Source organism: Centroberyx gerrardi, chromosome 9 (genome assembly GCF_048128805.1).
Source record: "Centroberyx gerrardi isolate f3 chromosome 9, fCenGer3.hap1.cur.20231027, whole genome shotgun sequence".
NCBI classification, from domain to species: Eukaryota; Metazoa; Chordata; class Actinopteri; order Beryciformes; family Berycidae; genus Centroberyx; species Centroberyx gerrardi.
In genome coordinates, this window is record NC_136005.1 from 24,791,898 (window position 1) to 24,852,845 (window position 60,948).

At 42.6% G+C, this 60,948-nt stretch overlaps 3 protein-coding genes and 1 long non-coding RNA gene across 4 annotated transcripts; 1 reads left to right on the forward strand and 3 right to left on the reverse strand.

Moving 5' to 3' along the window:
- The first annotated feature begins 16,698 nt into the window (after positions 1-16,698).
- tmem125a (transmembrane protein 125a) lies at positions 16,699-17,400 on the forward strand. The gene has a single exon (XM_071925674.1). It carries the CDS (start codon positions 16,699-16,701, stop codon positions 17,398-17,400), a length of 702 nt encoding a protein of 233 aa, XP_071781775.1.
- Positions 17,401-21,547: 4,147 nt separating this feature from the next.
- ap1m3 (adaptor related protein complex 1 subunit mu 3) lies at positions 21,548-50,145 on the reverse strand. Its single transcript, XM_071925639.2, has 12 exons — positions 49,935-50,145; positions 44,567-44,723; positions 43,570-43,637; positions 42,638-42,768; positions 36,213-36,360; positions 32,700-32,826; positions 28,937-29,079; positions 28,273-28,344; positions 27,773-27,931; positions 26,203-26,328; positions 25,428-25,503; positions 21,548-23,231 (listed from the first exon to the last, which is right to left on the reverse strand). The coding sequence occupies exons 1-12, from the start codon at positions 49,974-49,976 to the stop codon at positions 23,209-23,211; spliced, it is 1,272 nt and encodes a 423-aa protein (XP_071781740.1). The 5' UTR covers positions 49,977-50,145; the 3' UTR covers positions 21,548-23,208.
- Positions 50,146-51,028: 883 nt separating this feature from the next.
- On the reverse strand, positions 51,029-54,657 carry c9h1orf210 (chromosome 9 C1orf210 homolog). The gene is made up of 3 exons (XM_071925661.2): positions 54,125-54,657; positions 53,327-53,521; positions 51,029-52,359 (listed from the first exon to the last, which is right to left on the reverse strand). The coding sequence occupies exons 1-3, from the start codon at positions 54,180-54,182 to the stop codon at positions 52,151-52,153; spliced, it is 462 nt and encodes a 153-aa protein (XP_071781762.2). The 5' UTR covers positions 54,183-54,657; the 3' UTR covers positions 51,029-52,150.
- A 58-nt stretch (positions 54,658-54,715) lies between these two features.
- On the reverse strand, positions 54,716-59,567 carry LOC144539775 (uncharacterized). Its single transcript, XR_013505097.1, has 3 exons — positions 59,440-59,567; positions 58,482-58,531; positions 54,716-54,801 (listed from the first exon to the last, which is right to left on the reverse strand). It is a non-coding gene; the product is annotated as an uncharacterized LOC144539775 (long non-coding RNA).
- Between the last annotated feature and the right edge of the window lie 1,381 nt (positions 59,568-60,948).

A 60,948-nucleotide genomic window follows, 5' to 3' on the forward strand; every position in this document is an offset into this window, starting at 1 on the left:
CATTGTTTTCTTTGTAAAGGTTTAAAATTAGGAATAATCATTTATATACACCTTGAAAGAATTTTTCATTCCCACAACAGCAGTTGAAAAAAGCACTTATAGATTCTTGGCAAACATCTGTCAAATCAGCAGATACAGAAAAAAGCAAGCTGTTATTGATTGAAAGAGCTCGTTTTGCAGCGCTGATTTTACTGGAAAACTTTCTGCTCGCCCTGTCATTGGTGATAGTTTGTAACGTCCTGCCAACTTGCGGCCCGGTTCATTTAAATGGAAATGAGACACTGGTCCTTATAGATCGAGGATCAGGTGCCTGATCAGTGCTTGATCAGCCTCTCCTCACACCGTGTGTGTGTGTGTGTGTGTGTGTGTGTGTGCGTCAGATGGAGAAAGGACTGGCCAGCTTCCACAGGAAGAACACTCAGCAGGAGGTGGATATCTGAGTTGAAACACAAACTCTTAAGAGATGCAGAGGGTTAGTGTGTTTGTGTGTGTGTGTGTGTGTGTGGGTGTGTGTGTGTGTGTTTGTGTGTGTCATTGGTCCTCAAAAGCATAGGTACATCTGTATGTAAATGTAGCCTATACTATTAATGTGCATTAGAGGCTCAGAGGTGTAAGGAAATTAATGCACTGCAAGTCACTGTAATGTCCTCACAAGTTTAGCTATTGCAAAGTGTGTGTAGGTGTTTGGGTGTGAGTCTCTGCCTGTGTGCGTTCACGTGTGTAGAATGAGCAGTTGTTGAAGTGACTGTATTTATGCCTGTGTGCATCGCTGACCACCTGCATATATTACCACCAGTGTCCCAGGTCGTCTTTCATTTTCTCTCCTTCCCTCATCTCCTCCATTCCCCTCTCATCTCTTCCCCTCCCCTTTTCCCTCTCCTCTCCTCTCCTCTCCTGTCCTCTCCTCTCCTCTCCTCTCCCCTTACATTTTTGCGTCATACTTGAAAATTTCACACACACTTCATCCTTGTGTTTTAAAGTTGTCACCCGAACAAAATGAAGATGAATCAAAATCCTCTTCCCCTCCTCCTGGGCTCCCCTCCTCTCCTCTCCTTAGTTGCGGGACATGCAAGCAGTTGGTCCAAAGGTTCAAGACGGACGGACCTCCACAACTATTCTATGAATCATATTAGAATTTAATAGCACAGCACTGACTCTAAATATTAGGTTGATGTTTGTGTTGCGGGGAGAAATGTTGAGTTTTCTTGTTGCAGTATCGCCACTGATAATTGAGTACAGCTGTTAGTGAGAGCCACTCCCCCTGCCTCCCAGGCGGAGATAGTGGGTGTAAACACAGACAGAGTTTTCTCGCCAGAGGGAGCACCTGGAGAAAAACATGGCGGCCCTTAAGAGGAACATGATGAAAGACAACTTGCAAAGACGCACAGGGAATGTCAACATCATGAAGGTAGGTAGCTGTATGAAATCTGTTTAACTGCAAATTACCATACGGTTGGCCTTAAAATACATGTTGAAGACATTTTGGCCTTGCGGTCCGATGTAGTTCAGTCCTCCGAACATTTTACTGCCATGAACAAACCTCTGTTTCCAAGGGCTGCGAATTAGTAAGTCATGGAAACTATAAACACACTTGAATCAAGGTCTTTCCATGTAGAGGGTTGAGGCAAGTTTTGCATATGTAAACCACTCATTGTGGACCAAGGACCACCACTCTAGAATATAATGCTATAGGGGACAAGTTAAATTCCTGGTTGCAATTTGCCCCTTGATGTTTGAATAACAGGTAACATTATCAGCCAAGACCGAGACCCCTCTTGATTGTTCACTATGTATGAAGTATTTGCGGAAGCCATTTTTCATGCCTCTCTGAATTTTCTGCCACACCGGTCCCATCAATGATGAATATTTGCCATGTCGTGACATCTTTATATCGCTTCTACATCTGAGCCTGAGCCTGGTGTTGAACCAAAACCACTCACTGTAGCAGCCAGTCAGTAAGATGACAAATGCTCTTGCACTGTCTTCCACAGGCGATGCTGCAAGCTGGCACTGTCCATGTCTTGTCCCCCCAACTCTGACATGCAGTGTGCTGCTCTCCTGCATCTCCCTCCAAGGAAGGTCAATGCTGGGGTGGCTGCAGCTGAGTAGCTTTACTTGGACCTTACCAGCTTAAAGGTCTAGTGCAATAAATATTGCATTTCTCAATTTCATTATATAATTTAACAAAGAAGCTGTTAATGTAAAGTTACCCAAATTATTCTGTCAGCACTGTGGAAATTTGACTAACACCCTTTGAAAAACTAGTAGAGCATAGTCAATAAGGGGACAATCTCTGTGCCTCCATTGTTGCTGGGTGCTGAAGTTCCAACACTGGATATTTGTTAGAAATATTGGCTGCAGTGGAAGGTTCGACTCTCACTCAGTCCTACAAGCTTTGTGCCATCTACCCGTCAAAAACTGAAAAAAATGATGCTCACTGTGTTAGAAATCAGCAATGCTCGCAGTCTGCTTCTTCAATGCCCATGGTGGCTTTACAAATGTCGGTTACCTCAACCTTGGGCTAGATGCTGTTTCAAGGTAGACAGCTAATACTCTCCTATTCAAAGGAAGGTTTATATCGCCCTCAAACAAAGTTTCATTTGGAAGGCTTTGGTATATTCCATTTGAGCTGGTTACATGAGGCATTTTTATTCTGTTTGGGCTGTTGAGTACAGAGTACAAAGCCAAAACATCAAATAACGTCCAACTACCTATGGAGCTCACTGCATGCCCTGTGACATCTCTGTGAGCTTAATCAAAGGATTTTCATCGTTTTCATAAAATGAGCCATTTTAAAGCTGATACTGTCATCACTCCCAAGTGGTTAGAGTTTAATTTGACAAGAAGGTGCAGCCCAGTGTCCAATAGCAAGGTGGAACAGAGAGCTTCATCCTGCACTGGATCCATCTAAACACCTTTTGTCTCTGTACTTTATGAAACAGAGTGATTTAGCAGACACCTGGACCAGTTGGTATGAAGTATCTTAGAATAGGAAAATGCTGACCCTGAACAAATATCTGGACTGCATCTCCATCACTCAGAATTTAAATCCAGATTCAAGACCCATGTATTTAGTATAGCTTGCCTTCTACCTTAACAACCACCATTTCTTTTCCATAGTTTCTCTCTCTGCAGTCTGTCATATATGTTTTGCTCTTGCAGAGTGGCCTGGTGTTCCCTGGTACTCTCATATGTACTCATGGAAATTGTGCACACATACACACACACACACACACATACACACACACACACACACACAGGCTTTGGCCCCATACCTAAGAAATTGTGCTGTGCTTGTTCTTGTTTCATCTGTTCAAAGTGCTTTATGAATACATTTGAGTTGACTTGGCCATAGTTTGTATGTTCATAGTTCATACAAATATGACGGTTCTGAGTGACTACAAATACCAGACAGTAACATGCTAAAAACCAAACATTTCCTGCCAAAATGTTGTTGAATGTGTGTAGTCATGCAGTCTAACCATAGCTACTCCTTCTCCGAGAAGCTTCATGAAGATAGCTCCTGCCCTTTCTTACAATTTTATTTCAATTTGAATGGGATTTACTGGCACAGAAATATAAGATTACAAGTAATCTTTTGCTTTCACTTGATGTCACAGCTCCCTTCCTTGCAGCCATTTGATGGCAGCCAGTTTCAACTCCCTCATTGTGAATAGTTGGTTTACCTCAGTTGGGGGCCACGCAATGCAAGTGACAGCAACCAATTTCCAAAAGCAAAATCATGAAAAGCAACCAAACAAGTTAATTGCAAACACAGTATAAGCAAATGGCAGGCTATCTTTGTTTTTGCCACCCAACCCCCCCCCCCCCCCCCCCCCCCCGCACCCTCCCAGGGTGAGCGGCGCCAGTGATGGCAGCAACACATGACTCTGCCTCGGTAACACTGAGGAGAGCGTCCATCATCATCATCATCCAGCTCTAGTGAGGGAGGAGATGATCCAGGCCATGCAGAGCCAGGCTGCCCACCCTGCCCACAATAACAGCAAGAGACAGAAAACTGACTGCTTGTCAAAGACTGAATTAAATAGCAAAGTGAATGTTCACTTTTTTCTCAATAGGTCTTGTACTGACTGGTTCTTTCCGAACATGGCGGAGCAAAATATGAAATATTAATTTGTTTAACACATCTCGCCTGACAGTCAGCCTCAGAAATGGATACATAACTCGCAAGTTAATATAAATCCAGGCCTTGCTGCTAAGAAACCCCATTTGAACCCTTCAGACCGCCTGCAAACATACACTGCAAGAGAGTGAAGACACACAGGACTGATATCTAGACAGACTGAGAGACAGTGATGGAACTGTCTTCCATGACAAATGAATTAACAACTGGACACACTGAAAGTTTTTATTTCCAATAGACAGCTATGTGTGTAAGCTCATGTACTTTTATTGGTACTTCGAGGTTACAAGCCATTTGAGGTTTAGCACCAGTAATATCAGATCCAATTTGGTCACATTTTACTTTACACTGGCCTTATTCATGTGGAAAAATATTGTGGCTGCTTTTTTTTTTTTTTTTTTTTTTTTTCGCATTTTGAAGCATTCAAAATGTATTCATCCATTCTCCAGGTTTAGGGTCTACAGCCATAAAATATGTTATTTTTACATTAGCCCACTTATGGTGTATTACTAGGAGGTAAATGGACGCTAGGCTACTCTTGGCAGGGCCAAATAAAATCAATAACAGCATTGTGTCAGAGGAGCCATGATCGATGTGTTAGACCACGGCGAGCTATTTATTATGAGGAACAATTAACTGTGAAGGCTATTTTTTCCCTCTAAAAAAGTGGGTCCAGTGGCATGTAGGCTGCACAAATGAATAGGCGTGCACGCGTGCGTGCGTGTGTGTCTGCGCGTGCGAGTATGTATGTCCGCGCGCTTGTTTTAGCCAATAACTCCTTATGATAAAGAGGCTGAGCTATGCAAATCAGTGATGTGGTAAATAAAAAGGTGGGTGAAATATGAGCTCCAATTGGTGATCATCATAAAGCAAACAGCCACCAATAGGCCTATAACCAATATATATTTTTATTTCAGAAAAGCAATAAAGTATGATTTTTCCCTATCATACATCAGTTTGATACTATTACGAATTTACTATGAATTTTGTAAATGCATTAATTTACTATGAATCTATCAGCCTAAAGAAGGGTAAACTGTCAACAAATAATAAGGTGGGTTTAGCCTCCATTAAATCGTATAATAGAACTATATGTCACAGCAAAACTACACAAGTCCCTATATGAATATTATAGTGATACCATAGGAGATAAAAATACCACGAAGTACGATAAGGTCACTCCAAAGTCACTATTGATTGCCACACTCTAAACTGTAAATCCCTTCTGGAACATTATAGGAATAATACAGTATTTTGTTCCATATAGGGACTGGATGGATTAAACCACTCCGCCGTGCTGCTCTGCCAAACCGACAACCCCCCACCCCCCCACCCCTCCAGCTCATCCCGTCGGGATAGCATAATGTGTCTTTTATTTATTTTGGCTCTCACATCCCGTGTTGACATGTGCCGCGGCTCCCCGCGGGGGACCCACGGCGGTGCGGTGCGGTGCGGTGCGGAGCGGAGGTCGCTCCGCCGCCTCCCCTCCCCTCCCCTCGGCGTCCCCCTGCTGCCGCGCCTGGCCACACCTGCATTAAACGGGGAAAGTCCGTCCGGTCGGGAGACAGAGATACGGAGAGAGCGGAGGCAGGAGGCAGGAGGCGGCAGCTCCCCATCGCCCTCGCTTTGGACCCCGGACACAGAGGAATTAATACGCCGGTAACCACACTTCTGTGATTCTGTGACCGCGGACGCTGGCTGGGAATTATAAAGACTGGAAATGGCACGGAGCAGCACGGTGCGGTGTAGTAGACAGTGAGGCTGATCTGAGCGCACAGGTAAGTGAAATAATACGGAAGCCTAAATAATGCAAGCTTGGTCTACAGGGGAGGAAAGAGTTGCCTTAATGCAACTTTCTTTCTTTTATTTCCACCAGGCTCTTTGCATTTTACACTTTTTGTTAGGTATTTCTCAGGTGCGAAATCATCTGTCTTTGTCATTCCCTAATGAAACATCACTATAATATTCCTATAATATTCCTGTACGAACTTGGTGTGTCTGTGATAGTCAGTGGTGAGTTTATAGTGGCCTTATCGTACTTTCTGGTATTTCTTAATCTCTTTTATGGCATTCCTATAATATTCCTGTAATATTCCTATATTTGTTGTCTGTGTGAGTGTGTCTGTGTCTCAATAGTGAGTTCATGACCGTATCATACTTGTCGGCATTTTTTTTTATCCTAGTGTTTGACTATAATATTTCAAATAGAGACTCGTGATAAATTGTTATTGGCAGTAGGCTATCATAGTTCTTTTCCTAAGGGTTATTTACTGTGACATAACATGGTTGTTAAGGCTGATAGAGCATGTGTTGGTGTCTTGCCAAAACCTCCCTTTCCCAATTTTTCTTGTTCAAAATCCATTTTCAACTGGAGGCTATAGGTGATAGCTGACATTTACCCCATGGGTATGGTTCATGACCCTGGGACCCAGCCAAACCATGGACTGGAGAAAAGTTGAATTTTTGGTGAGAGACACAAGATTAATAATGCACTTTTGAACCTTTCTTTCTTTTCTTTCTTTCTTTCTTTCTTGCTTTTTATCAGATCACCCCCCTCTTGTGAGAGTCATCCAAAATGTTGAAATGAAAAGCAGCCTCTGTTGTTTGAGTGGAATTGCCAATAGGCTCAAATATGATGCCTATTAATAGAACTTCCAAGCACAAAAGTCATATTTTGTTCCATGAAAACCCACTGCCTGTGCACTCATTTCACCTGTAATTGGATATTCTTCTCAATTTAATTATGACTTCTAACAGAGACATATGGTTGGGATCTGGGTTCATTCTAAGAAATCATATTTTCCAGTCACCTTTTGTCTCACAGGGGCAATATAATGTCAGATAAATCTGTTAGTGCCAGACTTTTCCCCTAAGAATGAATTGCCTGTTTGAATGTTTCCATTCAAAACCAGGAAGTACAACGTGTTGACATTGTATCACACCCTGACCTTTGCACCAGCACGATGGTCCACAAGCACATACCAGTGAAGGCCTCATATGCTGTGGTTCCTCAATTCATAGGGCTATGTCATACGATCAAAGGTCAGCAGTTGAAAATCCATAAAACACAATGCAAGAGAGAGAGAGAGAGCAATTGATGTCGATGTTGTAGTCAAGTTATTGCCATTGTAACAGATCAATATACACATATCCAGGCATAACCTCTTTACCCACCGGCTGGGCTTGCTTATCTAGATCTGATAGGTGGATCAAATAACAAACATAAAGAGCAAACAGTCCGATAAAATGAATCATGACAGGGCTCGTGACCTTGGTCGCATGCCATCACTCTCACTAGCTATTAAAGCAAAACACGCCATCGGAAATCTTTTAAGATGACATCTAACACTCACAAACAAGCCAAGGTGAGAGCGATGTGTGATAGATCTCATTAAAAAAAAGCCTAAAGTCGACGTATAGAGCGTGGGACGAGAGAGAGGGGGGAGAAAGAGAGGGTGAGGATATATGAGTTGGCGATTGAGTCGGTGAATGACCCTGCAAAGTGAATGAGTGCTGTGGGGTTATGTGAGAGCGCTGTATAGGTGTGTGTGTGTGTGTGTGTGTGTGTGTGTGTGTGTGTGTGTGCGACATGGACGCCAGACACAGAGCGGAGAAGAGAGTAGGGCAGAATCTTAAATATCCCCGAGAGGCGTTTTGTTTCACAGTCAGCAGATACACAGAGTCAGGCATGTAGTGTGTCGCCAATGGCTGCTGTACACAGTGTGTCCACCTCTTTCCCTGGGCATGATAGTGTACATCCACCCTATAAGCATGAGCACTAACAGATGGCGTTGGTCGCTCCTCACCTCTCACGTAAATCAAACATTTCATTGGGCGTCGGTGGAGGATCACATGTTTTGTGTTGAGAAGAGGAAAGTCATCCCCTCTTGTCCCTATTTGTCCCCCCTCTTAAATTGCGCCCTGATCATATTATATCATATCATATATCAGATTTTAATGTAAAAATACACCCGTCTTATCAGTCTACATCACAAAGTGCTGCTGCAATGCAGAAGAGCGTCCCATCCCCGCTAATGGAAACCCCATAGATTTGCCCTATTTGTCCAAATGAACTTCTGTGGTTGGGCGGTTCTCCGCCTTCAGTAAGTGACATATTGAAACTGAAGAGTGAAACGTTAGATCCTTTGCTCTTGTCTCTTTGGTTTCCTTTGGTATAAAGCATCACAGACCGGCCCAGTTGGTAAACATGAGTGTGCTGTGTGCAGTTTGATGACTTAGAGGATTTCTGGGTATTGAATTTAAAGGTTGCCTAGTGCAGCTTTAAGTAACATCACTGCTTTCTTATTTCTTATATTTCTTATACCTGATGCAGTGTCCTGTACGCTTTGTCAGCACCAGGTTGTTGGCCCATTCTCTTATTTCCACAGCCTGTCAGACAGTGAACTAGCCAGCCAGCAAGTCATCCAGGTAGTCAACCATCAAGATAGACAGCCAGATATCTAGGCGGCCAGTCGTTCAGCCAGACAACCTTTATCACATTTGAATATGCTGAAGACCAGAACACCTCTGAACCAACAAGAGGAGGCGAGGAGGGTTAAAAAAAAAAAAAAAAAGGACAGAAAAAAAAGAAAAGGTAGCCTCTTTGCCATCGTCAGCAGGAGCGAAGCAGAAGGGGACGCGCATGTTAATTGGTGATTTGATTAGCGGTTTAATATTGCAGCTGTGCCCGACAGAGGAAAGGCAGCCGGCTGCCCAGACGTTTTTTTTTTTGTTTTTTTTTCAGTTGTTGTTGTTTTTCCATCAATAGTCACTCTTCCACTGCAGGGATCGAGGGGTTTAGCACAGAGCTTAGTCATTATGCGTGTCACTCAGTTAGTTTCCTCCCCCCGAAAGAATCAACATTTCTACGTTTTGTATCCTGTTTGCTAACAGAGACTATTTGACAGACACAAACACAGTGAAATGTTCGAGGCATTTTGAATTTGTCCCCGGCGTTGGAGAGGCCCCATTTGGCTTTTGCTGTAAAAAAAAAAAAAAAGTGGCTAAATGGGGGCTGGGCTGAGCTACACATTGTCAGCTGAGGGAAGGAAGCTCTATTTAAAAGAGGGAAATGCCATATTCCCTATTAGATAACAGACTGAAAAGGTTTTCTATGCATTTTCATGAATCATGTTTTGACTATCTAGGCCTATATTGTTCATGTGTGTTTGTGTTGGGGGGTAGGAGGTGGAGGGGGGGGTTAGGATGGTGAGGAATTGTACTGAGGTTGTTGGGTTTGGTGGGTTTCTCATGATGGGAATGATGGGAAGTGGATACAACTAGAGGCAGCATCACCAGAGCCTCGCTGAGAAAACAATGGAAACAGCACTGGCACCGGCACACACCGATGTGTGTGTGTGTGTGTGTGTGTTAGGCCACAGGGGCTTTGAGATGCAGGGACCCTAACCTGCAGCCAGAGAGGGAGCTGTGGCAAAGACAAGTACACACACACACACACACACACACACCCCTCCCACCCCACCAGCGTCCTTCTCCCCTCAACACCAAAACGCCACAGCAGACAGCAGACAGGGAAGATAAGAAGTTTGGGGGAGATAAGGAGTATTGGTGGTGAGACAGAGGAGGAGAGAAGAGCGGGGTGCAAGAAAGAAAGGTGTGTGTGGAAGGCTGGAGAGATAAGGATAGGCACGGGGAAAACAGATGGAGAGGGGGTGTGTGTGTGTGTTTGTGTGTGTGTGTGTGTGTGTGTGGATGAGGTGTCAGGGGGGCCGGGTCTTGGCTGGTGGTGCCGGTTGGGGCGATGCTGTGCCATAAGCTGAGAAATGAGCTCGCTCGGAAAGAGTGGAATTAAACCGTCTGAGAGGAGCGAGTGAGTGAGAGAGAGAGAGAGAGAGAGAGAGAGCTGGGAGTGGGAGGGGCCTGTTTAAAGTCTGTCCTCCAGTAACTTCAATGACAAATTTCGAAATGTTTCGAGCAAATCACCGGTTTGCGAGGGAAAATGGACGCAACGTCTAATTCCTTCCAGTTGAAAGGGACACAGCTGTGCATCCCCTCCCTCCCAGTCCCCTTGCTGCATAACCGGCCCTCACTTGGACCCGGTTGGTGACTGGCAGAGATAATCATACACCAGTTGTGGAGATGAATCATTTTTGGAGCAAGGAGCTTTGAAATTTGAACGTGAGTGATGCAGTCGCTTGTGGAGGGCTATAAGCTGTAATTCGGCGGCAATTAGGGGAGTTGGGACGATCTGCTTATCTCACGATACGATTCGATACGCGATATGGGGTTCACGATTCAATACAACCACAATACGATATAATAAATAAAAGTTCAATGACAACAAAGTCTGACTGTGCAGAATTACGTTTCTGAGCACATTTCTGAGCCACAAATCTTGTGAAGAATGTAAACAACAATTTAAAAATGTCATTACAAAGTGCAAGTAATATAATTTGGATGGAGAGCTTGTGAAATTGTGATGGGCAAGCCGTCTCATTTGTGATTACTACAGCAGAATAAAATGGAGCTAATATCGCGATTCATTTTTCTGCCCCACGACACGTATTGTCACATTTTGTATTGCGATATATTGAATGTCGATACATCGTCCCATCTACAGCGGCAATGCAGGGAATGACTAAATAGGTCATTCCTGAGGTGAGCCATAGAGGTGAGTTTCAGTTGATGTAAAGCTCTCCCTCTCTCTCTCTCTGTCTCTCTCCCTCTCTCTCTCTCTCTCTCTCCTAGGTTTTCCCATGCGGGCAGAGCGGGGACAGTGACACTGACTCGGCCATTGTCTCCTCGCTGCTTCCGGACAGAGCAAGGCTCCCTGGGCGCCTTTGGCTGTCCGCTGTGACAGTCGAGAGGAAAAGAGAGATCCAGCCTGCCTGCATAAAGAACTATTCAGCGTCGGCTCCGTCTCCATCCACATTTCCAGCCCAAGTCCAGCCCCGTCCCCGGCTCCAGACTTCTCCCTTTCGCCCCGGCCCTCTCCTTTGACTCATCCCTCCTTCCCCTAGCCTAACCCTCCTCCGAGCCCTCGGCCTCTGCCCCGTTCTCAGCCCCCCCAGATGACAGCCCTGAAACATCCGTCGCCCTCCCTCTCCGCAGTATAGCCTTCTTTCCTCTCTCTCCAGCCCCCGCGGCGCTTGGCACCGACGCCCGTCACATAGACAGATGGAGCCAACCCTGACCCCTCTCCTCGCCCGCGGGGACGCCGAGAGAAACAGCGCCTGACTGGAGGCAGGCAGGGAGGGAGGGAGGGAGAGAGAGAGAGGGGGGGGAGAGTGTTGCCTCGTCACCACGGCAACACATCGCCCCGGTCTTCCGTGGACTCGCCCCAACCCAAGGCCGTCGGATGAAAACACGCACAGCAGGCGACTCAGCAGCAGGACCGGAGAGGACCCACCCCCCCATTTTTTCCCCCTCATGGCTGGCTAACTTGTGCCTGACGTATTTTGCTTCGATTATTTATGGGAGATATATCCTGTTCCGTGCCCGTGTGGAGACAATTTCTAAGATGTGAAATGGGACAAACATCTGAATAAGAGAGACATCATTTCAAAGAAGCAGAAAACCTCAAAAAGTGACGTGTCCGAAAAGCCTAAAAATGCTGGAAGAAGAAACAAAAAAAATCCCTGTGAATATGTGCTCACTGATGAGTGGAAGGTGATGCTGAAGTTTTACTGCAAGTCGCAGAAGTTTTCCCTCTCTTCCCCCTCTGGCCTCTGCGATCTGGATGGATTACGAAAAGCTGCAATTGCCTGGCAAAGATCTTAGGTTAAAACATGCGAGGAAACCAAGTGAGGGATTTTTTTTTACAGTAAGCAAGCAACTTTTTTTTTTTCACTTCGGTTCCAACACCTGAACAAAGTTGATTAGATGTGCACACTTCACTTCGAGAAGCTCTTCCCCGACAGCAAGCCAGAGATACATGAGAGACTCTAGAGTTTCCTCGGGTGTGTATTCCTCACATCTATAAGCAGTAATGTTGTGTCCCTGGGAGGCTCAGCTTTTAGGAACTAAGCTGTAAAAGCCTACATTACACCTCTGCTCACCGGAGGGAGGCTTATCCCGCTCAGAGGTCAAAACCTCCATTTTGTGTCAGGACCTTTTGCAGTTTCACCCGTCTGACTGAAAATCCTGCCCGCGTTCCTGCAACTGGCCGGACAAAGCTTAACAAGGAGCAAGAATTCGGCTCGTCCCGCTGCTCCTCCAATTTCACCGGATGCTCTCTTCCGAACCTACGCGGCGACGACCGGCATTCTGATTAGCATATAATGCCAGATAACCAATTTTAAAAGAACCACGCATCAAGACTAAAATGAGACACTAATGACCAGTGAAATGAATTCAGTGGGCCGACATAACAGAGGGGGGAATACCGGAGTCCCAAAGCTTCCCAGGTAATTGGAGTGCAGTATAGAGTGTTTTTTACTCCAAACCACCGCTCCTCTGTTGACCTTGCAGGCTGAAAACTCAGAAGAGACAGAGCGAGAGCGAGAGCGAGAGCGAGCGAAAACGATAGCTAATTTCCAAGGTTTTACGATTATCTCTGGGGTTTGTCATCATTACTCTCGGAGCATTAGCATAACAGAGAATGTTTGGACCGTAAGCGTCAGCCTCTCTTCACTCGTTTTGGTTTTCTCTGCAGGGCCAAGCTTCCAGGACACACTTATTATTCATGTCACTTAAAAGAAATCCATCTAGGATTCTCCTCAGATATATCATTTTCAAATAAATTGCGATAAGGACCATCGGCGCAACGTTCCATATATGTGAGCTACTTTCTATCAGCATATTTCATTATTTCCAATCCTCACGTTTTGATGAGTAACTGTACTGGCTTATCAGAAGAGTTTCCTTTAGATTTTGCAGGGGAGTTGCCATCCCTAACTCCCCAATTGGAGCAAATGAAAGCATAAAGTAGATCATCAATGCTGCCTTTTTGTCGATAGTTGTTGTTTTTAAAGATTAGAATTTGTCAGACCCAGAACTAATCTCGCAATGATATATTACTGAGAAAAACCTTCATACCGGACAAGCATCTTTAACTTCCTAGTTATTTAAAACTATCCTGTGCAGAAATCTTCTCTGTTTGCAGCAAGGTGTAAAACAAGTACAAAATAAGTACAAATTCGGCACCGTCACATAGCACATTTGTGGATCCGTATAGTTCTTTCTGAATATGCAAAGAGGATTGTGGGAGTTATGTGAGAATTCACGGCTAAGGTGTGAAGATTCAAAGTTAAAGTTACATTTTCACAATAATAGAACTTCTACTTCCTTTATTTAATTGGATACTGCTCAGTAAAGAACATTCATGATTCTGTACACCATGACAAAGCTTGATACAGGAATGGCGGATTGACCTGAGTTTGCCTCTTGATGTGCTGCGATAAAACAAACATTCTACATTTTGTCCCGGGACAAACCGAGTGGTGAGGGTGTTGTGGGGAGTTCTGTATATTGTTTATGTCTCGGTACCTGTTTTATTATTTTTTTTTCTATTACTTAGAGGAGGCCGGTGGAGAGTGAAGCAGTGAGTCAGTGCTTTTATAAAGGTATTTATGAGTCCAATATGACACGGCTGATACGAGGGAGACGAGAGGTCATTCAGGTGATAAAGAGGAAGGGCAGACACACCGAGCAGCGTGCGGATGAAAATGTCACTCTTCTGTGTGTGTGTGTGTGTGTGTGTCTATGGGCATTAGGAAGCCAAATATGTAATAAGTATGAGTGACATATGTGCGGAAAGCAAGGAAACAACGTTTAAAGGCAATGGAGATAGACATCTTTGCCAACAATGTTGACCAAATATTTGAACAATATTTGCTTCCAATCCCTTTATTTTGATTTTACCAATTTTGACCGACTTTTCATAATTCTTCTGTGTAACCCCTATGTTATCCTGGTTGATTTTCCCAGTTATCCATCTTCAATCCTGCTGAATGCAATATTTCCCATCTCCAACATGTTGCCCCCTTATCATGACCTTTAGTTATGTGAAACATAACTAAATTTTATGATCTTTGTTGCATGTCATCCCCATCCATGATGAAAATAATCTTTCAAAAACTTGTCCCACTTTCTTATCCATATGCCTCCTAAAGGCAGGGCAATATTTCCAAAGCCTTCATAAGACAAAGGAGTGCATGGTGGCAGTGTATCACTCTATTGTTTTTGTCTTTCCAGCACCTATGGCGCCTCAACCCCACACACACACACACACACACACACACACACACACACACACACACACACACACACACTTCAATTACTGTGCTATTTCTGTGGCACTACCTGTCAGTGACACCAAGCTCAAACCTGCTGGGATTAATTAGTGACTCAACAAACACACGCACAGGCATGCAACACATGCATGCAAATACTCTCTTCATGTCTCTCTTTCTCTCCATCTTTCTGTCATGAACATACACACACACACACACACACACATCACAAGTGAATAAACACGCCCATGCCAACATGTATGCACTCTTCCTAGACACATCCTCACATTTCACTACAGAAATACACCCACCCCCTCTCCCAAAACACATTTCTCACACACACACACACACACACACACACACAGATACAGGATGTGAAGAGCTTCCAGAACAGCGTGTAGCCAATAAACACCCCTCATCCTTTGTTGTAATTACCTCGCTCTTCATTTCACACCTTGTGTATGCACCTCATATCTCCCCGTGTCACAGTGTGTTACGGCTCTGCCTCAATACGTAGCGAGGCTCAACGCAAAAACCTGTCCGTATTAATAAGAAATGTGATCTTGCATTCGGGTTTATAATCTTTCACACAAAAAAATAAAATCTGTCAACGGGATGAGATAAGTTTACTTTTCCCACTGCAATTTAACTTATTTCTAGAGTTGTCAGAAGTTAAAAAAATATGATTTTCCAAGACCGAATACGAGATTACGCTTGTTCGGATTGACATATTTTTATTTTGCAGCGCAGTGTTTGTGTTAGCAGAACCCGCGGCCTGTGAGGACAAGCTGTAACTCCTGTCAGATTGTGTTGGGGTGCGTGGGCTCGTGCCGCGCACTGCTGACTTTGATAGTAATAAAGCCGCTGACAGGTTTTTAAAGACAAGCTGTCGACAGCCGTAACCTTGAGGGTGTGTGCGTGTGTGTGTGTGTGTTATATATGTGTATGGGTTTGTGTTATGGGGGTGGGATGAGGTTGCAGACTACAGTAAAGAGATTAAATACGCTGAGCCTTGCGGTAAGGGAAGGGTTGAGGAAAGAGAGAGAAGGGGTTATAGAATAGAACAGAATAGAATAGGGTTGGCAGCTACAATAAGCCCTGACCCTGTGTGTGTATAAGGGTGATGGTAAAACAGATTAGAACAGAATAGTATAGACAGCAGACTGCACACACACACACACACACACACACACACACACAAGGGGAAAGAAGGTTAAGTGGACCAAGGAGAGAGAGTTCACATGGGAAGATGGATAGAGTGGTGAGTGTGTGTGGGTGTGTGTGTGGGTGTGAGAGAGAGAGATAGAGAATTTACATCCATGCATTAAACGTTTGATTGTGTGCGTGCATGCGTGTGTGTGTGTGTGTGTGTGTGTGTGTGTGTGTGTGTGTGTGTGTGTTTGTTTATGCGTGCGTGGGCATTGTTTATTCTATCGGCAGGCGATGCTGGGTTTATCCAGCCGCCTCTGTAGTGGGAACTCATTAGCATAGTGATAATGAGAGATAGAAAAGGTTGCCAATGTCAGCACACCAAGTTTTTCAGACAGAGTCAAAACAGCAAGTTTGGATGTTCAGAGAAGCTACAAAATTGTGTGTGTGAGTGTGTGGACGTCTTATCAGCCACTTCCTGTCTGAGGATGGATTTAGCAAAGTACACAAGAATTGATTTTGAACTTTTTTTTTTTTTGCACAGATCAGATCTTCCCATGTCTGGTTAAACAGGGAGATACCACATGGAACCTGAGTGTTTCTTGTGCAGAAAGCCATGAACTAGTCACAGCAAAGGGTTAAAAGTCCAAATTTTAGCGCTCATGTAAATACAGTCTTTGCATCTCTCCTCTCTTCCAGGTGACTGCTGCCGTTCTGCAAAATCAGACGGAAAATTCTGTGGATGCTTGGATTCTTTTTTTCTCTCCTTTGGATGCCGTAAGGAGGCTTTGGATCCATCGCTATATCCAGTCAGTGTGAGCTGCAAGGATCTCCGTACACAAAGGGACAAGAGACCTATGAATGTTTTTTTTTTCTGCTTTATTGGATAGTAACCAGTCACTTTGTGGACCTCGCATCTTTTGTATAGAGGCAGAGGCTGAGAAAACTACAAAAACTGAGCTCAATCCTGTGAGTGTTTTAGTACAGTTGGCGCTTTACATTCCCATCGTCTGTAGATTTGACATCCACTCAAGCCACCTGAGAGATTCAGTGTTACATCCAGTGCAGACTCCCTAAAACTCAAGTTCCACTCCCGCAGTAAGGGTGCCTTGAATCACCCGATCCAAAAAGGACCGAAAGGGATTCTCCGGCAGATTCTGCTTCCTCTTTGGTGGTGGCGGCCTTATTCAGCAGGCTGGGAGTGGCAGCAGGATGCCCGAACTGGAGGACTTTCCCCCTCTGCGGGGCCCTGACAGAGGCCCCGAACTGGGCTTCAACGGCCCGGCGGACCCGGCCCAAATCCAGCACAGCATCCTGGAGGAGCAGGTGGAGCTGTGGTGGTTCAGAGAGCCGGGGAAGAGTTTGCTCTGCTACTGCGTGGCGGTGCTGCTGATCCTGGGCTGCGGGCTGGGCGGCGTGGGCCTCCTCTCCACCACCACCAGCGTCTCCAGCGAATGGCGGCTGGGTGCCGGCACGGCCCTCTGCCTGCTCGCCCTGGGGGTGCTGCTGAAACAGCTGCTCAGCTCGGCCGTGCAGGACATGAACTGCGTCCGCAGCCGGCAGAGGATCGACATGCTCAAAAGCGGCGGCCTGTCGGACCTCCTGGTGGTCTTGATCACCGGGCTGTCGCTGCTGATTTGCGGAGCCGTTCTGCTCCGTCTGGCCCTGGCCAACCACATGCCGAAGCCCGGCCAAGCCCTTAATGACATGTACATCTCCGGGGTGGTTTTGCTGGCCGGAGGCGGGGCGGCAGTGCTTGGCGTCGGGGTTTACTCTGCTGTGGTGGTCCTGCTGGAGAGGACAAGGCAGGGACGCAGGTTGATGGACCGGGTTGTGAATATCTTCACCGTTTCTGGACACATGGACCACCAGGCTCGCAGAGAGACTACCTCCAGTCTGGCGAACCTCATATGAGATGTAAAGACCCACCAGACACATTACTGCGTGTTTCGGCCGCCTGGCCTTTCATGTCAGAACATTTTGCCACCCATGACTTAGAGGAGGCATTCAGAGAAACCTGAAAAGTTTTGAGATCAGAAAAGACGGGTGAATAACTAAATTAAACCATGATTCATACTTCACATGCTCTAGCTTCTTCATCAGCTGATTAGCAGGGCAAGCATAGAGAAGGCGCAACATGAGTGGAATTTGTAATGTCTGTCTCAGATGCTAGCAGGGAGCCGTCAGATCTCAGTCACAGAGCAAGGGAGCATAACATCCCTTTGGCGATACTGGATAGAGCTAAGGAAGGAGAGTGGGGATATGGTGGGATTCACAAGATGAGCTGACTGCAGGAGAGCGGGCTTACAAATTGCATGAGGATGATATGGTTGGAGAATGAGAAACTTGGGAAGAATTGGGTTTGTCTTCAACAGAGAATGGGGGACTTGATGGGATGGACATGATTATGGCGGTTGAGTTAGACTACTCTACGGCTACGTTCACACTGCAGCTGAAAGTGACCCAATTCAGATTTTTTCCCTTCACATGTGACACAGATCTGTTGTTTTGTAATAGAGTGACCAGCAAAAAGCACACTGATTTTGATTTTTTTACAATTCCGATCTGGACCACATGGATGTGTTGGATCCCAAGGGATGCAACCTACGTACGACTTATATTTGAACATTCAAATAACAATTTCATCAGCATTGCCATGATAATATCTTACATCATTCACTCGAGGCAATGGTCTTAATTTTGGTGCCCATGGCAGCTCGGCTGATGTAGCGTTAGCATGGAAGACAACAACACACAACAATGGAAAGAAAGGGAATTAGCTGACTTGACTGGTATTTGTGGGGACGTCTCAATTCAGTCAAAATTCGAAGGAACATACCTTAACCGAAATGTGTTCAAAACAAGCGGAAGAAGCATAGGTACAAAAGATCTGAAGATCTGTCACTCTGCACACGCTCGTCTTTCCAACACTGCTGTCAGTTCATATTGGTATTGGAGTATGGGTTAGGTCCTAGAATAGATATGAACAGCCGTCCAAAAAAATCAGATACGAGCAGCAATTGGGAATTGAGCATAAACGACTGCGGTGTGAACAGAGCCTATAGGTGGGATGAAACAGCTTTTCTCCCCAAACTATGCATACGCTCTAAAGTTGTAGCATGTTGAATCACATCTTCTCTCATCGAGCTGATATGAGATAGTGGTTAGAGAGGCTGTCCTGTAACTGGAGGGTCACAGGTTCCAGACAATGTGTCCATCAACAGCCATGTGTCTTACCCACTCACTGATTTTACGCTGTTATGAATAAGAGCATCGGCTAAATGACTGAATGGTGGTAGAGGGGACAACAGATATAATAACAAATGATTGAAATGTTTGCTGTGTGATCCATGCACTACCTTCACTCTGGCCATTCTCACATGAAAACATGAAAATATTCAGCCACACTTGTGATGAGTTTGACGATAACTATTTTAATTATTCTAAGTATAAAGTATAGGCGGCTGATTGCTAGTGAACCACTAGTACTTTGTAAATGAAAGTATCGGTAATTAGAGATTTTAAACGAGTGTTTCTTTGACTCTGGGTCAAACCCAGGATGGTCCATGGGTGAGATTATGTCTTTGGATGAGGCTAAATTCTGAAGTCGACATGGGGTCTCCTTGTGCGGCTGAATATTTTTTAAATTTTCTCAGTTTACTGTATAATTCATGCACTTTGGTAGGACGGTGGTGTTTGTGACAGATCCACTTGTCCTAACCTCAGAGAATGACTAATGGAGCTGTTGGCTGCCTGTAGACATGATGGATATCAAGGCACTTTTGAATGTGTGGATAATTTGTGTTTGCACATCAACACAGTATCGTCTTAATTGTTCAGAATCTTGCAGTGCCTGGTTTCCCTAAAGCATCTTAGCCAGGGTGCAAAATGAAGGATGGATGGAATCATCATGACAAAATCGTCATTCTTTGTATCTATTTATATGATGTGATGTAAATTTACATTGAAATTTGAACAAATTGGCTAGTGACTTCAGCCATCATCTTTGTCCCTCGTCTTTAAAAAGAATGAGATCTTTCTAGAAGATGCTTTTGGGAAATCCGGGCTAAGGGCCTCGTTTATAGAAAGTTTTGCCATCAAATTTGAATTTTGACTTGCTTGTAGGTTGAATCAACAACATAATTCATAATTCTTGAATTTGATTTTAAAAAACATTATCAGCTCTATGCCATCTCCCTACTTGACATGATCTGAAAAAGTTGTGACTTCTGTGAGTATATGGATGTAAGCTTACAGTGAGCTGCATTGGAAAACTGAAAATGTACTGATCATTAACAATTATATTAGGATATTTATAGCGAGAGAAACTAATGTTTGTTCAAATCCATGAAGCACTTTGGAGATAGAAGGTGTGTTGATGCTTATTAGTAATTTTCATTAATCTGGTATATGCTTAATTCAAGTCGAAGATAAAATCCAACTGTATTTCTATAAACGAGGCCCTCGGTTTATCAACTGTATGTCTTTAATTTAAGCATCGGGCTGTAGTGGGAGGTGAGAAATGTAGCCCTTGCACTTTTGAATTATTAGATGTATTTTTGGCTCAGAGATACTGTATGTGTACAGTTCATTATCATTCACCACAAAGCAGAGAGGGAGAAAGGACTGTTGTGAAAAATGCAGTGAAATTAAACCCAGTAGATCAAAGTGGCAAATCACGTCATTTCAATGCAGTTGCAAAGGTTTGCTTTAACAAACAAATGATACATCAAATGATAGGCCAGATCTTGCCATTTTCCAGTCAGGTTGTCAATACACTTTATCATCTTTCACTGTATTGGGTGAATCCACAGAATGTCTACACTGCTACTTTGCTTTTCTTGAATCATATTGGTTTCCAAAACTGTTAAAACATTTACTTAAAAAAAGGGAAAGGCTCTTGCTCAATTGGCAAAAAATAACATAACCACATTAAGATTAAAAGAAAACAGTGTATAGAGGCAAATGACATTACAGTGTTTGTAAAATGTTTCCAAAGCCTTAGAGAGTCATTTCTCACATTGCCTTGCAGTTTTATCAAGAAACTCAGAAAAAGGGCCTGCATTGTGTTAAGTCTCATTTGTGTGTGTGTGTGTGTGTGTGTGTTCGTGTGTGAGTCAGTCATACCTCCTTATCAGTCTGTGCATATGCATAGCCTGTTGCCTTGAGACAAAGGGGGTCACAGAGTTAACCATTGTTGGTGTGATGACGGACAGCAGAGTGGAGGCACAATGCACAAGGCAGTGGCCTGCAGGGGCTGGCATAGGCTAGCACCACTCTCTCTCACACCCACACACACACACACAAAAGCATGGCTCACACTCTTGACTACTTTTACAACACACACAGAAACACAGTCTAGCGTGTAATCCTTACTCGCATTAGTCTGTCTTTCGACCTACAGAATGCCGATGGCAGGTTGTGGTTGCATGCATGACAGCCAGAAGAGGTGAGCTGGGGAAAAAGGGAGGCGAGGCCGATACCGAGAGGAGGGAGAGAGAAAAGATTGTGTGAAAGGGGAGGATTCAGAGCTTGTCATGTCAGGCCAAGAGAGAGAAACTGCGTGTAATAGAAATGCACACACACTCACACACACACAACGTCTATGGAGACCAGACAGGGAGAGGTAAACTATCAGCAAATGCATTGTACCATAACATAAGGGGCTCTGGTCTACCCCGGTATGAACTTGTATGGCAGCACATAAAACCCACCCAAGCAAGCTAGATCGCTCCAGCAAGGCTGGGTTTGCTATGTGATTTTGTGTAATTGCATTCTGCTCAAACTTCAGCTTGGTTGGGACTAGTAGTTGTTAAATAATATGACTGCAGACAGGCATTTAGTGTCCAGTCCGCCCATCTGGGGGAGTGGGAGCCGGACACTACAAACATGATTTAATAGCAATACGCTCCAATCAGAACACGACTAACCTTCTCATTGCTGATGCTGTGTTGTTGGCTACATCAAAGCCTCCCAGCCTCACAGCTTCCCAGCCTAGTAAACAGTCTGATTAGGAACTAGGTACACAAACCCAGAGATAAATAAACACTGTATGCAGAGACAAGATACAAAAATTGTTTATTTCCAAATATATCCCTTTGCATCCTGACAAACAGTAGTTGATAAATTAATGAAAATACATGAAAACAGACAAAACAGTTTATTAAAAATCCTCATTGGTACCCGAAATATGTCCCCACACAAACTAAATAACTGATGGAATGAATGAAATAGGGGGTTTTGTAGTTCCGGCAGAGATGCCATAAATGGACGTGAGCTGTATGAGCAGACCTCTAGGACTCTATTGGCTGCTGTAGGCAGAGCGGCTGAACTGATGCGTGGAGCAGTGCGATGCATGCACAACAGAGGGAGTGAATTACACCAGAAAGAGTATGGATGCCTTTGGAGGTCGAGAGGAAAATAAAGTCGTGTAGAAAAACAATTACTTCCACATATTGTCAATATGCTCGGAGGCTGCAAAAAAAAAAAAAATCCCCTCAGGTTATTTTACCTTAGTTTTTTTTCCCCATTTTTTGCCTTCACAGCTTTTTCACGAGGGACTAACTAGTATTAAACAGCAGTTAAAAACATGCCACACATTTTCTGGACCGCGCTCATTCCTTCAGTCTCTGCCTCACAGTCGCAGGTTGATTGCGAGCGCGAGGACAAGGTTACGGGGCCCGAGGGAGTGTGTCGACAATATTATGTTACGCGGCCAACGGCTGTGACAATATTGTGCCTTATTAATCATTGATCTGGCCACGCCGGGCGCTGGTGCTCATTTCAATGCACCGGGGATAATGTTCACGGCGCTAAAGGTGATGACACATGAGCAACTTTTTAAAGGCAATGAACATGCAGGCTGCAGCCCTCTGTGACCCTGAAAAGGGAATAGGTGGGTGAAGAAAACTGACGAATAAATGAGCAGTATTGCCTGTAACAGGGATGGGGATTAACAGCTGGGACAAAATGTATATGGATAACATAGTGGACTTTAAAGAACATGTGGTGTAGTGGTTAAGACCGCCCACCTATGGAGCAAAATGTAACTCATTGGAGTACAGTGCACTCTCCATTCAGAAAAAAATCAATTTTTACCCATCTACAATATTATGGCCCTTTGAGCAATAAACATGATTGACACTGAGCTGTCACAGCTATCCTGGCACTGTATACAAGTCTGTTAGTTACACAGTAGAAAGCCACTCATCTCATTGGACAAGCAGAGCGGCTAATCACCCAAGACAGGTAGTATTTCAAATTGTTCCTCTTGTGATCTAAAAAAATGTTGCGTTTCCAAAATCCCGCAGTCAATTAACCCCGAGGGACATCACATTAAGATTGAGAGATTTTTACGTCGCAGAAAGAAAATGAGTTTGCCGGGACCAGATGGTGTCACAAAGTTATCAGTTCATTATTCACATAATAAAATGTTTTTCCCGGAGTCCTGAGGAAGCGTTAAAAAAAAACACACATACACAGGTCAGAGGCGACGGCGACGGCCTTTTTCCATCTGAGGAGAGCGTGTCTTGGAGGGAGGGATGAAAGAAAGAGTCTGTTTTCCTTTTTCGTTCAGAGAGCGGAGGGGGAAAGTTTCATGTGTTCCCCTCCACTTGTCCTCTGCTGTCCCTTGCTGCCGGGGAGCGGCAAACGGAGAGAAAACAGAGAGGGAGAGGAGAGAGGAAGACAGACAGAGAGAAAATATCCGTTCGTCTGTGCCCTTTAGTTTGTCCGGAGCTGGTAATCTGCCAAGAAATGTAACAGCAGAGCATTAACACACAGCCTTCTTCCCCTCCTCACCCCTGCACATCACATCACTCCCAATATGAGCCGTATTAAATCCCTAAACAAGATTAGCACTAATATTGGCTGTATTACCACGCTAAATCATATCGGATTACCAATATTCGCCACATTACCTTCCAAGACGATTTTATTTACCATACTGCAGTTCTAGTCTTGTCAAAAGAGAATAGTAGTATCTAAAATCACATTTACTACCATCAATATTAGCAATATCTCCATCTTCAACTAGCAAAATCAGACATATTGCTATCATAATTTATGCAGTATGAGAAAATTCTCCAAGAAGAGAGACTATAACCATCTGAAATCACATTACTACCAATTATAAACCTATCACCAAGCCCCGGTGCAGAATGACAGATTATATCAATAACAGTATATGCACATTGACGCTTGAAGGGTAGAACTGTGCATCTCAGTCTCAGGAGGTATAGGAGACAACATCACCATTCAGGGATCGCATTACTGCCTATATTAGCAATGTTATCAGTTCAAACATCCAGCTGGAGTGTGACGGTGGCTGACTGGGATCATATTCTGGACAGTGGGAGTTTGATATTAGTGAAGCAGTCAGTTGCCGCTGTAGGACTGTTGAATTCCTGTTCATCACTCATTAATAAGTCAACACAGTCAGTGTAAGGTATCGGGGTACAGGACTGTTTAATCTGTGTGTGTGTGTGTGTGTGTGTGCGTGCGTGCGTGCGTAGTGCTCAGAGAAATGTGATCATCACGGTTTTCTCTCCCTCCCTCCCCGTGTTGCCGATGTTAACGATAAGAGAAAGGCGATAGCCACCTTTTGCTCTCTTTCTCTCTCCCTCCCTCCCTCCCCTCCACTTTATCACACTCCTTTCTCTCCCTCTCACTCTGCCCCCCCCCCCCCTCCTTCGCTTCCTTGCTGATGACAGAGCAAGGCGATAGTAACCTTGGCATTCACTGAGTGCCACCCTGGGAGCCTCCTGGCACTCGGTGGCATCATTCAACCTCCTGAGCCCCTGACTCTCATCCTGACAAAGCCAGGTAATGGATATGATGGATGTGATAGAGTTAGGTTCATTCCTAGGGCGGGCGGCAGGTATGAAACTTAAGGATTTTTGGCAGCGGCCCAGCAGAGGTATTGGGCTTCCATCTACATATCATTTCCATTTGCCCCCGTTCAAACCCGGGCTAGTGAGGAGGATTTTGCTGCAGTCTCGTCGACATAGCTTTAATGTTGACAATGTGCAACGTTGTGTAATTTCTCAAATCATCCATGTGTGTGTAAGCTAGAGACAATGCTTCTTGTGTTTAGAGATTATAACCACAGGCTGGTGGGCTAGTAAAAGGTCCAAGCTCAGAAACACTGAAACCTCTCTTGGTCCTCGTCTCTCTCAGTGACAGATCCAGGTAATGAATATGACAGATGTGATGCAGATGGGTTCATTCCCAGGGCAGCAATTGAATCTAAGGATTCTGGGTGCTAGCCTGGCTGAGCTAATCTGACTACCATCTGTAAACCCCCATTCAAATTGTGACAAGTGAGAATCATTTGGCACTAGCCTGGTCTAGAAATCACAAGCCACAAGCTAGCAGGCTAGTAAAATTTCCCTCCTTGGCATTTCTGTGTGGTGTCACTCTAAGCCCCTGAGGCCATGGCTCTTGGTGACAGAGTCAGGTAATGGATATGATGGATGTGATACAGCTGGGTTCATGCCTCGGGCGTACAATGAATAGTGTTGCAGAGAAAGACACATTCTACCGCTGCTCTCTGATGAAAAACCTCACATCTCTGAAAAAGTCAGTTGTGCAGACATAAAGAACAACAACCTCATTTTCAGATTGCGGTCTTCTAACAATGTCTAATGGGTTTGGTCTTGACACCTTCCTAACATTTTAAGGACTATAAACTTTGAATTCAAGCTACAGAAATGAAAAAAACACCAACACTGGAGCTCCTAGGTTTTCACACAGCAGGAGCGTTAGATATCAAGGCTCATCTTCATTAAGCTTCAAAAAGGAACAGGAGCACTGATCTAGGATCACTGCTTAGGTAGAATATTCCAGCACTTCAACATAACTTCACAGCTAAAACCAGACCTAAATCAGCAGAGTGTGTGTGTGTGTGTGTGTGTGTGTGTTTTTGTGTGTTATTTTCTCACCTCCACTCTGTGTGATGTAGCGTACCCATGGTAATGCCTGGTAACCACTCTTCTCAATGATCTTCAGGTAGCGCACCTAGGGAGCACAGACACGTTAAAAATAGGTATTTCACACACACACACACACACACACACACACACACAGAGAGAGCCATACCAACTCAAATGCACCCTCTTGAGTCGGTATTTTTTAGCCTCCACTGTACACATTATCATAAACCTCATATATCTTAGTGGTTTTGACATTAATATTTATATAGTCCGTGTGCTCTAGTTTGTTCCTGGTAGCCCACTCAGAGCAGAAGGTATAAACTTGAGAGGGAAAAAATGAAGTATTTTATGAAGCATGTTATGCCCCGGTGAGGGTCTGTCGAAAAAATGGATTTCCTTGTCATCACCGTTTTATGGCATTGCTGCTGTATCATATGATACACAGTGGAGAGGGAGCTGCAGCAAAGTTTATGAGCCAGATTTTAACCCACAGCATTGTAAGAACATGGTGTGTGCCATATCCCACTGAGTCAATAGGAAGGATTTTACATTTTTGGTTGGTAACGTTTTTATTTGTTAATCAGTTATCTATTTATTCTAGCATTAATAACATGGATCACATGTCAGTATCCTTGAGCGGGCCACTTGTACTGCAGTGGACCCAAGTGTGAATTTGTATGAATGAATGAATGTGAGGCAGGGCATTGCTGAAATTGAGGTTGAACAAAATAAAGAGGTAGAGTAAAAGAAAGACTGTGTGGTGTGAGTTAGTAGTGGGCCTTACCTGAATCCCAGACACGGTGAAGTAAGGGATCTCAAAGTTGACTGTGATCGGTCTCTTTCCCTCAAGCTCATCGCTCTCCACACTGGGCAGCCCAAAGTGAGCCCGCATCATGTACTCCTTACCGCCCTACACACACACACACACACACACACACACACAGAAAAGAGGAAAAGCCACAAATGTGTTACTAGGCCTGGTAAACCATTACATTCTAAAGTGATGCTGTTCAAAAAACCTTTCAGATGAGACAATTTAGTCTGTTTGATGAATTCTGCTGCCAACACATTTCCCAGGTGTCAGATTGCAATTAACACCAGGGCGCTTCATCCCAAAACAAAACAAACCTTGTATTCGGGGCAACGTGAGACAACTCCCATGTCATATCAAGATGGACACACCTGTCTACATCAAGCCATTCTCAACATATCTGGGCTATATAAACATAAAATAGTTAATCATTCCTCATGCAAGCTTACGTGCAATACTTCATCTGAACACTGTGCTTCCTTGTTTGTACTTTGGTTTTACTTCATGCAAATCATTTGCCCTTTTGACTTGTAATAAACTGAACTGAAATGAGAAACCGCACTGCGTGGGAAGCATGAATAAACAAAATAACAAACTCATGGTTATAAGAAGAATCCCTTACGAAAAGAAATCATTTTTAGAAAGCCTATTTATGTGTACACAGTTGAGTGCAAAAGGCGACTTATTATCTAAAAACCTATAGATTTCTAAAAGCGATTCAGGTATCTGTATATTTTGAGGATGTGGTTTGCAGAGCAGAGCTGTAAACAACTGGATGGGCCTGAAGGCTGGAGGACAGTGGATGAGTGTCTTATCAGTCCCTTATCACAGTGAGCCACTGCCACATGTTTGTTTCCTCCAACCATCATCAGACACTAAAAATCAAATTGTAGTTTCCTGTGAGAATATGTAATTGCTCGCTTACAGCGTTCAAAGGTTGACAGTGACAGAACAAAATGTGCTTCAGAGTCATACAGAGTCTGGATAATGATATGTCACTAGGTATGGCAATACTTATTAACCTTCTTTGACAGGGGGAATGTATAATGAATTACATAGGAGTTACCAGAACTTGAAAGATAAGAGGAACCTACATTGAATCAATGCTCTACTAGTTTTATAAACGTATTTAAAGTTTCTTTTGACAAGTTCATGCTTTCGTGACAATACATAGTAGAGACTGACGTCAAAATTGGGAGAGGGACAGCAAAGATTGGAGAGAGAGGGTGTGTGTGAGAGACTGTGTGTGTGTGTGTGTGTGTGTGTGTGTGTGTGTGCGTGTGTGTGTGGTTGTTTGACTCCAAGATATTTATCTTGGAATCAAACAACCAATCAATTTCTTTGCCTCTGGGACTGGTTTAAGATTTTTTCTTATACTTAAAGGGAAAAATTTATGTTGCACTGCGCTATGATCTGCCATTAAAAACTGACAGTGACAGAACAAGACAACAAGACAGTTTCGCAGTTTCATGTATTTCCCTTTGGGATATATAAGCTCTGATATTTTGTTGTTTAAAAAAATAAAAGGATGTGCCACACTTACAGGGAAAGACTTGATGTTCCACTGCACCACGTTCTTCTCCGGCACCCACTTGGCGCTGCCTGTGCTGGTCTTGAACTTGGGTGAGTCAGCGTCGCTGGGCACCGGCACCAGAATGGACACATTGTTGGCAGTGGACCGGCTTTTAAACTGACTCCGAGCCTGGGAAAGGTGGGAGGTGAGAGAGGGCAGAGTTCAAAGGTCATCCCAAACCCAAAACAAAATATGTGTGGCACACTGCAGTGTGGGCTGGTCTGGAAAGACTGAATGATGCCAATCCAGGAGGCCATCATCTTTATTCACTTCATTTGCACACTGCAGCTTGTTATTTGAAGCCTATATGCCCTTCACTGCATACATCAGAAGAGAAGTGGCTTTCCTCCTGTGATGTGTGTGTAATAAATATTAAATAAGGTTTCAGTGGAGGGACAAGATGAGTGGATGGGGATATGGTGGCGCAGTGTGTGTGTGTATGTGTGTGTGTGTGTGTCACTTATCATTACCTTGACCTTGATCTCCACACGGCTGTGGGAGAACTTCTCAATCACACTCTCGATCCATATGAGAGGCTTCACCTGCCAGAGAGAAGGGACAAGGTCAGAGGGGCGAGCCCAGACCTGAACTACATCACTACACATCATTGGTGTGACATAGTTGATAGGAGAGAGAGAGAAGGAGAGAGAGAGAGAGAGAGCGAGAGAGAGAGAGAGACAGAGAGAGAAAGAGAGAGAGAGAAAACTTTATAATAGAGAATCTGCTATCTGTGTGTCTTGTTTAATGTCAGACCAGCATCATGTACTGTGTTGATGCATGTTTATTTAATACAAAACCACCAGCTTCCCCATAAGGGATAATAAAGTTACTACTACTACCATCACCACTCCCATGCATGAGTGCATGTGTATGGTGTGTATGGTGTGCAAATGTAGATGTGTGTTTTATGGTGTATTTTTGTGCAAGAGGGGGGAATTAATATTTAAATGAATGTGTGTAATGCCTAATGCGAGGGGACACATCCTAGGTTGTGTTGGCATACTTGCATGTGTATGTGTTTGAGACTGTGAGACAAATGACACAAGTTTGCTCTTGCTGTTGCTGGGATGCAGATGGTGTGTGTGTGTGTGTGTGTGTTAGTGAGAGAGATGTGTGTTTGTGTGTGCTACTGACTGTAGTGTTGAGGCGGTAGGACATGAGTTCGCTCTCCCCGTCGGGGGGGATGAAGGAGATGGTGCGGTCGTTCTCGAAGCGCGACAGACGGACACACTGGTGAAACTTCACGTCCTCCAGCTCCACTGTCTTGCTCTTCTCTCCTGACATACACACACACACACACACACACACACACACACACACACACACAGATGCATGCCAACAAGCACACACACACAAACAGAAACACATAAAAAAACAATGATTGAGAAGTTTCCACACAGCCGTGGGGAAATCAAGGTCAAGGTAATGATGACTGACAAACACTCACTCACTCTCACACACACACACACACACACACACACACTGCCACCAAATCCATCTGCCCTTATCTTGTCCCCCACTGAACAATTATTTAGCTGCCACACACACACACACACAACACAGTGTGCCACCAAATCCTTCTTCCATCGTCTTCTCCTTCCACTGAAACCTATTTAGCCGCCTCACACACACACATGCACGTGCGTGCACACACACACACACACACACACAACAGAGTGAATGAAGAATATTGTATTATCAGCTCAAAATCCCATTCTGAAAACACAATTCTCTTACTGTCATTTTCAGTATTTGTCTATATTTACCTTGACCAGACACATCATGTCTTCATTTGTTGTCAAAACTTTCTAACCACTTTCTGAGCAAATATAGGTCTTTATTATATGTTCATTGCATAAAGTGCACCTATAAGGATGTTCACCTTTTCACCAATGGGAGAGGAGCCACTGTTTTCTTTCCACTACATCACTAGTCATGACATCGGTGTGCGTAACTTGCCAGACACTTAATAAGACTCAGGACATATTAATTCAAAGTAAAGTTAGAACATTCACTCACATGTTTTTGCAAGCATATCAAATGTGCTCAACCAGTATTTGTGCAGGTATGAAGTGTATAGTGATGGCCATGATAGAAATGCCCTATCTGGTATCCATCCTATAGCTACAGTGCATTACAGAAGTTGCTATTATAGCCTCAAATCAGTAGATTGTGTCTCTCAAAGGTGGACATTAGTTAGCTGAGAAGAGAACAACATTAGACTTTCCAAACAATTCCTCTCTGGGCTGGAGCAACAGTGCTTTACTAGTGCAATAAGCAGTTAAAAGCATGACCTCTATAATGGTGACATTCGTAGTCCGCTGGAGAAAGAAGGCCAATGTTCTCCTCCTCTGTGGTTAATGGAGGGTGCTGAGTGGTAGAAAAGCACTGTAATGACTGTGGGCCTGTGGGCCTTCAGCTAAATCCCCCATTCAACAGTCAGCTAAACCCTAAACCCGGCTTCACCTGCTCTGAATGCAGCCCTGGACCAGCACTAACGTCTGTCTGGTAGGATGGGAGAGAGTGAATGTCTGTGTGTGTGCGTCTGTGCATGTGTGTGTTTATGTATGCAGCTTGCAGCTTACTTGCTCATGGTTCTCTCTCTCTCTCTCTCTCTCGAGTTTGTGTGTGTACATGTGTGCATGTGTTTACATATGTGGTTTACTTGCTCATTGTTGTCTCTCTTTGTGTGTGTGGGTGTGTGTGTGTGTGTGTGTGTGTGTGTGTGTGTGTGTGTGTGTGTGAGTGTGTGTGTGTCTGACATTTCCTCATGTGTGAGTGGGGACTGGCTGAGGTCAGGTCTAGAGAGAGCAGATGACTCCTGGCCAAGCAAAGCAGGGAAGCCCTTTAGAGCTGCTTCTCTGTCTCTCTCTCTCTCTCTCTCTCTCTCTCTCTCTGTCTCTCTCTCTCTCTCTCATGCACAATGCATCATTATCAAGAAAGGACAGGGGAGAAAGGTCATATGGGACACACTCATTCATTGCTAGGGCCTGGGGGGCTGGTGGAAGAGACAGGTGTGTGTGTGTGTGTGTGTGTGTGTGTGTGTGCGCGGATTGAAGATGTGGCAGTGTCCCCTGTGATTCACCTTAAAGGCTGCTCTTACTTGTTTCAGTGCTGTTAATGCACGGCAGCAGACATGTTGAACCTAATGCGTTTCAGCACTTTGTTGTTGTTGTTGGATTTGTTTGTTCCCCATAAGCCACTATCCCTTACCCAGTTGGGGCTGGAGGTAGAGGTCACTGGTACCGGACCTCAGTTTATACTTTCCTGTCACATCTCCCTCTCCTCACTTTACTGTCTCTCTTCAATGCAACCAATACATTTCCTAATAAAATGCTTGCTAAAACACTCGCTAAAATACCCACCCTCTTTGGGAAAAAAACTGTACAAAGACCACAAATTCACACCCAGTGGATTAAAAGTCCTCTGTTAAGTGATTACCATTCATTTTAAGCATACATGGGTCCTAGTGGTCCCACACTTTCAGTTATTACAAATGACCAAAGATTTACCCACAGCTAGAAGACCATAGAATTTGACACTCCTTCAATAACAAAGATGAATAAAGTCTAAAATACTAGCTTTTTGTGGACTATTTATTAAACGTAGCAATTATTAATTAGTAATTTGTTATTTTAACAGTTAAAAATTGTCAACTGACATACAGTACATTGACATCTACTGTATATCTGTTCCCTGTGGTGACAATTATGGGCTGCTGCCAGAAGAGGGCAGTGTTAAATGCTTTATTCACTTCACATTCTGGCTGCATCCAGCTGTCACAGTGCATAACATGCAAACACGATCATCACCAATTTACTGCGCGGGTGTTGAGGTGAAATGATATGCAAAAAAAAAAACTGCTGAAGCTGAGTGTGCAAAACATATTCTAATATCTGTGGAAACATTCTAATATCTGCGTGTGCCCATGTGTGTATGCATGTGTTTATTTGATCATTACTTGTGAGTATATATTTTTTTCCCAGACTGCTGCAAACAGCAGGGGGTTCGTGGGCTGCATATGCCGGAGATCCAGAGACCCTCGTCTTTCATCTGCAGGCCTGTAGCCTGGGGTGAGGATTAACTCAGAGGCAAAGAGACTAGACACTGGGAGAGCCATTCCCCTAAAGTAGGGACCAGTAGGGGGGAAGAAGAGTAGGCGGAGGAGGAGGAGAAGAAGAAGAGGGAGAGGAGGAGGAGGAGGAGGAAGAGGGAGGGGAAGAGGAGGAAAGCGAGGAGGAATAGGCATGGGGAGATGTGGCAGTTTGATCGAGAGACGGGGGGAGAGGAGGAGAGAAGAAAGAAGAAAAAAAAAATGAGGGCTAAGTTGAAATGTGGGAGTGAGGGGGTTAGATAGATAGAGGTGGAAGGGTGAGGGTGATTTCAAAGTTGAGAGTGAATTGCTCAGTGGTCAAACAGTATTTTCGAATAACTTTTAACCTAATTCGAGTACCAGATGGGTGGGGTTTACCACATCTGGGCCATTCAGACATCAACAGATCGTCACTTGTCAATCATGGAAAAGGATAAAAAAAAACAAGCAAAAAACGTCAAAAAAAACCCCACAATCAAATACTTTTTCACCCATGACAGATAAGTATTTGTTTATGTATATGTATGTATGTTGTTTATGTATTACCTATGTAAAGCTGTGATACACAGGCAACATTTTAAGATAACATATATGTGAGATTTTGCCAACACTTACACCTGACAGTATTTTTGGATAGAAATCCATCACTTAGTCATTTAAATTACCCAGGTTGATTTTTCCAAAATCCCTACTCAACCCTGCTGAATGCAATACTGCTCATGTCCACTGCCTAGAAATGTATCCATGCATCACTTCCTTAAAAGTGCTTCTACACAGATTAATAACTGTAGACATGTTACTCACTGCCTGTGATCTCAAAGAGCACTTTGTCGTTAAGGCCCAGTCTGAGTTCGGGCATCCCCGACAGCACCACTTTGAGCTTGATGCTGCCCACAATCTCACTGCGCAGGACGCTGCCGTTGGCACTCACCTGCAGACAGAGGAGCAAAGGAGCACATTAAAAAACAGCAGTATCAATTTAGATTTGAAGAACAGCTTTAAGTCCACTTTGAAGTTTTTTGAACCGCTAGCATAGCATCAGCTGTGTAATCAATTCAAACCAGTTGGAGTATGAATGTTCTGCATCGCCTGAAAGTACAAAGCCTTTATTATCTGTGACTATAAATGCACACTGTAGAGTCTCATTATTTAGATAATCAGATGTGAAAGCATTCTTCATTTGAAAACTTGAAATGGATATATGGTTCTCTGCCAGTTTCATTCATCATATACGGTATATACTGTATATACAGTATATATGTAGAGAGGGAGAGAGACTATATAGACCAGTAAAGAGACAGAATCGCACAAGGGCAGATAAAGTGACAGACAGAGACTCTTGCTGACAGAACAGAAGTTAGGCAAATACACTGATCAAAACCCAGATCAACCAACCAGCAGACAGCAACAGACAGAGAGACACACTGGCAGGTCCACAGCATGCGGTGTGAGAGATGGTAAGCAACACATCTGATGTGAATTTGTACAAAAAAGGAGAAGGAAAGCGCTCTGAAGACTTGAAGATGAAAAAGTCCCCGGTCACTGATAAGGAAGTGGCTACGGCAGCGCTCTAGCTGTGGTTGAATAGCGATGTCTCATCAGAGTTTCCTTTCGTCTCACAAAGGGCCGTTACGGCGCGGAGATGCGACTCTGTACCTTCTCGCCGGTTACAGGGGGAATACCTTCCAGTTAAAGAATTTGCTGATGCTATTTTTATGGCCTGAAAGTGTTGCTTCAAGGACGAGACACTGCAAAGGAGAGTCGTCTCTCTTCTTTCTAGCTTTAAAGAGATACAGTATGCTCATGTACACAAATCTAGATCAGACTGCCCAAGATCAACTGTGAATTTCAGAGTGATTTCTTTTGCAGCAGGAAATCTGAGCCCTTGTCAGCATTTTGCAGTGACTTTAACTCAGAGAATGTAATAAAATGTCCCTCTAAGCAGGTTGAAAATGTAATTAATCCGTTAATGTAATAAATTGGTAGATAATGATAATCAACTGTGTTAATTTTGATCAAAATAATTTAAAATGAACTTCATGTAGTTATCTCACTTGGTAAGCAGTGTGTTGAGCATACTCATTGACTTACAGACAAAAAAACACATACTTTGCTTAATTAACCGACTAAACTTTGGAGCATATTGTGTTAGCTCGCTCTCCACTGTATACATCATAATAAATCCAGAAATACCACAAAAAAAATGATATTAAAAAAAGAATGGAGGATTGTTGTAAGAAAGGAAATTAGAGATCATTTCCTCAGAAATTCAATTCAAGGAAAAAGGAAAACCGTGTCTGGAAGCTTCAACACATTGGTTCTAACAAAGAGAGTTTCAGCTCTGACGCACCCACTATGCTTCTGGTAAACATTCTGACCATTTATTCTGAACATAGACATTTCAGAAAATCCATCTGGGTTGAAATGCAAACAAAAGAAATACAAGTAAGTAAACACATAACATTACAATCACTCACAATTAAAAAAGATCTTGGAGTCTTTAATGAAAATTGTGAGTCAATCATATTTACTGTAAAATATTATGCCAAAAGATTGATTTACACACAAATTTACTTTCATGCAGATAAGAGTTCCTGGTTAAATGTGAATCTCATATTCCAGTGATGACAGAGTAACGTGTGGTTTGTTGTAGCTATGAATCTGTGTGTTGTCCAGGGCTTCATGCAGCACCATGGGATCACTGAGCACAGTGTGTTTCTCTATAACACTCATGGATACAGACAGCACCTCTAACACCACTTATTGAAGTAGAAAGATGTTACAAGTCATGGGTTTACAGTCTTGGAGACCATCATGACTGCTGAGTGCCAAGATTAAAAGGCTGGGCATGGAGAACAACATGTAATGATAATGTCATCTATTATAAGGCAATTCAAATGATTATTGTAAATAAGTTTAATAAAATGTTGTGTGATAATACAGTGTGCTTGAGTAGTTGTGTGGGACAATTTTCATTATACATAAGGTATTTTAATAGTTGGTTGTGCATTAGTTGAGAAGGTTGCAACAAGTTTGAATAGTTTGTGATCATTGCAGCATATTGTTACATCGGCTATTTAGAATTCTGTACTATTTTCTTTATGTTTTACTTCGTTTGTATTTTTTCTAACTCTGAGGCTTTCATGAAAAAGATGTAATATATTATTTTGTTTCGTCAAACACTTGTCTAGGTGAGGAGTCATTTATTGTATGCATTGATTGCATTGTATTTGTGGTGGTATCCATCAAGCTTTTGTGGGATGGTGGTTATTTAAATTTTTTAGTTATGTAAAAGGGACAGTTTTTGCTGATCACTTACATCAGCAAACCATAGTGGAACAATAGAATTAATGGTAACTTTATTTCTGTAGCACACTTCTAAGAGACACCAGCTTGGCATAAAGAAGACATTGTTTTGTTTCTATGATTAAAAAACATTACTGTTTTGCAGGCATACACATAAGATTTAGGTATACAGGTTCATCCCATGATTTTAGCATATTACATATGCATCAAAGATGGGAAAATATTAATGAAATAGTCTTGCTATACCCAAGGACATGTTTGTTTATATCTGTCTAAGCCAAAAAACAACGAGAAGCTGACAAAATGACTCACTCTTGGGTCTTTTTCCAAAGAGTTTGTTGTGTCTTGCCTCTTGATTTTCTGAAAAGCTGGTGGCCATCTTGGCCCCAGGAGGCTTTTTTGGCAAGGGAGATAATTATCTAGCCACCACTTGTTGACTCCTTGATGTAGCATGCAAGCATGCGGCAAATTTGCTATGGGGGCCATGAAAATATCCTGGCAAAGTCAAACCATCATGTTAACTCACTGAATGATGTCCATGATAATGGTTTTTATAATAACAAATACATTGTGCCATTGCAATCATAATGGTGCTTTAAGAATTTTGTATTTTACTGCATTGTAAGTGCCTCAAGAAATAAAACACCTGTGTAACCAGTTCTGCTACATGCTGATGTGTGCAGAAATCCACCCCACTGAGCTGTGCAATTCATGTGACTGCAACTGTAGTGCAGCATTTGCAGTAGAGTAACTATAATCCCCAACAGCAAGTTGACTTGACGGTAACCATGAAAACCTCATTCTGATAATGGTACTGGCCTGATACTGTACGGTCTTCTGACTAACATCACCAGCAGATATATTAAATGGATTATATGATCAGAGATGATGAATGTTCTACACTATGCCATCTAAAAATTGCAACACTGGGACGTCTGTAACTCTCTGATGAAATAAAGTAAAACAAAAAATATAGATATGTGATTTTGACACAGTAACTATGTTCCTCACCAATAGGTTGACTGACTCAATGACGTCCATGAAGACTTCATTCTTCCTGTACTTGATGCCCTCTGAGCGCCAAGACACGGCATTGGTGACGGTGGCGGGAGGCCGAGGGGCCCCCACCTCTAACTTGTGGCCCTGCTGGGTGATGTACCTGAGAGAGAGAGAGAGACAGAAAGACAGACAGTTGTGACATGGGTCACATTGCCCCCAAATTCAGTCTGTAACCCTGATAATCTGTGCTACACCTGCACAGATTTTCCCATCATCTTCAGCCTGGTTTTTGAAACTAATGATCACACAGGAACATTTGTAGTAATGTGTTCTAAAAAGCACAGGTCCCAAGGCAAGAGACTGAATTTCTCATCATGGAGAAAAAAACACTGATCTAGAGAAAGGACTGCAGTGTTTCTTTATGATTTAATCTCTTAAAGATTGACACCAGCAGAGAGGAGCGATATCATAGTCTCATCTATTGTGGATAGGAAATGGCATCAACTAGTGTGTGTGTGTGTGTGTGTGTGTGTGTGTGTGTGTGTGTGTGTGTGTGTGTGTGTGTGTGTGTGTGTGTGTGTGTGTGTGTGTGTGTGTGTGTGTGTATGTTTTGTTTGGAACATGAACCCAATCTCTTGAGGAATGGCTTAAGATTTTATTTTTAATCGCACCTCATGACTGAAAATAATTGGAGTTACTCTAGCGTGAATAAATTAAAAGAGTTTGTTTTTCAGGTTATGTAAAGGTTATTCATGGATGTAATTAGAATAAGGGGATTTACATGAGCCCATTGTGACTGTTGCCACAGATAATAAACAGCCATCTCAATGCAACTTAAGTGCATTTGTTAGCATGATACTGAACTATTGAGTATATTTATTTGGTAAATGAAACACCAACATCAAGTGTCTTCACAGGGTGTTGGGCAACACGCCAGAACAGCTTTAATATGCCTAGATTCTCCAAGGATTTTAACCTCTACTGAAGAAATTCAAAGACACAAGAAATTCCATCATCTGATGTTTTGTTTTGTCACTCCAAAAACTGTCATTAGTGTTCAAGTGGGTTACAATGCAGTGACTAAGACAGATATGGCATGAGGTTTTCAATTTTTCCATGCTCATCAAGCCATTCAGTGACCAGTTATGCCTCACAGATGGCAGTTTTGTCATCCTTGAAGGGACCAGCAGAATCAGGATTGAAATGAGCAGTTGTGATCCAAAATGAGATGCCCATCATTTGAAAAGGGTAGTACCTTTTAGAGAATGATTGACAGCACAAAATTAAATCAAATTCTGCTACTGCAGGAAGGGCAGTAGGTAACTTAAGGCCTTGGTTGACAAAATAACATTTTTATTACCTGATTCCAGTATATGTTTGAGATATTTAAGTGGTAAAAGATGTACAGTCGCTTTGGGAATTAACTATTTAAACACCTCACCATATGAAGACAATCCCTCACAATGACTCGGTATTTGCTGGCATTTAAGGGGTTGAGTGAACCTAAACTCTGCCAGGAAAATGCTTTCAAGATACTCTGGCTCCCCCATGCACTCAGGTCCTTCCTTCATTTTGGCAGATAAAATTTGGTAACACTTTACAATGGCCTTATTCCAGTGTATTAACCTGTGTATTAACATATAGAAAAGTATTGTAAGTACACAATATTACTGTGTAGGTATTTGATGAAAAATCTCCCTAATCCATAATGTACTTACAACAATGTAACACACCATTCAAATGGCTTCATTAAAACGGTGTTGCTACATGGATCTAAGTACATTATGTATTAGGATGATTTTCATGATGTACGTACAGTTATTTTCCATAGGTTAATATACAGGTTAATATACTGCAATAAGGCCGCTGTAAAGTGTTACTTAAAATTCTGTTTATTCCATTTATACATTATGATTGTCATCATGATTATTCTTCTTGATTAATCTGTTGATACATCCATCCATCCATTCATCCATCCATCCATCCATCCATCCATCCACTGTGTAGTAGGTTGCCTCTACTGTGCAAGCTGGAAAACCAGTTTGCTGTTACTATCCTCTGACTAGTCCATGGAGACACAATGACTTGTCATGAGAATAGGAGGGAGCTGCACCTATAGGTAAACAACATGTGACCCAACACCTGCCCCCCGCCACTGTTCACCTCTCACGGGCCTGGTTTCCACTGCACAGCCAAGCAGAGCTACAGCAGTCAGGGCTTTCTCGTTCTTATGCCACCTAATTTTCCCCAGAACACAATGTCCAAAGCATGATTATTATAGTTTGGAATTTAGTTTAGTTTAGCTTAGTTGTTATTTCAGTTCTTTCAGTTCTAGTTTTAGAATTTTTGGTAGGCGTGGTATTTTTTAAAGGTGTAAGAACAGAAACTCAAAACATGTATGTTTGCAACGGGTACTGTGTCATACAAACAATAAATCTTAAAATTTAAAATGTATTTACATGAATATTTTCTATTAGCGTTTAATAAAAATAGCCAAAATTCATTTTTTTTATCCTGCACATGAACAAAAAAACAAAAACTAAAACATTTCATGTATATTTTAATTTTAATTTAGTGTTACAAGTAGACAAGATAGTTTTAGTTCAGTTTTAGTTTTATTTCAGTTTATGACAATGTTTTTTAACACCTAGTTTTTGTCTTAGTTTTAATTTACAATAATAACCTTGGTCCAAAATGAACAATACAAAAAACATATATTATTGCCACCAGAGATGATTTGTACTGCATTTCAAATAGAAAACAAATGATGCTTTGGGCACTGGGTTATATACATTTTGAACTGGCGCTGTTAAGCCGCACTTGGACCTGCTATGGAGAAGTGGCTAATAATAACACACAAGGACAGCATACGTGTATGGCAGCTAAGTCTATTAATACAGTGCCCTACATGCTGCCTTGCATTCAACTCGTCAATCGCTCAAACACATGTAGACATGAATGCGTGCTCATATTTAGCACTGCATAGACAGGTGGGAAGACACAGACGACTGACACAGACGACTGACACACAGACGACTGACACACAGACGACTGACACACAGAGCACTTTCAACCTGCATTCCCCCTTAAGCAATCTCTCCTCCTCTGCCTTCTCGCTAGAAGTAATGCTACCCACCCCTCCTCTCCACTTCCCACTAACCCATTCATCTCCTCCCTCTGTATCCACTCTTCTAACATCTCTTCCTCTTTCCTCCTCCCTCTCCTCTCCTCTCCTCCCAAACCCTATTCTTCCTTATCCTTTCTTCTCCTCCCCAGGCCTGTACGTTTTCCCCAGAGTCACTGACAGACTGATCCGATGTTCCACATGGATCTGCTGTCCCCAGACTCATCTTTTTACAACAAAAAACACACCATAGGAACTCCTCATCACTTTGAAATGGGTATTGCAAATTTTCTTAAAAAAAAAAAATAAAGTATTTTTTTCTATCTACATGAAAATGTGAAATATGTGTTTTCCATCTTTTCGCAAAAGGCTTGTAAATGCATGTCACTAATTTTTTTCTTTGAATAGGATTTCAGAATGGCTTTGCCCTGTGTTTGCTCCTTAGCGGTTGCTGTATGCTTTTAGAGAATCGTGAACCTCCCATAACCCTGTAATACCCAACTCACTAGTGATGTTACCACCTTGGCCTCTGTGAAGGCCAGGAACACCCTGCTATGTCCTAAAACTATAGCATTCCCCAATAATAGTGGCACTGGTGGTCAAATGATTCAATTGTCAGTGGGTGAGCCAAAAACCCACAGGCCTATGAACCCAAAATAATGTAATAAATGATATTCTGCTCAGCCTGAGGCATTAAGAACCCAGGCACCGCGTTGGTCTTGCATAACAGTGTTGTCAAATGAAACCCGTGTAACTCAATTTTGCTGTTTTTCTTTTCTTTTTTGCTTGAATTGAAACGCTGACCAGGTTTTGTGACCCGTGAGGCTAGGATACCTAATCAAAGCCTATTGTATAATTTAAAAAAATACATGAACATTAAACTGAACAGTCGATCTGAACACAAAGGAGGCCTGTTTCATTTGATCGTTGAAAAGTTGACGTACAAGATCTAATTGCAACGACATAAAAGTGCTACATAAACAAGTTTTAGATTGATTGATTAATTGATTGAGGCAACATTTTCTCCCTTGTTTTCTGTCCCAGTTCTTCCCACCTATTGAGTCTTGAGTGAATGTTGACACACAGCAAAGTCTAAAAGTGCTGAGAGATGAAAGGCGGCGACAAGTGGGCTTGGGGTTGATGTTGGGTTGTTTTGTTGTTTGGCTGTTTGTTCTGTTTTGCCCTGATTTGCCTCAGAAATGCTAATGAAAGGATCTGGGAGCAGGGCTGGCAGCAAATTGACAGATTAGCATAAGAATAGCAATCATAACACACACACACACACACACACACGCACATGAAAGCACATACAAATATACAAGCATGTAGGCATACGCACATGAACACATAAGCATCCCTACACATGCACATGCAGTCTCACTTGCTCTGTCTCTTACATCCACCCACACACACACACACACACACACACACACACACTCATACACTCACCAGGTGGGTAGTCTTATAATGTAAGAGAAAGGCAGTATTGTTGTGGTGGTCAAGGCATGAAATGGGCGGAGAGCTGGAATAGCTTGCAGAGAGAGAGACAGTGAGTGTGTATTTGTGGGCATATGAGAGAGAGATGACTCTGTGTGTGTGTGTGTGTGTGTGTGTGTGTGTGTGTGTGTGTGTGTGTGTGTCTCCTTGGCCAAGAGAAGAGCAGGGCTTTTCTGTCTGAAAGTCTCGAGTGTGTCCAGCTGACGGTGGCATTGTGTGTGAGTGTCAATAGGAGCCTGGCGATTATCAGCCCTATTCAGACCCCAGACCATAAACAACACACACACACACACACACACACACACACACACAGACACACATACCTCAGCCAAGCCTTGATCCTCAGAAATTCATCAGTCCCCATATTACCAAAACAGCTTAAGCATGTTTAAGGAGAGAAAATGGGAAATGATATCCCATGTAAGATGGAGGGATTCAAATATAAAGGGCAACACTAATTAAGAGCCAAGGTGATTCGCCACACATAAAGCCTGATGTTACCGTGGTTGCATGGCTATAAAGCAAATGTTGAGCCTTTTCCTGGAACAAATGCCTCTCCCAGGAGCCGAGAGGAAAAGAAAAGCAAAACAACCCCTTGTAAGCCAACGAGCGGAAAACATTTGTGGAGTCCAAACAAGAAGAGTTACTGCAGTTACTTTCATTTCACTCACCGGAAAAAGGTCCACCATTCACTGTAGCTTTAGTCACTGAGGGCTGTACTTTGTTGAATGAAAACAACTAATGCAACAAATATACCATTAAAAAAAAAAAAAAAAATCTTACTCCCTGTGTAAAAACAGACTGTGTAGGAACTGAAGCCAGCTTTGTGACGGGAAATGAGATGTAGACCGGGTTTGGAACGCTGAACCAAAACTTCCCCTGCCCTAACTGCTGCATAAAAACTCCACCGGTATTCTGGGTAGACAGTTCACACAAGAGTATGAAAAGGGATTTCAAATTCGGGGTACGTGGAGAAGTGGCGGGGTTAGTTGTGTTGTGGGGGAGAACAGGAACGGAGCGACACCCCGAAGGTCTAGGCTCCCTCCCTCACTTCAGGTATTCCAATTTGACCACTGATAGCATAACAGGTAAACATGTCATCTCCTGTGAAGGATGCAGGCAGCCCTTGGGCCAAATAGTAACAAGATCTATCATCCCGCCAAGTTTCATCGAAATCTGACTGGTGGTGTAGCAGTTGTGGCCTCTCAAAGTTTGAAATCTTTACCTTGAATTACAGCGCCCATCAGGCCAGTGTAATGTTTTTAAACGCCTGAACACAACACTAAAATGCATCATCACTCAAAAGTTTTGACCTTTGACCCTTGAATTATAGCATCCCAATTAGAACAATCAGTGTAATTAATAAGGATGGCTGGATGTGCATGGCTAGTTTCATGTCAATTTGACTTATATAAATTTTGACCTTTAATTATAGCACCCTCATCAGGCCAATCAGGGTTAATTTTCAAACACCAGTGCCAAAATGCATCACATCTCCAAATTTCGTAACAATCGGATCAGTGCTGTAGGAATTTTGGCTTTCCAAAGTTTGAAAGTTTAGCGCCACCATCAGGCCAATCAGTGTTATTTTCAAATGCCATAACACTGTGCCAGAATGCATCATCCCTCCAAGTTTGGTGAAAACTGGACCCGCGGCATCTCAGATATCACATTTGAGTTGAAAAAAATGTGACTTTTAATTATAGCGCTCCCATTAGGAAAAGTGTAATTTCACACAGCGCAAAGATGCATCATCTCTCTACGTCCCATTTCATCGTGTGCGAGACAATCATTGCGTGGGCAATAGTGTTCTTACTCTTGTAGGATCTTGCTGTCGGTGGTCTGAGGGAAACCAAAGTCCATCACTTCGTCCATCAGCTCGTACACCGTCACAAAGTTGTCACGGATACTCTCCTCCTCGAGCTCCTTAAAGTACTCTTTAAACACCTAAACACACAAACAAACGAGCACACACTCTGTTTGCCATTCATGTTATATCTTAATGGGTACGGCCCATATGAATTGTGTGGGTGTGTTTTTGTGTGTTTTGTGCGTTGTGTTAGGGAGGGAAAGTGTCAATTTACGCCATCTGCTGGTTGTGCTCAAGGAAAAAAAAATCACCATTCATTTTCCCATAGGGGGATTTTTAATAATTGATTACAAATTAGTAACAGCTTGAAGTTTCATATATGATTTTGCAACACTAAGGTACATCAGCTATGAACGAGATGAAGCAACATGTACATTTTTACACAGCCTTGCTACTGCACTATATGATTGTCATACCCCTAAAATGAGGGAGAGCGATCAAGAGTACATAAACTCCTCTACATGCCCTGACTCATACAAGTTTTCCCCACACTGGATGCTTTGATGATCAGAAGTATTTTGACAAGCCAGCTATTGGATGTAGGCAACCTTGCCAATCAGAATTTGTAAATGCTCCGCCGCTGGAGCTCAGAGCGACGGTGCTCGCTGCAGTGGATTGTGGCGGTGGAATCATCAGGGCAACAGGCTTTGTAGTCTGTTTTGGAAAAATGCCACCAGATTATTTGAGAAACTGAGATAACAATCAATTTCACAGGAAATAGAGCTGTAATCACACCTTATGTTGTGTTGGCCTAATATGAAATGTGTAAACCATCCAATTCATTTTGATGGCCAGTTTTGAATGCAGACAGCAGGGGGCGACATGACGACTTTCCCTTCCCATGTGTATAATTAAGGACTTAGAATAAACATACACACCTGCACTATTTTATAGAGGAAGGAGTACACCAGAGCAGCATTGGCATTCTTCTTGGTCATCGCCACCACTGAAAAAAGGACTGTTAAGAAATAGCAACCACAGATCTACAAGTGACAAGCATACAAGCAGAGAAAGTTGAGTTGAAAAACATGCAAATTGGTCTCTGAATCAGAAATAGACAAGATGAAGATGGATGGTGAATATCCTTTAGATGTCCCTGGGTGGTTATGAGATTAGTGCAATGAAATAAATTGTTGAAAAGGTTTCCAGAATGCATCACACTTGCATGCAATTGAGAACATGGCCACAGGGAAAGCAGCTCGGTTGTCTAACGCAGTGCGCTGGGAATACAGCTTACTCACGACCTCAACATCATGCTGAATTAATAATGTGTGAGGAAGTTTGACTGCCCAATCTCCCAATGAAGAAAGAGTACAGTGCATAACACATCATAGTGAAGCTGTGTTCAATTTTTCAACTGGCTGTGAAGCGTGATATGATGGAACATGAAACAGAAGCTGCCTGCTGCGCAGACCTGAAACACAGAACTTCCTATGGAACCGAATACAGCTCAGGCTGGAAGATTGTTAACCCAAAGATGGCAGGCAGGTGTGTGATATCTGCTGCTGCAAATCTCCTTGATACTGTATTGAGCCTCCCTCATCTACAGATATGTTATATATGATAAGATATGATCACAAATACCAATGAATGATGGGCGGGCCTTGACTTTGAAGTAGGAAATGGGAATGCAAATGCCTTGGACTCAAATAGGAAGAAAAGTAAAGATTAAAGTATAGTAAGCATTAGTGATTTCACATATATGGAACCTTCATGCATGAAATCCCACTAGAAAATTGACTACAAATGTCCCAAAAGCTGATTTTCATATGAATAAATGTCCATTTTGCTACTCTCTATTCCTATAAAAGCCTTCCGATCAGCAGGTACTACAAAGCGTAGTAAAGTGTTCAGACATGAGCTCTGTTTGGATACAGTAGAGGTTGCTGTGTTTGATCCACAGAAAGTGGGCGGAGCCATGGGTGACGACCGGTGTCATCTCAGCATCCTCTTCTCTCTTCATCAGCATGGGCATGAAGTGGTCGATCTCATTCATGTCCATGTTCCCCATGTAGTTACGGCAGATCAGCACCTGGATACGTAACATATGGCACAAAATATAGAGGCAGAAGACATTATAGTACATTGTAAAGAGACCGTCCAGTCATAAAATATTTATAACTTTTGGCTGAGATACAGCACCTAGGCAAGATGCTTAAATACAACAACCTCCTGGATCTGATTTTCACAGTTCATCCCTCGATGACAGTGTTTCCAACTCAATTGTCTGTTTTGATTTGTAGTTTTAATGCCCTCATGAAGGTCTGTTGACCGGCTTTTAACATAACACATGAATTAGCAAGTATGCTGAGCCTTGCAGCAAGGCTCAGCATACCAAGGCTATACATCATCAATTTGCGATGTTGCATTCCAGGAGTTATTTTGCGGTTAATTTTTGTAATTTACTTTTTTGGTGTGCCCACTTTCCCTCAACCTGCCTCATCTACATCAGTCGGTGATTTCCTACATTTCCCAGAATGACTTTCAGCAACTTCCAGAAGAATTTGTTGCTTTTAATCAGAGGTAGGCAATTGTTTTAGGGTGGATTTTTCCAAGTGCCTGTTCAATAATTTTAGTCTAGCATTTCAAGAGATGAGCAAATAAAAAATTAAGTAACTGATGAAAAATACACGATTCTATGAGTGAATTGCATAATTTAATTATTTCCCACATACTGCAGCTCTTACAACTGTTGACTGGGATTAAGACAGGAGCTGTATGAGGTGCTGTCATGACAGTCAGCCACAAAGTTGAGCACTAAGTCACATCTGTGACTATTGAGGAATTTCCAATCAACCAACAACGATGATCAGAGAACCCAACTACGTAAGATTTACTTCATTTAGCCCTGAGAAATACCACACCTCTTAATTTCAACACACACGCACACACACACGCACACACACACGCACACACACACGCACACAACTAGATGAGTCAGCAGTGAGTCTCGGTTGAGTCCTGACACACAGAAAGAAATGAAGAAAGAGATCAAAGCTCCTACGCTTGAGGGATCTCACTCACTCTCTCTCACATTCACACACACACACGCACCAACACACAGACACACACACGCACACACACAGCTTCCAACCTTCTTTAATAGAGGAGCCTCTATAGCGCAGGGGTCACACAGGGGCAGAGACAACAAAAGAAGGAGGAAATAAGAAATAAAAAAAAAGGAAATACCAGGAAAGTAAAGTAATCTGGGGGAGAGAAAAGGATATGATCAGGCCACTGCTCGGCTTCTGTGAGGGGAGACGGAAACCACAGAGCGAAAAGTTCAAAGGTCACCAGAGAGAGAGAATGAGGCATAGGCAAATCCTTGTATCTGAAAGAAAAGCTGTGACACTGAAGGGCCCTGGAACTATTTTATGTGTCCAGTGATGAAGTTTTAACGTCCTGAAATAAACTTTGCTGGAAAACAATATTGGACAAAATATTCCTCTTACTGGTTTTGATTTGCGAGTTGCCTTTGTTGCCAACATTAGCTTATTGAGTATTCCATCATTAAGGATTTCAGTGGTAGACAACTTTCTGATAGATCTGTCTGCAGGATACTAGCAGAGCAACATCAGCAGATTCATTTGCACACTACCAGTTAGTGCAGTAGACACATAATCAATATTGATGGATTTAAATTTATGGAGTGTGTTTCATCAACAAATCAGGAGTCCATATGGGTTTAAAATGCACCATTACTAAAGACAATGGCCAACAACAACAAAACACACACCCGCACATATAATGCATTGTATTGAAGATCTGCAACCGACTGGTTTCACTAGCATCATTTTTGCCTCCAAGGGAAAATTAAACAAAAATACTAAGAGGGACACATATACAGATGGAAAGTGTCCATAAAAGGGCACTATGGCGTGAAGTGAAAATATATAGCCTAGAAGGAATCATGATTGGTTGCGGCTTAGTCACAGACCAGCCCAAGAGTGACTCCTGCACACTGGGCTCTTGCATATAATGTAATTTCTTTATTACTGTATGTTTCGGTATTAAAGCCTTCATCAGAAGGGCTGTTTGGGCTTAGTAGAATGTCAAACGCTTCCACTGAGGTTCAAGACAATAAAGAAATGAATCATCAAGCAACCTACATATTAACATCGTCTCATAATATCGCTACCCTTTCCAGAGATTTAATCAAACACATTTATGATGACAAGCCATGACATGTTTCTTATTCACTGCTCTATTCCCCATTCTGCCACGTTCAGCTCCCCACTGTCCATATATCGGTGTGTAGGTCAACTTTTTTTTTTTTTTGCCATTCAGACACTTTTGAGGTTGAGAGCCATTTTCAGTCTGCTAACTCTGCAGCTGATAGCTAGAGGTGAGGATAAGGACACAGTGAGATGCTGGGAGAGTTGGCAGCTCATCCTTTGTCAATACATACTGTATCTGAGGGGCTGGAAGCTTGATTATGTCCAGGCTACAATCACTGACATGTTTTGGAATGGCCTATGTTTCACCTTTAGGACATTCAAGAGTCAATACTTTATTGTCATGTCAACAGGGTTGGTTCAAATGTGTGTCAGTTAAACTCAGATTAAAAATACAAAACAGATACAGTAGTATATTCAGCAGATGAAGTCCACATCATATAGAATGCCTTAAACTATCAGTTATCCTATTACATGCCCCTGCAGCTACTTAATAATCCAAGGCTCATAAAATGCTACTGTGCATGGGTTAACTTATTCCAGATACACACATATATTCTGGTTTTAATATCAGTTTAATTGACCTTTAGAGGTAGGTAGTGACTAATTACACTAGTTACAAATACCCCTCTTCAGTGTAGTGTGTGTTTAGCAATTTGTTGGCTGTGGAGGTTGGAGGCAATTTAGGTTTTGGTCCCAGTTTTGGTTCGAATTCACGAAAACTGTTCTTATTTAGATACCTTATAAACATACTTTTATAAAACTGATCATTCTAAACAATAGTCCTGTATTTATTAGTGAGAAATTATACTAAATGTTATATCTAACATTTTCTAGAGCAGTATAGGACAGGTTCTTACTGTGGTGAACATGTCTCTTCACACCACTGGTGGCCTTGATGATTTTTTCCGGGGATTTCAGAAAGGCTTTAGGGGAAGTTTGTTAATGGGACACACAGGCCAATCAGGAACTGTTTACAGTGTTTAAAATCAATAGGAACCACACGCTGCTGACCTCTAAAGGCGAACGGCAAACAGAGGACCTTCATTTGAAGGCAAACAAGCACAGAAAAAAATCTATAGCGCTAATGTCAATTTGTATCGCACATCAACTCTTTGTGTAACAATCACAATACAAATGAAATAATTCCCATATCACTCTAAGAGAAATATCACATAGAATAAGATGATGATATTCCAGTCTTAGAAAGCTGAGAGGAGTTAATATTTGTTTATCTGTAAGTCAAATAATGGCACATTCAAGAAAGCAAAGAGATGCCACTGAATTGGACATTGGACATGTCACACAGTGACACATTTTCTGAACAGCAAGAGGTTCATTACAGCACAGCCATTCAACTTGAATGTCTCCAATCAAAGACCATGATAAAGAATCAACTAAAAGCTAGCCTATAACCCCATTTATAAGAGCCAAAGCTTCATGTTGCACGACTGAGGAGTCTGGGACTTTTTCAGCCTCCTACGATTAAGTTTTAAGCTTCCAGCAAATGAAATTTGGTGTGCATGACGACCCAAAACTTTTGAAACGTCCACTTATTGAACGTTCTATCGGAAAGCATCGGGAACAGTTTGGTACCACGCTGATTTTAAAGGAGGAACATTTCAGTCTACATAATTAGCTCCCACCAGCCAGCAGCCTGCAGTCTAGAGCCCAGGAGCTGCGATGGGGGGAGGAGGGGGGGTGCACAGCCTAAGGGTGGAGGGGTAAAGGGCAGAGGTGCAAACCGGTTTCCTTCTACAGTGTGTGTGTCTGTATGGATGTGTGTACCAGGGATGTTGACCTGTCTGTTTGTGCATACTGTGTGTGAGTCTACATGATTGCCTATGTGTGCACATGTGGTTCCTGGTTAACTATGGGGTCATTTTGAATATTTTCATCCCCTTATGTAATTTAGCCCAGTATACGTATATCATATAAGATACACAAAAGTGCCTCCCTTTTCTGCTTCTACTGCTGTAGAGGAAGACAGGGGATCTCGCCTGGTCAGAGCAGAGAGAGAGAGAAAGAGAGAGGGTTGAAGGTGAATAGCTACTGACTTGCCCCAGGGCAGAGAGAGAGAGAGAGAGAGAGAGAGAGAGAGAGAGAGAGAGAGAGAGAGAGAGAGAACCTTTAATCAGCACAATCAGACATCCAGGCTATGAGGGACTAATCCATTCCCCTGGTAGACCTTGTCAAATACATGGGTCTTCTTCTTCTTCAGCAATTTCATTATTTCTCCCTCCCAAATAAAATAACCTTATTGGGTTTAAATGTGGAACCTATATCAATTAATAGTAGCCTAATTTTAGTATCCTAATTTATCATTGCCATAGTGCAAAAAAGCATTTCATATATACTTCAGAGTATGTTTAGAGATATTAACTATATTAAAGATTTAAAATATACAATTTGCCAAAAATACATAGGCTATGTAAGCGTACATGTAGATGACATTCATTAGAAATACATTTGAGGCACTGAAAATACGTTCTTCCTATGTGATGTTGACCACATATCTGCAGATAGGCCTATATCCAAAATATGTTTCAAAATATATTTCGATTATCATCTACATGTCCAAGTACATTTTTTGCCCATCTTTTGAACATTTTGGAACATATTTCTGAATTCTTAAGTATAGACTATGTGATTTTTAAAAGGCTAATGTATGACTGCTACAAATTATACAGCTTTAAACTTTGAAATAGGACACATCACATACTGTAAGGGCTGCCTCGCTGCACAAGAACAAGCCTTTCGGTGTATACTGACACTGTTGAAACGAGTTTGGCAAGTTCTGCCTCTTCTCTTCTGCTTTCTCTCTTACACAGGGGTGACAGTGCAGAGTATCTTTGTCCAGAAATGTAAATGTGGGCTAAAAGTGGCTTGTATGACATAGACACGTGATACGCGCCAATAAAAAATAATTTCAAGCGTCAGTGTCCGATAACTTTCTGTCATTCTTGCACTTTACACGAGCCATTTCTCTCCTCTTCTAGCAGGTGCTTCGTTGTTGATATCCTCATGTCAACTTCCCCCCCCCCCCCAACAAGTCGCAACAAACTCACCTTTCCTTTCAGGTCGAGGATAAATATCGCAGACGCCGACATCTTGGTAAAGAAAAATCCCCGAGTACAAGAACTAGACTAGATAGTATATGGTTGTACGGTAATTCCGTAAAATATGGGTCACTTAACTGGGCTAATAGTTTCTCCCATCATCTTCCTTCCTCCTCTCCTCCACTCCCTCGGTCGTTGCGTTTGACTGCAACTCGCTGCTTTTCCGGACCGGAGTGTCAAGCTAGCCGAAGAAAGAAGGAGTGAGGGAGGGGGGCTTCCTGTGGTGGTGGTGTGCCGGCTGACTTCACACCAAGCACTGGGACTCCTACTGTGTCTATAGCCTTTAGAAACAACAATGCCAGAGCTAGACTATGGATTATAATGGACTTTTTTTTTAGATAGTATGTTTTTTTGTGTGGAGGCTATCCAATATTAATTATAAGCCTCAAAGTTACCTGTCCAGAAGGCACTTTTTCACCAGGAAATAATGCACCATAGTACAATATAATCTTGTTAGTGTGCATTTTACATTGAGAGTTTTCGTCTATAATTAATGAAATGATTCCACTGAGTATTTCAGAATGTTTGTTCGTCTGTACCATAGATATAAAAACGTTTTTATATCTATTTTCTGTACACCCCAATACTTAATGGCAAATTGTGCACTTTTATTTTGAAGGCCAAATCGTCGGTATTTCCGGTATTACTGCGGCTGTCTCTCGCAGCTTGACGCAGCTGGTTTCCGGGTAGGAGCCTCGCCTGTCAGCTTCAGTTTTGACACAGTCGGACCTGTCAGACAGCTTTCGTCAGTTGGACGGGTGGAAGAGGATCCCATTACGCCCCGAGCGTCGTCTTCAGACAAATTGTGGCGTTTTTTTCCCACGCGATTGTAACTTGATTATTTTTATAGCCTCATTATTGATGTTGTGATGATCAGTGATGTAATGGTAAATAAAGGTGAGTAAATTATGACCTCCAGTCGGTGATCACCATGAGGCAAACAACCACCAATGAAAACAAAAGTCCAATGGGACATTCAGAAAACCATTTATTTACGCCTTTATTCAACTTGAAAGACCTTATGCACACATGAGTCGCACCATTGATGTGTGAATGTATGTCATGGAGATTTATGTGAGGCCAAAAGGGTGGGTAAATTATATTTCGTATATTCGGCAAATACAAACGTGGGTAAACTGAATTTAAGTGGACTCACCCTCCACTACAATCCTTGGTTTGGATGTTACAAAAGGTAAAGACAGACATGCAGATCAAGTTTTGTTGCTCCATTCATAATTGGATTTTTACTGAACTCAGAGTAGCCCGACAGATCCTAGAGCTCACACTTTTTACCCAAATCACATGATGAACTGTTCACTGAAGTAGTGAATAGATGAAGGGACTTCTGAAATGGTTACCATAATACAAATATCAGCACAAATCAGTACTGTACAACATCATTCTTTAAGGTTACGTGACATTTTTGTCAATGCAAAAGGCAAACAATTTTATGGGCTTTTTCAATCATAGCACATATTTGCCTAGAATCATATTATACATTCATGAATACTTGCACCTTTGATTAGATATCACTGGCAGAAACAAAATGACAGTACAAAGTGAACTGTTGGTTTATTGATACTGTAGATGTGTTTTTTATTTAGCATAGTGTCTCTACAAAATGAAAAAAATCATACAGGGATATTTTTCATACCCAGGCCTGCCAAATCAAAAACGCTCATTTGGCTGAAGACCCCAGGTTCATGTCTGACACCCTTTGATCTCTATTTTCTTTTTCAATTTTTTGGTGTTTATTGAAGAATTTTTATCGCTTTGATTATTGCATAGAACCGCAGAAATATAATTGTGAAATCTATGATGATTAGAGCAAAATTAATTTTATTTATTTTCCTAAGAATGTCCTGAAACCCTCTTAAGAACTTTTAGGGGTCCGCAGACCATACTTTGAGAACTACTGCCATAATAATCCATGTAACTTGAAGTCATGTTGTCTGCTGTTTGAAATGAACGCTGACCTTCAAATGTTTTTCCTGCCCCTTTTCCTAAATGTAACCATGTAACCACTAGTAAGTTGAAGAACTGCCATCTTTTCATCCAGAATTTGCATTTCACTTAATTGAAAAAAAATGTAGGAGTGAAATTGGTGATTCCTGCAACTAGACCCAGACAAACAAAATGGGGGGGGGGGGGGGGGGCGACTTCTTCTAAGCGATGGCAAATTCAATATCCATCTCCTCCTCTTCCTCTGTGTCTCCCATGTCCTCCGCTGCCCTCTCAGCCCTCTCTCTCTCACTGGCCTGGATGTAGTTATCCTCGATGAAGCCATCATCATCGTCTTCATCCTCGCCCACATGAGGGACAGAGTGAGGGTTCATTCCACGCCCCCCGTGCATGGCAAATTCCACTTCCAAGCCTGGTGGCAGTAACAGAAACCTGTATTATCCTTCATGTAGAAATTCACCTTGTAGTAAATCATAATAGGCATAAGCAGCAAGGATAAAATCCATTTGCAAGTTCTGTTGTTTACTACAGATTTTAGTGGAAGAGTGAGTGAAGGCAACATTTTTCGCTTTTGTTAAATTTACATCGCCCACTGCATACAACATGAAGCACACAAGTTACATCAGGACCAATAATCATTATATGGGACGTCCCACATGTCATTCTAATGGACAGTCCAGTCAGTGTTTATGAATATGACAAACTCTTCCCCATAGGTAGAAACAGGAGATGCATGGCTCAAAATCTGTGATGTCATGTTGATGTACAGCCTGGAGCGGCTCCATCAACAATGATTAATGAACTGGATTTGTGCAATTATACAAAGTTTGTCTGAACTTTTACTTCCAAATGAGCTTTTAATTATTGCAGTGCTATCAGTTCACAACCAGAAAATGTGCCTCCCAGAAAATCATCCTTGATACTGTCACCTTTTCCATCTTTTTGAATTCTTCCCATTAGTTTTTGGCCATGAGAGATGGTAGTGAAGTGCAGATTGAACTGTCCTTGAGCACAGTGAATGACGGAATATTTTGAGGCTGAAATTGAGCAGCATTCTCCCTTCTGGTTTGACCTTCATAGTTTTGCATTTTGGTCTGAATTTGTCTTTATCAGGCAATGGTCACATTGTGGCAAAAAAAATCTGTGTGGGCATTTCAGTTAACAGAATTTTTGTTAGGAATTGTCTTTGAAATCAATGAGTGCAAATGGCTCATTTGCTTGTTAACTTGTGGCCAACACCATTGCAGAATGCAATGCAAACAAGTTGTTTCCAGGGTCGCTGAATGTCATATGTTGCAAAATTTGTTTCCATAATGTGACAAGAACCCTACAAAGAAAAACAACTATAAAATTCAAGAGGAATTGTAAAACCAACAAACCGGCGTGGTCACACTGGCTAACGTTGTCTCCGTCCCTCAGCCTGGTGTGCCTGTAGCTGGCCAGGTAGCGCCGCACCACCTGGCATTTAGCCAGGAGGGCGATGAGAATGGAGATGGAGATGGCTGTGGCCAGGACGGCCACCAGAAACTCCCAGTTTTGAGAGGTGGGTTTGTCTGTCTGGCTTGTCAGTGTGCCTGTATAGGAGAAGAGAAAACAAAGGAAAGGACACTTTTTTCAAGCAGCATCCTGGTTTGATGTCATCCCTGTTTTCATCCTTCCCACTATGCAAAGCATCCAAATGTGCAACTGCAGCTGTTGCCACTTCACACCAGGTAGACCAGATGTCCATTTCACTGTGGGATAGCTAAGGACTGAATGACATCAATCCAGAGGGCAGCGTCAGCATCCACTCCATCCATAGCTATGTTTTTAGCTGCGATCAGCAGATAGTTTAAGTCACAAGTTACAAATTAAAAAAGAATCCCACTGTGCATGTGCAGCTGCAGGATACAGAGATAAAATACTAATAACTTTCATTAGTGTTTTAGCTCATTTGGGTTCTAATACTATGGTGGGAAAGTTTGGCTTCTGTATTTGGTTTCACAGAGCCAAATAGGTCGCAGCTTATTATGAATTACGTACTTGTGCATCGCAGCATCTCTCAATTCTTTTTGAGCTAAGTGTCTTTATCAAAAACTCTGTAACAGTCAAGTTAGACTCAGATTGGCAAGACTCAAAGCTGATTTACTCCGATGATAAATGAATGGTTTCTGTTAACTGGATAACTGAATCCTTACCATTTTGTGTTGTTGCTGGGATAGTTGTAGAATGTGTGTCATTTGATGATGGTTCCATCTGGCTTCGCTCTTGTTGGGTAGTCACTTTGGAGGGTGACTTCTCCTTCTTGGCTCAATTTGTTTCTTTCTGGAGGAGACTTGTCTCTTGCTCGGGTGCACCATTAACTCCAACAGCAAACCGTTGATCATGGGAGTATACAAACCCCCAGTTTAAAACAGGAAGTCAGTGTGTGGGAAGCAGCATGGTTTGTCACCCAAATACAGTCTGTGTGACCTGGTGAACTGCCGGCTTAGAGCATCTCTGTCCACAAGGTCCAGCTGACACTGAAATGAGTCTTGAATTCCTGTAGCTCAAGCTGGGATGGAAGTTTTATCTCCTCGCCATCCAGTGGTTAGTAATGTTCAAACCCGGGTGAGTGAAATATTGCCCTCACCTGGCAAAATTTGAATGGGGTCTAATGGAAATGGTGCAGAGCAGGCCTCTCCCCAGCTGGGGGAGGTAGTTGTCTGGGAGATTTATCTGGACCGGGTGGGGGTCAAGCCTCCGGAGCTCCACTAGGTGGCAAGGTTGAGTGATGGTGATGCGCGGTTCAGTGACAAGTCAAGGGTGGTGGCATTGTTGTCCCATGTACGGGTTGAGATATGAGCCCGAGTCCTCTTGCTGCCGTCAAATGAGGCTTTAGAGACAGAGAGAGAGAGAGAATTGGGAAGAGAGGGATAGATTAACACAATTACATCAATGTGCAGCTTTCTGTCAAACCATCAATTTTACTCATTTGCCCTACAAAGGCATCTACAAAGGCATCTTGCAAGTGGAAGAATCGAATCGTAGTCTTTTTCAATTATGCAGAATATCGACAAACTACAATGCCCCATTTGCATTGTGGCGTTTAATTCTTTTGGACTCTTTGTGCCAGTAAATGCATATTTCATAAACGAACCACTCAAAAAGAATGGGAACAATCAAATGACCTGAATAGTTCACTTATCTATGAAGAACAAATGCGTTGTCATAAAAGGAGACACTGTCGTGAGTTAAATCTAAAAATCACAATTGAGTACAAGCTGTCAGAGGCTGAGGAGGATATCATCCACAACAGGAAAAGTGTGCCACAAACAGGAAGTCCCACACACTCATACCTTCCTCTGTAGGCCTAGCTGACATTCAAGGCAGGCAAAATGGAGGATCACAGATTTGTGTGTGTGTGTGTGTGTGTGTGAGAGAGAGAGAGAGAGAGAGAGAGAGAGAGAGAGAGAAAGAGAAAGGGAGAGAGACAGACAGATAATCTGACTGTGAATGTCTGACGATTTTCGGACCTAACCGTGTTGGGGAGCTCACTCCACTTACGGTAAGCAGTCTTCAGAAACAACAAAACAAACAACAAGCCCATGCTCCACAGCTCCCTACAGTACTGGAACCACATTCCAGAAAGACAATAAAGTGTAGAGTCAGCAGCCATCAGCATTGTAAATGCCATTATACCTGGGCAACATCTGTTGCTACTGAGAATGTAAAATACATCACTTCCTGTGTGCCAGAGGATTTTTCTAAGGAAAGAGCTACCAGACACCGGGAGTTTAGAGCAGCAAATATAAAAGCTGTCATGAACTGGCTGTAGATTGAATCAATATTGTGTTATATCAGTTGGTGATAGGGAGGAGCAGAATTTATTCATATGGAAATGCTGCTGATTATTACTTACTTACTGCCAACAATTTTGACCAACAGTAATTTTAGCATCCTATATGATCCATTATCCATCTGCAGGATGCAATGTTACCCACATACCTATAATCTTTAAAGGTTGTTTATGTATTACTAATTTGAGCCATGACATTTGGGCAACGTTTAAAGGTAATGCAGATGGGAAATGGTGCCAACAATTATGACCAACATTGGTTTTTCATATTTTTCATAGCCCACCATATTATTCCCATTTCTTTTTTCCCTGTTGTCAATCTCCATTTTTGATGGTCATATTGCTTTTCTCAAAATGTAAAGGACTGCACTTTCACTTGCTTTGACCTGTGTGACTTGACAGCACAACACTTCAGTGATGCTGTGAATGCAAATCATTTGGAACCCTTCCATATTAACTGGAGTCTGAAATACAGGGGACCATTGTGTACAGTTATTTGCAAATTAGCCGAAAAGGATAAGTTATTTGCATGCTCACATGGTTTTACATAGGTCTGACATATTGCATTTGCAATATGGCTGTGAAGATGAAGACAAGTTCTCATGTTTCCATCCATTTCTTATTACACCATGCACTATCTAGAGCTTATATCATATAACATGTCGAGCCAGAACCCATATTTTGAGATGTTTTAAGATGTCCTGGGTCATGGTCTTAAGCAGGTATTTTGGATGGGCATAGATTTTGGACAGTAATGGCTCTGGATCACTATCATCTCCATATCTTCTCCATCACTCCCCATTCACTTTTGGCTTGGGAGGGCAACAGAAAAATACAAGCCGCAAGCAGGCCAGTGAAATCATCTTTGGAAACTTCTTGGGACATGAACTCTATGAACACAGATCCAATTCAAGTCTAATTTCACACTTTGAAGACAGTGATTTAGGATTTCATATCCATCAAGCTTTTCAATCTCCGTCTCCCAAAGACAGGCTTGTTGCTTTTTCCTCTCAGACAATAGCTTTTGTTTCGCAGAGTCAAGCTCCTGTGTTTTTTCTTGAAGATTTGTGTATTTTTCTCCTCTCTATCTCTCTCTCTCTCCCAGACAGCCTCTCCAGACTCCGAGGTGATTTTTCACAGAGAGAAGGGTCCGGCCGGCTCGCTGGCCATTAGGCCTCTTCCCCTTCATCGTCTTCTACTATTCTGTTCGGCAGCTTTGGCTGTGAACAGACCGGTAGGGCTGCCTTTATCTCTTCCTGTCCTGTCCTCACACAGGCAAAGCACAACAAAACACACACACACATCAGGCAGGGCAAGACTGGGAGCTGTGGGAGAGAAGCCTGGGAGCGAGGAATAGATGTGTGTCAGATGGGGTTGTGTGTGTGTGTGTGTGTGTGTGTGTGTGTGTGTGTGTGTGTGTGTGTGTCTGTGCACCGGTGTGTGCATGCTTACGCTTGTAGGTGCATGTCTTTTTCGCTTCTAATCAAATTTGTGTGTGCATGTGGGCATTCATGTGGAAGAGCCCTTTGTCTTATCTTTGTCTGTGTTTGAATGTTGACACTAAAGCAAGGAGTCAGTTTTTCTTTCAGTCATTTTTTTGTTTCAGTGCTCCGAATTTGCCGGTTGAGCGTCAGCCGAGACACTGATGAAGGCCGGAGGGTGGAAAATGTTCTGTCTGTCTGTCACGCAACTGAATTAAACATTGAAATATATTCTCCATGTGGAGTGCGATTGCATTCCTTTGAACAGACAAATAAACCATAAGCAATTTTCTGGCTTGAAATGTAATTAGGACAGCTGAGGTGACATAGCATTTAACGTCAGATTTCTCTCATCTTGGCTTGTGTCACAAACAGCTGCATGTTAAATCAAAAAGATATCATCACATCGCATGAAAGACTGTATGCATTTTGCGAACTGCTTATCAGAAAATGCATCTGGCTTCATTTAACATAATTACAGATGATACTTGACCAAGCAAACCTCTGTTTGGAAAGGCTGCCGTGGTTCTATAAATGGCTCTTCAGACCTGTTCATCACCGACCCATCCCATTGCTCTTTTTCATCTGCTGGACTGTGCTGATTAAAGTTGCTCTCTCTCTCTCTCTCTCTCTCTCTCTCTCTCAGAGAAAGTCGTACACAAGACCATCTTTCGGCTGACCCTTGCCCCCGACGAGCCACAGGGCAGCGAGCGAGCCTCCCTTCTTCCCTCTTATCCAAGTGCCAAGTTATGTATTTTTGTCATTGCTTTGAAATTTGTGGGGGAGTTGGGCTGTGCTATTGTTCGTCAAGGATAATGGCATATGGTCTGATAGTGCAGTAAGTTGAAAAACAGCTGGCAGAGAGACATTGTTCATGTAATGTTACTCGCGTAGATCAAGCTCAAAGAGGTGGAACCAGCTATTTAAGTTTAAACAAGATTGTTTCGGTAATTAAAGCATGATTCTGAATAATGATTAACCCATCTTTTCTTTTTAGTTTTTCTCTTAAGCATATTGAAACAAGGTCATAATAGCTAGATCTAAGCTCACTTAAGTTAAGTGCCCACAAATGTCATGTTTGCCTTTGCCTTTCAGTCTGGGAATAATGGCAGTGTCAACAGAGAGGCCACAGAGACGCGGCGAGTGAAAAGCCAACCTTAGTAACAGCTAATAACAACACATACTACACAACCTCCATCATGGCCCCAATGATGATATTTGATATTTAAAGCTTACCTTCAACACCCTGCTCCTTTGTGAAATGGCCGGACCTCAATGCATGCTCCCTTTAGAGTGAAAAATGAAGATTATTTACATAAGCACTGTGATGTTGAAACCATGGTTAATGGAAGTGGGTTGTTAGCGGAGCGGTAGTATTTTGGGTGAAAACAGCAAGCAAGCGATATCAACATGTGGGTCGGTATGCTGTCACTGGCAGAGGGGTGTGATAAGGACATGGCTGTTTAAGATGTAGACATCAACTGTCAGTTTTTACTGCATAAATTACAAATGACATACTCTCTGTGTTATTAATGCTCCATTGTTGCTACACCTTGAGAGGAATTAGCTTTTTAGCCATTAGAAGGTGCAGGGAATGATCTGACTGCCAGGGGACTGAAAAGTAGAGGCTTTGGGTGAGTTTGTTTTCAGCAGTTGAGAAGGAATGGCCTTCAGCAGCCACTACAGAATGCATTACAATGCATTATATATTCTGTGATGGTTTACACTAACTTGCTCAGAAATGTGTCCATGTGTCATGCTCAAGTCAACCATGTTGACCAACCTGGCACTGCCACCTTTAATCTGTTCTCTTTGGTCACAACTATGACTACATCTGAATGAAAGTATATAGTGCTCACATGTTATTGTAGCAGCTGATGATGTAGTAACTGTTGGATAATGTAATAACTTGTCAAAATGTGGATAAATCATCACTCTAAATGGGTTAAAAATGTAATGTAATAAATTGCTGGATAATATTTTTATTACATTTTTACATTATCTGGCAGTTATTACATTACCAGTTGCTACAGGTGTGCAAAAGCAGCTATAGCCCAGAGTTCTCTTGTTTGATGGACAAGAGAGTCAGACAGTCACATGATATTAAGAAGAGCAATATAGAGTATTATGACATTGGCAAAACCCACAGTTTGAGAATAATGAGAAGGTCAGCTGTTTGTTTCATGTGCCTTACCTGCTCACCTGTCCCTGTAGATCCCTGTAGATCCCTTGAGCACGTTCACCCGCTCTGCCTCAGATATCACATTTCACTGCAGCGTTACCTAGATTTGTTTTGCTTTGTCTGTAAAATGGGGACACGTTGTGCAAAGGTTGAAAGAGGTGTGCTCTGCAGTTACTTCCCAGAAGGACAAGTTAATGGGTAACTTTGTAACTAAGGTGTGCTCCCTCCCGCCTACTATTCCTCCTCTCCGTCCAATGGCACGCCAGACCTGGCCAGAGGCAAAGCTGTCACTCATCAGTGCCAAACCAGGAAGAGGCTGGGTGCCAGGTAAAATATGATTTGTGACCTACATATCATATTTTACACTGTTACTAACAGGCTGCATTATATAAGTGTAACTGTAGCAGCAGGTCAAACTGGCCAAAGTTACATTTTTGTGAAAATATGTTGTGTTAGTGTAGATACAAAAAAGAAAAACACACAAGGCACTGAGTAATCACTTGACCCTGCTTTTTTGTATGTTTTTGCATGATTTCCGACAGTCTCACAGTGTGTGCGTGTGCATTTGTGGGTGTGTGTGTGTGACTCTTTTAGTTGAGTTGGCATGCCCTTCAGGCACGCCTTGCTTTGTTCATCTAATAAGAGTCCTTTTCTCAAACCGTCTTGCGATGAGAGAGAAAAACAGACAACACAGAGTGCGTGGCGACAAGCAGTTTTGTTTAGCTAAGACGTCCAGCCTGGAGGGAGACGGCAGACCTCTGGTGGCTCTGAGAGGAAAAGAGAGGTGACCCTGAAAACAATAGGGCCACTTCCTGGACACTCAGCTTCTTCATATCTCTCTCCCGCTCTCTCTCTCCCTCACACACACACACACTCTCTCTCTCTTCCTCCCTCCCTCCCTCACGTTGCAGTATATGTTCCAGGATGCTTCAGCTGTATGTCTTGGGGCAGATGGCAGGGACTAGGATGGGCTTGGGACAGTAAAGTGATAACTCAGCAGGAGGGGTTTCCCACCCATAGCTACCAGGGGCTGTTTGCTGTTTGTTGAGTGGGCAGTTTTTTCTCGGCCCGTCAAAATTTGGGCCATGATTCTCAGTGCCATGCTTTACCTACTTCGTTAGGATTGACCAGATCATTGATTAGATGAAACTCTAATGATCGCTGTGGGGAAATAAGGTCATCACAGCAGCATCAGAAAATAGGATATGGATATGAACATGACGAATAGAGAGAAGTCGAGATAATACGAGTAATTACAACAATCAAACATACTGAGAGTAATACAACAGTTAAGTAATCAAAGGTACAAGCAGAAGTGGATGTGCAACTGTGCATTGTTAACTATTCACATAATGAGGTGCACAGATGGAAGGACATACTGTACTGTATATACAGAAATGGGCAAATATGCAGTGAAAGTTATTCACAGTGAAAATTCTCACTGAGCATGTGTCATTCCTGCATGGATCCACATGATAATATTGTTCACTTCTCACTTTTGTTTGTTTGTTTGTTCCCTTC

Excerpts from the sequence above, each read along its gene's own strand:
- tmem125a (XM_071925674.1), top strand. The coding sequence starts at position 16,699 with ATGCCCGAACTGGAGGACTTTCCCCCTCTGCGGGGCCCTGACAGAGGC.
- ap1m3 (XM_071925639.2), bottom strand. The coding sequence starts at position 49,976 with ATGTCGGCGTCTGCGATATTTATCCTCGACCTGAAAGGAAAG. Across the intron at positions 29,080-32,699 it reads GCTCTTTGAGATCACAGGCA|GAGAGAAGAGCAAGACAGTG; the intron begins GTGAGTAACATG and ends TGTGTATGTCAG. Across the intron at positions 23,232-25,427 it reads CTACATCACACAGAGTGGAG|ATTACCAGCTCCGGACAAAC; the intron begins GTGAGAAAATAA and ends ATTTCTTGGCAG.
- c9h1orf210 (XM_071925661.2), bottom strand. The coding sequence starts at position 54,182 with ATGGAACCATCATCAAATGACACACATTCTACAACTATCCCAGCAACA. Across the intron at positions 53,522-54,124 it reads CCCAGCAACAACACAAAATG|GCACACTGACAAGCCAGACA; the intron begins GTAAGGATTCAG and ends TCTCCTATACAG. Across the intron at positions 52,360-53,326 it reads TAGCCAGTGTGACCACGCCG|GCTTGGAAGTGGAATTTGCC; the intron begins GTTTGTTGGTTT and ends TACTGCCACCAG.